Source organism: Urocampus carinirostris, chromosome 9 (assembly GCF_059441175.1).
Source record: "Urocampus carinirostris isolate Australia breed hairy pipefish chromosome 9, RoL_Ucar_1.0, whole genome shotgun sequence".
NCBI classification, from domain to species: domain Eukaryota; kingdom Metazoa; phylum Chordata; class Actinopteri; order Syngnathiformes; family Syngnathidae; genus Urocampus; species Urocampus carinirostris.
The window spans coordinates 32,820,135-32,891,203 of NC_142357.1; the positions used below are offsets into that span (position 1 = coordinate 32,820,135).

Consider the following 71,069-nt stretch of genomic DNA (forward strand, 5'->3'; position numbering starts at 1 on the left):
GCCTGGCCTCGTGTTCTTGTTGCGACAGAAGCCTTAACTTCAGCTCCTTCGTCCCGTTGACAGTTTTGACTTCCACAAGTTCAACCAGGCAACCAGCAGGGATATTTATTTCGTCCGGGAGTGCCACTGTTAATGCCCTGTTGTGATGCTTAACACTTTCGTCTTTAGACGAACCGGGAAGGATACTGTTAGTTGTTCTGGCCCTCTGCCCGTCTTTGCCAAGATTCGCAGCAGGCCATCCGAGGCATGAATTATTAGTTTGAACCGGAGGCCTTATTGCGTGATCAGCTTTCTGAACACTGGGTATGGCGTGTGTGACCTGAGGATCCTTTCTCCTGCTTACCCCGATGGCCGATTGACTGATGTTTTTGTCATGCGCGAACTGAATGTGTTTTAAAAGACTGGACGACTTGATGTAGCGCTGGCCACAGTGTGGGCACGATAGACTCGATGAGATATGTTCCTCCAGGTGAGCATTTAGTTCCGCTTTGCTCGATACTACCTTCTGGCAGTAAAAACAGCTCAGTCCAGACCCCACATGGTTGAGCATGTGCCTCCTGAAGAAGGTCTTGTCCGACGTGGCAAATCCACATTTCTGGCAATGCATCGTGTCAAGGAATCTCGACGTACCAACAGAGAAACTTTGAGGTAGTCCAGTGTTCCCCGAGGAAGGAAACCTTTGGCAGCTTACAGGCTTCATGATGGATGCTCACCTAGACGGCACCGGCAGGATTTTCTGCCAATTCCACAGCATCACATCAGCGCCCACATTTGTCTTCTCCTTCTGCTGCAACTGATTACTGTACAAAGCAAAGAGTATTTTGAAACATCAGTAATACAAATTTTTAATAACGAGAATATTTCATACAAATCAATTTATACAGTTTCCCCATATTTGATACGTATTTCGAATTGTGTACGCTGCACAATTTTTCATCGATCTTGACATAAAAATTAAACTCCTACACAGATAGTATTCGTCGGCATCGTACATTGCTAATATTGTCGCGGTACATTAGCAAAATGTGTATAGAGAGTTTGAATAGCCAAGGCTGTACTGATAATAGTGATAGAAAGATAAACATGAACCCAGCCTTATAAAAAAGGGGATTGGATTTGACTACCGTATTTTCCGCACTATTAAGGCCCACCCGGTTATAGGGCGCACCCCCCAAAAATAGTTTTTGGTCCTATATTTTCCATACATAAGGCGCACCGGATTATAAGGCGCTACAATGGGAACGTCGACAAAACAGTCAGATAGTTCAGTCAAACTTATTACCCCCTTAACATTCCGAAAGCTTGCAAAGAAGCAAATACGTGTCTCAGACGCGTGCGGATGCGGTGTCCTTACGATGTCACCAAACAAACATTTCTTGGTTTCCATTTTATTTTTTGCTGGCAACTGTGTGGACAGCAAAGTAAGGATTTTATTGTGCAGGGAAACGGGGTCCTTTACTGTGCATATGACAATAAACACTTTGAATTGAATTTAGTTTAAAAATAGACTCATCACAGAAACATCAAGATCGTTCTAAAACAAGATACCAGGAAAATATAAAGCAGTATGCTCACCTAAGTTCTCTTGCAGCCATCACGTTCAATAATGATACGTAAACATGGTCTTTTACAACCGTGAGTGTAGTAAATCCAGGAGAGTAAAATATTTACAAATACAGAATAGTAAAAAATGTTTTCTCTGTGCCGTAGTGCAACCAAACGTGTGATTCACATTCATCTTTTTCGGCCAAATGCAGGCTTTGTTTCGCCCCTTTAGCCTAAATACTCTATACAACACGCTATAGTGGGTATTAGCACATCACATTGGGTATTTGTATATTGTATTCCTTTTGCTTTATTATTGTATTGTTCTCAGCGAAGGGATGATGCTGGAAATGTGAATTTCCCTGCGGGGATCAATAAAGTATCTATCTATCGATCTCTCTATGAGAGCCTGTAAATGATAAAAAGGATCCGCCTCCTTTACCCCCGAATAACTTTAGCCAATAGTGACTGATTCAAATGATGATTGACACATTGGTTAGGAAATGAAACGCCGGTATATAAATCCCAACATACACCGCGGACAACTTCGCCTTCGGGGGAAAATCGAGTCGGCGGCTGCTTGCCTTAGTTGCAAGACTTTGCGACTTAATATTGATCCATATATAAAGCGCACTGTATTATAAGGCACATGGTCAGCTTTTGAAAAAAATAAAGGGTTTTGGGTGCGCCTTATAGTGCGGAAAATACGGTAAATGGAAAATAAAACTTAACCAGGCAGAGTAAGGAAGTCACATCTCCACAAGAGGCTTCTGTTAAAACTGAACCCAGCTGGATTTTGAAGGTTGTATGATAAGATAAGGGAAGACAAATCAGAAGACCATTGCTGGGAAAGCACTGAATGAAAAGATACATTGACATATAAAGTGAAAACAAGAAGTAAATACTTGATTTAATCATGTGGATAAGCATTAGGTGCATTTATATCAGCTAGATGAATAACGTAATTATCAAATTAATAGCTGGAAAACTCGTGCAATAGTGACAACATATCTAGAGATGCCTTATGATAATCTAACAGTTATTACTACGCTGTTAAAATATGCTCATTAAACCCCAAAAAATATTTGAAAAGCCAAGTCCTTTACCGGACAAAGAGCCTTTAACATGTCACAAAAGCAAATTACGTAACCACATCACCATGAAGTTCGTTTATCAGCAAAAATACGACATACGAGTGATGCAATGTGTATTGTACGATGTGATTGTCAATATTTCAGAACAGAATAGGTTCTTCCCCAGAGATTTTAGGATCTAGTCAATGCAGAGGTCCAAGTAATCTCTAAAGAGCGGGATGATGATGTATGCCGAAAAACAGTAACCAGGTGATAAAGGTGCTGTATCTGAGCCAGATCAGGAGGTATCTTTTTCCCCTACCCCCAAAAAAAAAACAACCACCAGAGGATACCTGCCCGAGACACACTGCAGGAAGCGGTTCCCTGACAACCATGCCGGTTAAGGATCCATCAGGGTTCGTAAACCGTTTTTATGGCCAAATTCTAGCACTATTTAAATGGTAAATGGTCTGCATTTATATAGCGCTTTTCAAGTCAATGAAGACCTCCCAAAGCGCTTTACAATGTACTTCACACACACAGTCACACACCACTAGGGAGTCAGCAAGGCGCCTACCTGCTTATTGGGGGCATTAGGGATTCAGTGTTTTGCCCAAGGACACTTCGACATATAACACTGTGGAGCCGGGAATCGAACATGCAACCTCTTGATCCCAAGACCAGTGCTCCTGAGCTAATGCTGCCCCTAGGTGGCTGTAAACATGTTGCACAGTGTACATGTATTTTCGTTGTCTCAGTTGAAATAAATGTCAGCTTCCGGGCTGACTGACAGATTGATGTGCATCGTTTATGGTTTATCGTCCCAGAAGTGTATCATTAAATTTGTGTTCTTTTAGGAAATAAAATAAAATTGCAATCGTCAATGACGTATAATCGAAATTATTGACGGCACCTTAGTATCATGATACAGTACAATCGAATTGTGACCAAAACATGTCGTCTCACCACTAGTACCCACTTCCTTTGCTTTACAGCATGGAATAACATGTTTTCAGCCCCTCTTTACAGCATTTTCCCCAAGGGTCAACATATATATTTGTGTCCCCAAAGACATATAAATGATATAGATGTACAAATCATTTACACTTACTCAAACTTTTAAAGCCAATATTAATTTCTCCAGGACCATTAGAAAAAAATCTGATGTACATGATGTATTTTGCAGAACGATTCACACGTATGATTTTATATTCTTGCGTGTGCATTTATCAAGACATGTGATTTTTATAGATCTTGAGTAAATTGCAAATGTATTTCTGGATCTGAACAATATGTTTGTAAATATTATTAAGAGAAATCTCTCCCCATATAGGTGTTCGGTAAAAATGAGTATTACTGTAAGTAGCTTATATTTTTCGGTGTTGCAGAAAGTCCTTTTGGTAAATTGAATAGGTACTTGTTTACACAAAGGGTAAATGGTGTCCATTTATATAGCGCTTTTCAAGTAAATGAAGACCTCCCAAAGCGCTTTACAATGTGGTTCACACTCAGGGTTGGGTAGGGTTACTTTAACTTAATTACTTGCAATTACTTTTGGATTACTCCAATACCAAATATGCTAATAAAAGACAAAAGAAACTAAATATGAATAAAATGACTAAATTTTGTGCAGGCTTGGGGAGTCACGGAATACACGGATTGGCAAAAATGATGTTGGCAAGCTGTTTGGACTTATTTTCATTTTGTTTCTGTCGCATTTTGTGTTAGTTTTGCCGGAGATCAAAGCGATCAAAGCCAGGAGAGAAAGCTTACCACGTGTTGTGAGTCATCATTTTATTCATATTTAGTTTATTGTGTCTTTAATTAGCATATTTGGTATTGGAGTAATCCAAAAGTCATTGAAAGTAATCAAGTTAAAGTAACCCTACCCAACCCTGTTCACACACTCACACACCTTGTTTTCGTTCTCATACCTGTCAACCTGTACGTTTTTGCCGTACAAAGTACGTTTATTATGCATTTTAAGATGTGTACGACGTACAAGAAAATCTGTACAGAAAAACGCAAATTTGTCAATGATGGGTACCATCCGGTATACACAGACTATCACAAAACGGCAAATCAATAAGGTCAAACGAGTTCGCCGTGGTAGCCTCTATCTCGGTATCGTTTTTTTCCTTGCAGACGAAGCGAGCGGTTTGATGCTACTGTGCGCATGCGTCTGCCGCCTGGGGATTTCCCATCATGCATCATTCCGATCACACGTGAACAAAGCGAAAGCAGAGCAGTAGGCCTACATTACAACATAGTTTTGAATTTTCTTTGAATACAATCGTCAAGTCGCAATGGCCGAAACTGAATTAAAACGCCGTAAGTCATTCTGATCTGAAAACAGTCAATTTGAAAATACATGCGGTCTTAAAAAACATCAGATTTCATGTGGTAGTTGTGTAGTGAAAGAAAGTCTGTCTCTTTTCAGAAAAGCGGCTTTTTCGCTCAATTCATCAAAGAGAGCCGGCTCTCAAACGGCTCACTTGCTTTGATGCATCATATTACGAATTATGATGTTGTATAAAGAAGTTAAGAAAAAAAGGAAGTATAATAGGAGAAAATGAAAGACAGGTTTTTGGTTATCCCTTTAATCAGTATATTACCAACAATAATTTAATGCAGAAAATGAATTAATAATTTGAATAAGAAAATGTATTATTCTACTTAATTGTATTTGCATGTATTTTTTCCTTCTACAATGAACGTCCAAGCAACTTCATTTTTGAACTTTTTTAATAATAAACCTCATTCATGTCGAGCAACTCAGGATCTCACAACAAAATGTTAATTAACAATATATAGGATATAACAAAACACATATACAATATAACATGTTAAACTCCACAAATAAACACGTTTGAAAAAAAATTTGGTGAAAGATTTTGTATTTTGTAAGGGAAAATACGAGTTTGTAAGGGCATGGAGCCCTGGAGCTTGACTGGTATGGGTTCTACAGTCTACACATTAGGTGCTGCGTTATATTTGTAAGGGTTATTATCAGGGTTGGGTAGGGTTACTTTAACTTGATTACTTTCAATCACTCCACTACCAAATATCCTAATAAAAGACAAAAGAAACTAAATATGAATAAAATTACTAAATTTTGAGCAGGCTTGGGGTGTAACGGCAAAAATTATGTTGGCAAGCTGTTTGGATTTATTTTCATTTTGTTTCTGTCGCATTTTATGTTAATTTGCAGGAGATCAAAGCCAGGAGAGAAAGCTTACCACGTGTTGTGAGTCAAAATGTTATTCATATTTAGTTTCTTTTGTCTTATAATACTTTAGCTTGATTACTTTTAATTACATTTGGATTACTCCAATACCAAATATGCTAATAAAAGACAAAATAAACTAAATATGAATAAAATTGTGACTCACAACACGTGGTAAGCTTTCTCTCCTGGCTTTGATCTCCAGCAAAACTAACATAAAATGCAACAGAAACAAAATGAAAATAAATCCTAACAGCTTGCCAACATCATTTTTGCCGTTCCATGTGTTGTTACTCCCCAAGCCTGCACAAAATTTAGTCATTTTATTCATATTTAGTTTATTTTGTCCTTTATTAGCATATTTGGTATTGGAGTAATCCAAAAGTAATTGAAAGTAATTCAGTTAAAGTAACCCTACCCAACCCTGGCTATTATTACTCAAAGGGCAATTGCGATCATTAATAAGGGGAGTAAATGGCTGATGTTGACAGGTATATTATTACCGATAGAGCAATCCAGACGCCCGAGTCCCTCTACTTCAATGCTTCGCAAAATGACTATAAATCTCCCTTATCAGTCAACGCACAGAAAAAACATGCATTGTTATGCACAATTTTATATATTCGCAACGACATTTGCATTCAAACTTGCTCCTAATCAAGTGAGAACTGTTTGCATTTATTCCAAAATAAAGGCCGCAAGCAGTCTGGTTTTCGACGGCCAAAGGGAGGCTCCAAACACGCCCTTTTGACCAATTTTCAGAGGCGGGAAATGGAATTTACGTACCTTATTTCAGGGTTATGAAAACGCGTGGGTGAGAGAAAATAAATTACATTTTGGGGCAGGATTATTGGACATAATTTTCTTATCCGTGCGACCGAGCCACCATTAGCTTAGCTTGAAATGGGGGTGAGTGATTTGAAGCGATTCAGGAAATGCTTAACTGTATTCAAAATAAAATAAAAATAAAAATCATCCATATTTAGTAAACGACGGGTTATTCACTTTATTTCACCGTTGCTACATATTATACCTAGGTAAGCATAAGAGTTGAGCATCTTGTGACGAATCAAAAGACCGTGTTTCTTATTAATATCGATAGGTTATATTTTACTTTGAAAATACAAACAGGATTACTTATTTTTTTCTCCAATATGTCAAGTGTGCTATTCTTGAAGACCATATACGTATATTGTGCGTTCACGATACTCACAGTTACGCTGTATATTGCACGTTTAAAAAAGCGACGTAGAGAATATGATGAGTTGCGATAGTTTCAATACCAAAAGACAACAAAAGGTAATAACTCAGCGCCGTGATCCCATATTACATTTTCTAAAACTCAAAATAAAGTGTTTTTAACAACAAGTAAGTTTATTCAAAGTAGGTCAATATCACTCGCCAGGAATGTTGAAAAAAAAAAATTGAGTAAAATATTCCAAGCATTCAACGTGTTTAAAATAAAAATGGTCTTTATTGTTATTGATAAAAGTGAACATTGTTTACGAAGATGATTAAACATTTCAGTCCCGGTCAAAGATGTTAGAATAGACATAATTTTGAGAAATATGAGTTTAAAAGATAATAATTTTGGCATGAATTGGCAAAACGTTAAGAGGTGATGCGTTCACACTCGCTTAAATTTTAAGTACCTCAGAAATATAGTGCAATGCAAACTAGTGGAAAGACACTGTTGGCAAACTATTTCCAAAATAGGATAAGATGAACAAAATACGAAGTGACAAATTGGGGAATACATTTTTTAGAGTCTTATGTTATGTAGAGTGAGCCTCGTCGTGGCCATTGTACCGATTTTTTTCTAGGATTTCCACACCATTGTTGATAGTGATGAGTCGTTCAAGAACGAAAATATTTTATGAGCCGGCTCTTTGAGGGTGAATGACGAGAGCCGACTCTCGATTAATAAGGAGCCTCTCCCCTGGAAACGCTCTCTCCCCGTCTCTTTCTATCTCTCTTAGTATTGCTCTCTTTGTCACTATAATTTTCTGTCTTTTTCTCTCTCTCATTCTTTCTGTTTCTCTTTTTTTCTTTCTTTTTCATTTGTCTCTCCTTTCAATCCCTCTCTCTCTATCTCTCTAAGTGCTCCTTCCTCTTTTTTCTCTTTCTCTCTCAAAATCTCTCTTGCTCTCTCTATTTCTCTCTCTTTAATTTATCTCTGTTTCTCGCTCTCTTTTTCTATTCCCCCCCCCCTCTCTCTCTCTCACTGTTTATATCTATATCTCTCTCTCTCTCTTGATCTTTCTTCTTTCTCTTATTTTTCTTTCCATTTTCTCTCTATTTACCTCTCTGCATCGACCAGCCAGCAGAGATAGGAAGCTGTGTTGTTGCTGTCACAGACTATGTGGGACAATGTTTACATATTACCTATGTTTACTTTTATTGATATTGAATATGGTTTGATCAAACAAATGCAAGACTAATATCGACAAATGTACAGAGAACATTAACATTTTCCTCATGTTGGGGTTTTTGAGTTTTCCCTTGCCCTCATGTAGGTTTTAGATCAGGGGATGGTGTACTTATAGTCTGTGCAGACCTTTGAAACTCCTTGTGATTAAGGCCTGTACAAACAAACATGACTTCTCATGCGTTCATCAATGAGAAGAGGCTTGTTGGCATGAACAGGTTGCTTACTTTTGAGTCATTCGCTTGTCAGCCATAACATACAACTCCCAACATTAGGGTACACGCCGCGCACGCTCAGTAACAATGTGGCATTATGGGTAATGCAGTTCTTATGTTATTAGGCAGATAACATCACAGTTTTAATGATATATTACCAATAAATATAAAACATTATGTATCAAATTATTTAATTTTGAAAATATAGTATGCTGTTATATAATAGCCTTTAATGATTTAGTAAACCTATACTTAATTTCAGGGTTGGGTAGGGTTACTTTAACTGGATTACTTTCATTTACTTTTGGATTACTCCAATACCAAATATGCTTATAAAAGACAAAATAAATTAAATATGAATAAAATTACTAAATTTTGTGCAGGCTTGGGGAGTAACGGAATACATGGAACGGCAAAAATGACGTGGCAAGCTGTTTGGATTTATTTTCATTTTGTTTTTATGTTAGTTTTGCTGGAGATCAAAGAGATCAAAGCCATGAGAGAAAGCTTACCACGTGTTGTGAGTCATCATTTTATTCATATTTAGTTTCTTTTGTCTTTTATTAGCATATTTGGTAATGGAGTAATCCAAAAGTAATTGAAAGTAATCCAGTATAAGTAACCCTACCCAACCCTGTTAATACCGTACATTTCAGACGAAAGAGCACACCTGATTAAAAGCTGCATGAGCTAGTGTAAGGAAGAAACTCGACCTTATTTTTCGACAAGCCTCACCGGAGTTTAAGGCGCAGCCATGAGAATTAACTCATTTCTCAACACAAAATTCCGACGAACCGTTTGGTAGCCGTAAGAGCCAACTCGTTTTAGTGAGCCGGGCCAAAAAAGCCGGTTCTCTAAAAAAAGAGCCGGAATCCCCTTCACTAATTGTGGTGGTTCATCATGACACAGCAACCGCTGGCTTTCGCTTGACCCTCCCACGCCCAGGCAGCTTCCTGGTTATGGCGATAATCACTCGCCTAACAAGTCCCCCAATCCCTTTTCGGTTCTTCTGTTCCTCCGTCGCCGGACGTTTCTCGTCTTTCCGTCGCACAATGGCAGCATCGACGAGCGAAGTGACCCGTTTCGACTTCCTGGTGGTCGGCGGTGGTTCTGGTGGTCTGGCGGGGGCTCGGAGGGCGGCGGAGCTGGGCGCTAAAGCGGCCGTCGTCGAGAGTCAGAAACTCGGAGGTACCTGCGTGAGTAAATTATGCTAACGTTTGACACCGAGAACCAAAATGTCGCGTGGAAACCAAGCAGAAGGGACATGAAGTTTTCGGAAGCTTCCCTGTTCGAGTAAAGTTGGAATAAAGTTGGCTTAGTTAGTCTGACATTGCATGGGAGGTCATTGTCTCTCAAATGGGGGTATGCGTACTCGTGTCTCTTGGGCCGCTTGAGGACCCTCCTAAACGGGTTCCCAATCTTTCTCTCTTCCTTTCCCTCCTTTCTTTCTTTTTCTTTCTTTTTCTTTTTTTCTATCTTTTTCTTTCTTTCTATCTTTATCTTTCTTTCTATCTTTCCTTTGTTCCTTCCTCTCTTTCTATCTCGAATCTTTCTTTTTTTCCATCCATCTGCACCGCTTATCTACAGTTGGGTCACAGGGGTGCTGGAGCCCATTCCAGCTATCTGTGGGCAGGGGACACCCTGGACTGGTTGCCAGCCAGTCGCAGGGCACACAGGGACAGACAGTTCAGTCGCTCATTCACGCCTAGAGACAATTTGGACCGGCCAATTAACCTGACATGCATGTTTTTGGAATGTGGGATGAAACCTGAGTGCCCGGAGGAAACCCACACAGGCACCAGGAGAACTTGCAAACTCCACACAGGAAAGATTGATCTCATGACTTCAGAACTGTGCCACACATGCGCTAAACACTGTGTGGCCCTGCTGCCCACTTTGTTCCGTCCTCTCTTTCTATCTCGACTCTTTCCTTTGTTCCTTCCTCTCTTTCTATCTCGACTCTTGACTCTATACTTTTTTCCTTCCTCTTTTTCTTTTTCGACTCTCAACTCTTTATTTTTGTTCCTTCCTCTTTTTCTATCTCGACTCTTTCCTTTGTTCCTTCCTCATTTTCTATCTCGACTCTACTCTTTACTTTGTTCCTTCCTCCATTTCTATCTCGACTCTAGACTCTTTCCTTTGTTCCTTCCTTTTTTTCTTCCTCGACTCTCGACTCTTTACTTTTCTCCTTCCTCTTTCCATCTCTACTCTCGACTCTTATTTTGTTCCTTCCTCCCTTTCTATCTCTACTTTCGACTCTTTGTCCCTTCCTCTCTTTCTATCTTGACTTTTTGTTCCTTCCTCTCTTCTCGACTCTTTCCGTTGTTCCTTCCTTTTTTTCTTCCTCGACTCTTTCCTTTGTTCCTTCCTCTCTCTCTTTCTGGACTCTTTCTTTTTTCTTTAAGGTACTTTTTGTTACCGATTAGCACGAAAAGTTACAATTTTTGAGACACATTTTATAAATGCCAACCTTCTGACATTCAATGGACACTATGCGACCTCCAGTACCCCCTAATGTTTCTTAGTGCAGTGGTTGGCACATTCGCCTAACACGTGAAAGGTCCTTGTTCAAGACCGAGTGGAAACATTTGATGGCCTGGGGAGGGATGGGCTCTACCAGGCTGTATTTGCCCAAGACACACCACAGGGAATGATTCCTTCATGACCTGAGTGCTTAGACAGACCACTTAAACCCACCCCCCCAACTAAATAGAATACAAATAAAGCTTCAATGAATTTGACTGAAAGATTGAAAGAAAAACCTGCTCTATGATGCTCTGATTATATTTTATTACAAGTTTAACGATAAGCTTCAATTAGTTAACCAAAATGGTTTTCAAGCAGTCTTAAAGAGGACCCCAGTTTGCAAAAATGTGATCAGAATATTGAACATATGGTCCGTTTTTCCAACACTTGTGGTAAAAGGCTATAGTTTCGAAACAATTTATCGCTGTACAAATCCTAAACGTAACATTAAAAAATCTAGTTTTATTTTCTGAAGAAATGTTTCTTCAATTTTTCAAGGTTGGATATTTTGGACCCCAAAAACCTCTGTTAATAGTGTGTCTTGCGACAAGGAAGTTGCGTAAAGGAAATGTTGCTCTGGTGTGCATTCCGCTATGTTGACTAACTACTAAGTGGAAAGATGATTGCCAACTATTTTATATGCTCTTGTATTTTACAGGTCAATGTTGGCTGTGTCCCCAAAAAGGTAATGATTACACGACCCCCCACCCCCCTGTCTTGAAAACAAAACTACAGACGCTGCCCTACTTACAAACGAGGTTCCGGACGATCATTTGTAAGTTGAATTAGTTTGTAAGTTGCTTCAGTGCTATATTTAGTATGTTTAAGGTCTACATAAGTATGTTTAAGGCTTGTATTGTTTTGTAATAAGAAATAAACATTTCATAAAATAATATACTCTATAATGATTAAAAAAAGTTGAGTTTAACTCACTTTTGGAAAATGGGCTTCAAGAGGTCCTCCTCCGTGGTAAAAAGTGGCCGAAAAAAAGTGTTCTGAGTTTTTCTCAACCGCATCAAGTTTCTTATTCCTCTTTCATTTCAAAAGAAACGTCTCGCCTCTCCTTTACACTTTACACCAACCATATCGAATGGATGCACGAGATGTTAAACAATAAAAATGTCAAACTTCTTAGTGCACTGGAGATAGTATAGACATAGTATAGACAGTATAGAATGTTTCTACACAAACTAGAAGGGGAGGCCAGATTTCTTCTTCGGGGTGAATGCCGGGTGACCTCTCACAGCGCCACACGCCGGTAGTGGCGGAAAGAAGCACTACAGTACTGTCCTGTACTCGGAAAAAGGTGCACACAATAGAAAATCTAACTTACAGCATTGTCCGGATATTTTTCGACATCCCCCAAAATGTTTTCGTGTCTACCGTTTTTTGTAAGTAGGGGAGCATTTTTTCTGCTTTTGCTCAATTTAATTTTTCCAGCCTTACTTTAAATTCCTCTCTTTCTCTACAGGTCATGTGGAATGCAGCTGTCCACGCAGAGTTCCTTCACGACCACGCCGATTACGGCTTCGACGTAGAAAAAAAAGTCGACTTCAATTGGGGGTAAGTGAGCTTTGTCTCAATTCTATTGAGAAACTCTGAAGGAGGAATTGTTCTTGTTGACTCACTCAGCTTGGTCAATGCTTTACCATTCTAGGACAATGTTTGGAAAGGCGTGTTTGAAACAAAAGTAGATAGTGATCACTCACAGAGCGTAAAGGAGGTGAAGTGAGGCTGTGGACTTAAGTAGGTCCATTTGTTCATGATCTGTCTCTAGTTGTTGTCTTACTTTCAGGACATGGAGATACATTTCAAGAAAACAAGTTGGAATAGACCTGTTATACTGTTGCAAATGTCACCTGAATATTGCTTTCAAACAGGACAACGATACAAGTTTGAATGTTTGATGTCATCTCTTTATTTTCAGAGCACTGAAAACAAAAAGGGACTCTTACATCAGTCGCCTGAATCAAATTTATCGAAACAATCTTGATAAGGTAAGGACAAATCTGTTTGCAAAATGCATACTTGTCAATTTATACGTTTTTTTTAATCATTCAAGTCAAGTCATGTTTATTTGTATAGCCCTTTATCACAAGGAGTCTCAAAGGGCTGCACAGACCACAGATTATTGCAATCCACAGACTATTATTATACCATCCCCTGATCTAAAACCTACATGTGGGCAAAGAAAAACTCAAAAGCCTTAACATGAGGTAAATGAAGAAACCTTTAAAAGGGATCACACATGCGGTAATACCACTTCCAGGATGACCAGGCTGCAACGGGTGTTGCAATTACAAAATATACACGAATATTGTCAACATTTTTCTTTTTCATAATGCACTCGTAAGTTTTGTGTGAAATACCCGAATATAATTGGCAAAAATATAATTTCACAATGCTAAAAACATGATCTTGATCAAGGTTCTTGTCTTAACATGTTTTTCGAATATATGGAAGTATTGAAGATCATATGTCACAAAACAAGGAAAACATTTTTATAAAATAGGAAAAATAGATCTTAAAAGAGCAAAATGATGTGAGAAAAGATAGATAGCATTTCACCTGGAAAGAATATTGTTTTCCTTTTTTTAAAAAAACACAAAAGAGTTTATGTATTACTTGCAAAATAAGTAGAGTAAATAGAGTGTGCTTAGCTGGCTGATAAGAGCAGGGCTTTTAGATCCTCCTTTCAGTAGTGAACTGCCATTCCTGTCAGTGTGGAGGATAATCCTGCAGATCCCTTTCCTTACATGGTTAGTCTGTGCTTTGCCATAATTTATTTTATTTATGTATTCATTTATGTATGTATTTATCTATGTTTATTTGGCATTCTGTGTCTGGAAAGGAATAGGGGAGATTTTATTTTTTCATTGTGCATGGAATGTTTGTATACGGCAGGTCTTGTATACGGCAGGTCATCATGTACTATAATAAATATATTAGATGGTTCAATTGACTCTGTGTTAAAGTTCTTTCGCATTCGACTTAAACATTATTGATAGTCCCATTACATTATGATTATTAGTAATACAACTAGCATGTAACGTATTACTGTGCTTAGTATCTTTAAATGCACAGCAAGGCACGCAATTCTCTTGCCTCCTGACAGAGGGCGCTAGTGAGACTAATGGTTACGATTTGGCGCACCCCTCATAGTATTGCCGAGCAAGACAGGACATCAATTTCTTGTGCATGGCCTTTTTTTTCTTTTCATTTTAGAGGATTACCTATCGATGCTTTTAGTCGAAAGGGGCAGCACATAGACATCATTTATTAGTTAAGGTAGGACAGTAATAGTTTTTTTTTTTATGATTCAGTGTATATTCAGAGTTATGTCTGCCGTAAAACAATTTAGCACGGGATTTGTTTTTGTTAGACCAATCTCATTTTATCCATTTCGGCTGTAATCCAAATCATTTCAGTCACTAATGGTAGCAGACGACAATGTCATCGTAAACCGTTAATATTGTTGCAGTACACTAGCAAATATTATCCTCTATCAAGTCAAGTTACGTTATTTGTACAGTCCTTAATCACAAGACGTCTCGAAGTATTGCACAGACCATTAGAGACTACAGACTATTATTACACCACCTCCTGCATTTATTTTTTGCATGTATTGATAAGAGATTCACAAAGTTCTGCCATCTTAATGGCCGAGGGTGAGAGTTTTCAACCATGTGAGAAAAATGCATGAAAAGTATAGGAAAATAATGGAACTGATGCTCCGGCATCTTGGTTACAAATCAAACAAAATGGTGAGTTTCTATTATTATAGAGAATAAACATCTGTAGATCCGATAAAGTCAAAATCCTGCACTGCTACGTATAAGAAACACTAAATTTACTGCTAGGTGGCAAAGAATTAAGAAAGACGCTGAAATAATTGTCTATGTTGGTAAATAAACGTGTTTACACAATTTTTTTGTTTTTTATACTACGCAGTCTGACTTGCTGTGAGTAAATAGGCGCTGCGTTGTGTTTGTAAGTTTTATCATCGCTTATTAAGGATAGCAATCGGTTGAGATTGACAGGCATGAAAATGCAATGTTTTTCTACCAACATCCAGAAGAATTAAATTTGCCGTTATAAAAAATTAATCCAGTAATATTTTTTTTATAAAATTTCGCAGGCTAGCATCCAAACCATCGAAGGTCATGCCAGGTTCACCAGCGATGCAGAGCCAACGTTGGAGGTCAACGGCAAGAAGTACACAGCGCCTCATATCCTCATCGCCACTGGGGGGCAGCCTTCTATGTTGACTGATGCTGAGATCCCAGGTTTCACATTCTCAAACACTCACATGGATTACAACTGGTTATCTGCTCACTGTCATTTTCACAATTAACATGTTTTGCTCTTCTCGTTGCAGTCAAACTCACTGTTATAATAATGTATTGTGATTGTAGGAGCAAGTCTGGGAATCACCAGCGATGGCTTTTTTGAACTCGAAAGCCTTCCGAAGTACGCAATTAATTGTGATCACGTTTTGATGTCATGTTGACAAAATCTTCATCAAAATAATCGTTTGCCGTCTGCAGGCGAAGCGTTGTTGTGGGTGCCGGTTACATTGCTGTGGAGATGGCGGGCATCCTTTCCACCCTAGGTTCTAAGACTTCACTCATCATCCGACAAAGTGAGGTAAGGAAAGGAACTTTTTATTTGTAAAGGATTACCTAAGAATACAGTTGTTATTTGGTAACATGTCACTTGGCCATTTTCACTTTAATTAGGCGCTTTTGATGGCTATCCACAAGCTTCTGGTTGAATCTTTGACCACTCCTCTTGACAGAATTGGTGCAGTTCAGTTACATTTGAGGCTTTCTGACATGGACTTGTTTCTTCAGCATTGTCCCCAAGTTCTCAATTTTGGTTTGAGTGAGGACTTTGGGAAGGCCATTCTAAAACCTCAATTCTAGCCTGATTTAGCCATTCCATTACCACTTTTGATGTGCGTTTGGGGTCAATGTCCTGTTGGAACACCAACTGCACCCAAGACCCAATCTTCGGGCTGATGACTTTAGGTTACCTTGAAGAATTTGAAGGTAATCCTCCTTCATTATCCAATTTACTCTCTGTAAATCACCAGTTCCATTGGCAGCAAGACAGCCCCACACCATAATACTACCACCACCGTGCTTGACAGTAGGCATGGTGTACTTGGGGTTAAAGGCCTCACCTTTTCTCCTCCAAACATATTGCTGAGCATTGTGGCCAAATAGCTCAATTTCTGTTTCATCTGACAACAGAACTTTCCTTCAAAAGTTCTTATCTTTGTCCATGTGATCAGCAGCAAACTAATCGAGCCTTACGGAGCCGCTTTTGGAGCAAGGGCTTCCGATTTGCACGGCAGCCTCTCAGTCAATGGAGATGCAAAACACACTTAATAGTGGATACTGACGCCGGTGTTCCAGCAGCTTTTAATTCTGGGCAGATCTGCTTTTTGGGGATTGCCAACTGTGACTCTAGAATTGTGTACTATCTATGCAGTTAAACCTTGTGCCTTCATCTGGCAGGGCTTTGATGCTAGGTCCTTAGCTTGGCCTTCTATGAAGTCACTATCTTTGATTTTTGCATTTCGGAGATGGAATATGAGCTTGCTCTGTCCACTCCACGCATCAGCCCAGTATTGCAGTACCTCCGGGAACAGGAACGGTGCATTCGCAATGATCGCAGCAAGGCTTTAGAGCTAGGACCTTAGCTTGGCCTTTTGGCTGAGAGTAAGTGTCCCGGCTCCTAGGCTTTGTAGCGTATTATGAACTGACCGATAACGGATAATGGATAATGAATAACGAAGATAGATCAATAACCCTTAAAAAACCCCCCTCTCAGTTGAATCTTCTCCCTCCTATCCAATTTTCTCCAGCAGCAGGTGATAGCTTGCCTTTCTTCCTGATCGTGGCAGTTACAAAACTGTGCCTTTTATTTATACTTGCAATTGATTGCACTGTTTCTCTTGGGACCTTCAGCTGCTTTGAAATGGCTCCAAGTGACTTTCCTGACTTGTCAATTATAACGGTTTTTCAGATCCATGCTAAACTCCTTATGACTTTCCCATCGTAGCGGTTGTGGGCGTTTGCATCCAATGAGCCCTATTTAAATGGCCTCAGAAGTCCCCAGCCGTAGTCACTCATAATCACTCACAAGAAATAAAGAGGCCATGCTATGAAGCTCATTTTACTGACACAACTTTACAAGTCACCAAAATTGCTAATTCGTGTTGCTGTATCTATGTATTTGACCCAGCAGATTTGATTTACTTTTTCTGTTAATCCATAATCAAGTCATAAAAGAACCAAACCTCATGAATGTTTCTTGTGACAAAGAACTATCTGTTCTGATCAAAGAAAAGTCAGAGTTGTAGAAATAACTGGAAACTCAAAAGAGCCATCGCATTATGTTCTTCAAAACTGTATGTAAACTTTTGACCACAACCGTCTGTATTAGGAATTAGAAAATGTTTAACCTATTTTACTAATTTGTTGAGGAGTACTTGTTTGGTGTATGAACCTAACCTGTAACAAAGTCTGAATGCAACGTCCATAAACGGGCTAAAAGAAATAGCTGATTTTCAGAGTTCCCCCATATCACCCTTTGAGAATATTTTCCGGTCCACATTGTTTGAATTCTCAAACACATTACAAAACCCAGTGTTGGGAGATCATTTTCATTAAATGTGGATTTGCATACATGACTACAAAACACATTAGTCATAAATTAAGATGACCTAGCGTGATAATAAACCCTTTTTGTAGGTTTTAAGGAACTTTGACAGCTTCATAAGCACAAACTGCACCAAAGAGCTGCAGAACTCTGGAGTGGATTTGTGGAAAAACTCTCAGGTGACATCTGTGCGCAAAACCGTCACTGGGCTTGAAGTGACGCTCGTCACCAAAGACAAAGAGAAGAGCGGCACCATTACGGAAGTGGACTGTCTTCTGTGGGCCATTGGCAGGAAGCCCAACATCTCTGGACTAAATCTCGGCGAGATGGTATGTCCTCTGAAATCCCTTTTTTTTTTTTGTTATTTGTTTCAGCCAGCTGATTTAGAGCTTACCAATTGAGCTGGATTTTATTTGTTGCTCTTTATTTTGAGAATAGAATAGAATATACCTTTATTGTCATTGTTACAAAATGGGTTAACATATTGTGACAACGAAATTGGGCATGACACTCCAGTTTCACACATTCACAGTGAGGTAAAAAGTCAAGAAGATAAAGGAACAGAGAATATAAGGTTATAAAACAAGGAGGATAAGGCTATAGTTATTATTTACATGATATTTACACAAGAAATGTCGCCATGTAGAATGTTACATACAGTTGGTATCGTAATACAGTTGGTATCGTAAGGGTTGTGCAATTTTGCATTTGGTGCAAAAGTCATCATAGTGCAAAAAAAATAGTCAACATATGCATTGGTGCAAACATAGTCATCATAGTGCAGAAAAAAAGGTCAACATTGTGCAAGGTGAGCAGTAAACTGTGCAGTCAACATGTGCAAGTGCGCCACATAATGGATATTTAAACTGACGTTATTATCTGTCTGTACTTTCTTTGCACTTATGAATAAACCAGATTGCTCTGATGCTGTCCCTTTATAGTGATTGCTTCTCTTAAAAGATGCATGGGATTTGCACAGTAGAATATCTCTTTCCCCGATGTGTAAAATCTATATTGTGGTACCCAATTTTCTTTGTTGATTTAAGTTTTTACACATTTTTTACTAGGGGAGTTTCATTTGGCAGATATTGTTTACACAACATAAAGGTGAAGGGCTGTGCCCTATGTTAACTGGATAATCTGGTGTATTAGCGGATTAAAAGGACACCTTATTGCCTGTTGTGGGTAGCGCACATCTAATTGTGGTTCATTTACCAAAGCAGGGGCCCTACCCTCTCAAAAAGGGCTCCTCAGTTTTCTCGGGTAAATAATGACAGTCTCTTAAAATGGTATTTTTTTTAGGGTATAAACACTGATGAACATGGCCACATTGTGGTGGATGAGTACCAAAATACCAGCCGACCGGGAATCTACGCTGTTGGTGATGTTTGTGGCAGAGCTCTTCTCACGCCAGGTAAGAAGTTAAGATCTCATGTCTTGATGAACAATCCCATAAGACTTGTGGGACCTGTTTTGAATGTTTAAAAAAAAAAAAAAAAAAAAAAATCTAATTTCTTTCTTGTTAGTTGCCATCGCTGCTGGCAGGAAACTGGCGCACAGACTTTTTGAGGGAAAAAAGGATTCCAAGTTGGACTACTCCAACATTCCCACAGTGGTGTTCAGTCACCCTCCTATCGGCACGGTGGGCCTAACAGAAGGTGAGTTAAGACCTCCGAAGGCATCTCATTCTGTGGTAACAAGTGTCGATCCCTATCAGAGGAGGCCGTCATAAGCAGAGGGAAGGAGAACGTTAAGATCTACAAGACTTCCTTTACGCCGCTTTATCATGCTATCACCACCCGAAAGAGTCAGTGCATCATGAAGTTGGTGTGTGTGGGCAAGGAGGAGAAGGTAGGAATTACAGGGTCTAAGAACTACTTTCCATAGGACTACATAGCATGACTAAATGAAGCTTCTCCATACCTGCCAACTACTACGGTTCTGCCGTAATGAGTACGGTTTTCTTGAACCCACTACGGTGTTTCGGTTTCATTACAAAAACTACGGTTTTCCCCTTAAAAAAAAAAAAAAAAAATCGTAAATAAAGAACGAAAAACATTCCACCGCGAGATCGCGAAGTACCATTTCAAACAAAGGCTATCGGCACTGCCAGTCGTCTGCGCATGCGGGAGGTTTATTTTTAGCTCAATTGGAGCACTGCCATTGTTTAATCGGCAGCGAGAAGGAACCGAGATGTAGGTCACGGTGCTTTGAATAGATCATGGAATCTACCGGAGAAAAAGTGCAGAAAATTGTGAAACCGAAACGAAAATTACAGTGCTTTCGTGAAGAATATTTCAAAGCTTTCCCTGGAGTAATTATCAGATCGAGAAAAGGTGAAAATTACGCGAACTGCACACTGTGTAGACAAGACTTTTCTGTGGGTCATGGAGGAATTAGCGACGTTAAAGACCACGTTGGAACGAAAAAACACAAATCAAATGCCAATGACAGTAATTCCAGCGGCAAAATCTCCACTTTTTTTGTCGCCCCAACCGATTCTTTGGACGTCATAAATGCCGAAGTGTTATTTACTGAAGCGATCATTGAACATGGTGTTCCAATCGCTATGGCCGACCACATGGGACCGCTTTTCAGGAGAATGTTTCCCGATTCTAAGATCGCTAAAAAATATGGTTGTGGGAGAACGAAAACTTCGAACATCGTTCAGTGCCTTGGTGAAGAATCATCACAAAGCATCGTCGATGTCATCAAATCTTCGCCTTTTAGCATGTCTACTGATGGAAGTACAGACTACGACGATGTAAAACTTTATCCAATTTGTGTACGATTCTTCGATAACCAAACAGGAAAAGTTCTGTCAGTGCTTCTTTCGTTGAGAGAATGCAACACGGCATCGACGGGCGAGAACATTTTTAAGATTATCGAAAAAGAAATGAACTCGAACAACATTCCCTGGGATAATTTAGTGTGTTTTGCTGCCGACAACGCCGCTGTTATGCTTGGATCCAAGAAAGGAGTCGCGTCCTTCATCACAGAAAAATCTCCATCGGCATACATCGCAGGTAATTGACTATGCAATTTATTCAAAATTATTATTATTTCATATCGATGTGCCTATTACGAAAACGCTGCAAGCTGATTAATTTATGGTATCAAATATATCACTTGAAAATACAATTTTCCATAGATTCTTTTACAGTACTGATTTCAATTATAATATTGAGATATTTTAATTCAAGTAAAATTTGTCATTTAATTATTTTTATGTGCCCATAGTAATCACCTTGAGATGTGTGTTTGTATAGATGTAATTAATTAGTTATGTTTTACAAAGTAGTTTCAGGAAATGTCATGTTATTTCTTATACTTCTAATTTTTAAATATCAAAACTTCAGATAATGTTTTTAATAAAATATTACTAAAATTACATGATTTAAAGCAAATTACAATCCATCAGCCATAGGTATATGAGGACTTGCATTAACCATTACCACCAACATTACATCTCTTGACATTATGACTACAGTATTAATTTTTACTACACCATGACAACCTTGTTTTTATGCATTTAGATTATGTTCCAGAATTGGGGATATTATCTATTTATCCATGAACATTTACAATTTTTGCAATTAATTTGCAGGTTGTTCCTGCCATCTCATCCACTTGGCTGTTCAGAGAGGGGCGAAGCAATTGCCAGTGAAGCTAGATGATCTGCTTGTGGACGTGTTCTACTACTTGGAGAAGAGCAGCAAACGCAAGCAGGCACTCCGACAGTTCCAAGAAGAGGAAGGTCTACCCAAGGCCAAGATCCTGAAGCATGTGTCAACGAGATGGCTGTCCCTGGAGCATTGCTTGGACCGACTCCTTCAGCAGTGGACGGCTCTCATCAAGTTCTTTGAGGCAGAGGTGGGTCATGAGAAGAAGTCCAGCATGCCATCCAGCAGAGGAAGAAAGAGGCCCTACACTCCTGATGTGAAGAAGTCGGAGGAGAAGAAAAGGAAGCTGGACACGGCCGCTCCTCAGGCAACAGATGAGAAAGCAGACTCCTCCAAGACCTTCGACTTGGCCAGGTACATGTTCAAGGAGAAGGAAGTGGCGGACAAGTCTAAGAAGGTGAAGGAGAAGAAGAAAGAAGATGACACCAAGACCAGCAGCAGCAAAGCCAGCCTTATCCTCACCAAGATGAGTGACAAGAACACTTTGTTGTATGCCCATTTCTTGATGGCAGTCTTGCCAATCTTCAACGAGACCAACACCTTCCTCCAAAAAGATGAACCCTGCGTGCATCTCTTGCACCATGTGCTCTCGACTCAGTTCAGCAAGCTCATCATGTGCTTAATGAAGCCAAAGGTCATCATCGCTGCCAGTGACATCACAAAGGTGAACTTTAAGGACCGGGCCAACCAGAAGGACGACGAGGATCTCTTCATGGGAACCAACTGCAGAGACTATGTGGCTGAACATGCAAAGGAATGTGACCTCACCACTTTCTTTTCCAGTGTCAGGGCATTCTACAGCAGCACATGCAGCTACATGATCAGCGCATTTCCCTTTGGGGATGAAGTTCTGGTGAATGCCCGGATGCTGGATATCAGCTACAGGCAGGACTGCAAGTTCAGCCAGGTGAGATTCTTTGCTGAGAGGTACCCTCACCTCCTGACCAAGGATGACAAGAGGAGTCTGGAAGAGGAGTTCCTCGTATACCAGTGCGATCCACTCACCCCTGCCATCACAGAAGCTGAGCGAGTGGACACAGCGTGGAACGAGCTCTCAAAACTCAAGGACCCAGCCACTGGCAAGGCCAAGTTTGGAGCCCTCTTCAAAGTGGCCAAGTCTGTGTTGGTGATTTATCACAGCAACGCAGACTGTGAACGCATCTTCAGTCATGTCAACAAGAACAAGACGGAGTTCCGGGCAAGTCTATCGACCAAAGTGCTTGGCAGCCTGATGACTAGGAAAATGATGATGACATCATCTGGATACAAGTGCCACAGTGTGACCCATTCGAAAGACCAGTTGAAAAAATCAAAACGATGCACAATGGAAAACAAATAATGCTTAGGCTGTAGCTTGTATAACATGGAGAACATTTGGATATCATTAATTTTGCTAAAGTGAATCAACCCATGCATGTTTATGGCTTTTCAGTCTCTTATTATCTGCTTTTCAGCGGAGAAAAATCTTTTGGCCTCGCATGTTCAATTGACTCTGGTGTGCCTTGCTTCACTTTGAGAAGTGACTGATTCAATGGAGCAGTGACACTTAGAAATGTGCCAGTGAAATTGTTTGCATGATATATATAGATTTAGCCTTTAGTTTGTTTATTGCTTAAATATGTGCTGAAGTCAGTTAAGTGAAATTGGGAATTTCTAAGATGAGAAGTGACTGCCTCAATGGACATACACTTGTATGCAGTGCAGTGACACTTGGAAATGTGCCAGTGAAATGTTTTCTTAGTTAGATAATTAGTTTAATTATTGTTTGCCAAATTTTGTTTTATCTTCAACTGCTTCCAATAGTTAAATTGCATGTAAAATTTAAGTATTAGTCAGTGTTGGGCCTGGTTGTTATTTTATTTATATAAAAACTGATCAAAATCAATTATATAATTATTCACTCACAAATATATTGGAATATCTCAAATAACAAGTTTCCAAACTAACCTGAAAACCAACCCAAGAACCAACACTGAATAATATTACTTCAATGATAAAAAATTAAATGTTTTGTTTCTTATTGTATCAAATATTGAAAAGAAAAGAAAACTATGAGGGTTTTCTATGACTTTGTTATATTAAATACATTGTTGAGCTTTAAAGAACTTTCTTTTGATTATTTCCATCAGTACAGTTTAGGTAAATTGACTGTAAACATGAGGTTGTGATTGTGAAAAAAATGTAAAATTTGTTACTTCTTAGCTGCATTTTAAGCCCTGAAAATGCTAAAAATCCTTTGACTTCAGGGGGGCTTCACCCCCCTGAACCCCCCACCGGACATCGTCCTGGACCTGACCAGGGCCTGCGGCCCCTGGACCCTAGCTACTAGGCTTTTTCACTTTCAAAAGTTGGCAGGTATGCTTCTCACATAGTCGGTCCTTGAAGGTGCTTATGTGCTCTGTTTTCTCCCCCAGGTCGTGGGTCTACACATGCAGGGTCTCGGATGTGATGAGATGCTGCAGGGCTTCGCTGTGGCCGTTAAACTCGGCGCCACCAAAGCAGATTTTGATAAAACCGTCGCCATTCACCCCACTTCTGCTGAGGAGCTTGTTACTATGCGTTAATGAGACACTTCTGCTTCTCAAGGTCCAATGGTTGAGTCAACTGATTAAAAACCCTCATCTTTACACATTTAGGGACCCTTTTTTTTAGTGCATCTTGACTGAGTTTGGGTTATCTAAAGTTGTACTGTGGGTCTTGACTGAGTGTTAAATACATCAGACTCAAGTTTTAATGCTGGATGGAGTGATTGTATGTGAAGTCCTTAGACCTATATCTTTTTGTATTTCGAATTGATTCTATTTGTCTGAACACTGATCTACTGTAGTGTTACGAAAACAATAAAAAGGTTGTTTCCATGTGCGTTTCAGAAATGTCCTCTGCTTTAAACGGAAACCTTTTTGTTTTGGAAACAGTAGTGAAGTTATTTCCCTGGTTCATTGTGTTAAGTTTACAGTGAACCCTTGTTTATCGTGGAGGTTACATTGTAAAAGGAATGATGGCCATATCTGAAATGGAAACCATAATTTTCTTTTTCACAATTACAGCATCATACAATTAGATTTTGTTTTCAGATCAATTTGTTGACATAAATTTTAGAGAATTGAATTTGCAGTAGTTTGCACATACGTACTTTACATGAATTTTGCAGTTTGTGTAATGGATATGTAAATATTAAACCATAATGTTAGTAATACACTGATGGAGAGCTGAAATACTGTTTAGCGTGTCAGAATGAAGAACTTAATCAGAGAGTCAACAAAACTGCGAAAACTGTACTGTGCTATAGTGCGGGTTCACTGAACTTGGGTTTATATGGAAATAAGACGACACAATTACTGCTCAAACCCAAACGAGGGCTAGGGCATCCATCCAGCGATTGTCTGCACCGCTTATCCTTAGTAGGGTCGCGCGGGTGCTGGAGCCCATCCTAGCTATCTTTGGTTACTGGGCAGGGGACACCCTGAACTGGTTGCCAGCCAATCGTAGGGCACACAGAGACAGACAATTCACTCGCTCATTCACACCTAGGGACAATTTGGACTGGCCAATAAACCTGACATGCATGTTATTTGAATGTGGGAGGGAACCCATGCAAGCACGGGGAGAACACACAAACTCCACACAGGAGGTTCGATCTCAAGATCTCAGAACTGTGCGATAACCGCTGTGCTGGGCTAGGGAATGTGTAATAAAATTGTGATTTGAAAGTACGATATCAGTTTCCATTGCTACGCAGAAGACACTTAACTATATCTTCCGATGGAGGAATCTTCTCCCACTAAACTGGAAATTTGGAGGCCTGCCTCAGTGAGATAAAAGAATGGATGTCACTCAACTTCTTGCGCCTTAACTCTGAAAAGACAATGTTAGTTATTGGTCCATCTAAATATCGTGACTTGTTCTCAAAAACTGTTCTGAACATTGACAAATGTAATAGCGCCCAGAGGGACTCAGTCAAAAATTTAGGTGTCATATTTGACCCCAATCCTCTCCTTCCAAACATGTTAAGAATATTACTAGAACAGTTTTTTCCATCTTCGCAACATTGCTAAAATTCGTCCTATGCTATCAAAATCTGATGCGGGGATTATAATTTATGCGCTTGTTACCTCTCATATCAATTATTGTAATGTACTACTCTCCGGTCTCTCAAAGTCCAAAATCAAGAGCCTTCAGCTGGTACAAAATGCTGCAATGAGGCTTTTAACTAAGACAAGAAAGTTTGATTGCATTACACTGATTTTAGCTAACATGCATTGGCTCCCTGTTAGCTTAAGATGTGATTTTAAGGTTCTTTTGGCAGTATACAAAAGATGCATGGACTTGCTCCCTCATGTATTTCAGATATAATTTCCACCTATGTTCCGGTCTGGAGTCTTTGTTCTCAAATTGCTGGTCTACTCGTGATCCCAAGAGCCAAGAAGAGATCCGCAGGTTCAAGAGCGTTCTCCATTCAGGCACTGGTGTTGTGGAATGCTCTGCCCTCTGAGATTCGATCTGCAAACTTAGTGGAACTGTTTAAATCCAGGCTCCTTCACACCTTGGGATAATTTGGACCGGCCAATTACCGTAACCTGAACTTTTGGGGAATGTGGGAGGAAGCCTGAGATCCCGGAGGAAACCCCCGCAGGCACAGGGAGAACATGCAAACTCCACACGGGTAGGCTGCGGAACTCGTCCACTGGACTTAATTGAGAACCCGGAATCTCCACACCATGGGGCTGCGCGATAACCACCCATCCGCCGTGCTGCCACGATATCTGTGTATTATTTCTTGTTGCAACATCCATTGCAGCCTGGTCATCCTGAAAGGGGGATTACCTCATGTGCGACCTCTTCTCAAGGTTCCTTCATTTTCCTCATGCTAAGGTTTTTGAGTTTTTCTTGCCCTCATGTAGGTTTTAGATCAGGGCATGGTGTAATCATTGTTGGTGGTTTGCAATAATCTGTGCAGCCCTTTGACACTCCTTGTGATTATACAAATAAACATAACTTGACTCAAAGCACTTACAATAAATTACAAAAATTTTGGTTTGAACAAATTTATTGACACTAATATTAAAATAAAACAATCATGACAATCACAACAGCAATCAAGCACATTCATAATATTATGTTCCAATATGATGTTATTACCAGCAAACACATAGTGAGGATTTGAAAAACCCTTCTCGAAAATCCTATTAGCAATCAAACATATTCACAATTTCATTAAATAATCTAAAACTTTTCATTTCAATGCTGAATTATTCCCTATAAACCGATTACACTATGCTTTTTGTAAGGAAAATCGTCCTTCACAACATGATGAGGTATACTTTGATCTTTAAACGTATCTCATTGATTAAAAAAAATGAATGGAAAACCAAACCAAAAAGAAAATCGTTAGACATTCGTAAAAAACGTCAGATGACGCCAGTTAGTGAACTTCGCGATACGTGACGTCACGGTAATAGATCTCAACTCACAGTACCACTCTCACGAGAGGATTAGCCTGACGTCATTCTGTGTCACCGGTCACGTGACTATTATGTTTGTATCGCTTGCAGTTTCTCCGTAGCTTCGCGAAAATGGACACGGACTATGTCGGAATAAATTCTCCTTAAATTGGTATGTTTTTAGTCAAACATTTTATCTAATTGTAACCGATAACTTGTCCACGTTATTGGCGTTGCTCGACTAAGTGACCAGGAGAACCTCTGCTGTCTACGAGTCAAGTCGAAGATGCTAGCTTGTTAGCGGCTTTAGCAGCTTTAGCACAACCGGTAAAGACAACTAACTCACTTTATTAATAATTTAAACATTCAGGTAAAGTCTGCATACAAACATCAATTCGTGTGCTGGGTTTGGCTTTGTATTTCAAAGGTGTCATGCCCGGTGAGGGGATGACACTGCATTTATTTCGTTTGAATGAGTTTAAACTGGCATTCAGGGGTTACTGTTAACTAACGTCATCTGATTTGATGTGACATTCGCCAGTTGGTCTGCGTCAGTGACCGGGATGTTCCCCAGCCTGGCCCACAGACCGCTGCAGGTCTTCTGCAGGACCTCCTGGAGGAACAGATCACGGTTCCCCCACCCTTGCACCGGTGAGGTTCCCCAAAACCTGATGTGATAACTTTGGGATTGTATCGATGTATTTTTCTTTATCTGCTTTTGGTAGGATGGCAAACAGTGGGCACGTTTACCTCGTGGTTTAGACCCCTGGAATGTCGAGTTGCAACTTTGGGATCGACCAAGATTCACTTCTATTCCACCTCAGGAGGTAAAGATGGAGATCCTACAGATCCATCGGATGGAGCAGCTAAAGTGGCTCCAAAACCCAACATAACCGCAACAGGTATTACTGTTTTGATTACTGGACAGAACCGTTCTTCATTCCTATAACATTTTCTGGCTGCTAAATCTTATTGCACTATTGTTACTATCAACAATTTATCTTATGTTATAATGCATTGCAACCTTAGACATTTTTTGCCGTTTATCCTGACATTCTTTTTTACCATATGTATTTTTTAACAATTCATTACTTGGTTATCCTAGAGTGCTACGTCTAATCTTGTTGTAAACAATGTTCTCTGTGTTGTTATCAATTAATATACGGTCAGTTTAATTTAAAATTCATTGAAAGTTTATGAACACACTCTTATCTGCTGTTCTTCTTATAGGTCCTGCATTTAAGAGGCTCACAAACGCAGAAACAATTCAAGTAAAAGGTAGTGTGATTATTACTCAGATGTTTTACCAAAGCAATTCCATCATGCCACGTGTGTACAAGAAACGTTTGTTGTTTATTGCATGTACAGCATGCCATGTACTGACTTTACTCAAATATGATAATTTTGTTTTAAAAAAAATCCATTACCCTTTGAATGGAGTCTATAATGATCAAATTATGATCAAAAAAGAAATCCATATTGCAAGATGCGGTATTCTCTTCAGGTGCATTGTATTGTTTGATTTGTACAAGTAATTGACTTGTATTGGGTTTGTAACAGTCCTTATTTATTTTAAAGTGTTATTTGTACAAAAGGAAATGTATCTTTACTCTCAACTTTAGCCGATACAGACGCTGCCCTACTTACAAACGGGCGATCGTTCGAAAGTTGAATTTGTTCATAAGTTGCTTCAGTGCAATATTTTGTAGGTTTAAGGTTTATATAAGTATGTTTAAGGCTTGTATAAGTAACCTGGATTGTTTTGTACTAAAGAAAAAGCGATCCAACCATTTTCTCAACCGCATCAAGCTTCCATATTTCACTTTAATTTCAAAAGAAACATCTCCCCACTTCTTTACACTTTACACAAACCATATTGAATGGATCCACGAGATATTAAACAATAAAAATGTCAAAGTTCTTAGCGCTCGATATACAGTATAGAAAGTTCACACACGAAATAGGAAGAGGAAGCTGAATTCTTCTTCGGGGTGGATGCTGGGTGACCTCTCACAGTGCCACACGCCTATAGTGGCGGAAAGAAGCACTACAATAATGTCCTGTACTCGGAAAAAGGTGCACACAATACAAAATCTAACTTACAGCAATGTCCGGATATTTTTCGACATCCCGAAAAAATGTTTGTATCTACTGTTTTTCGTAAGTCGAATGCTCGTAATTAGGGGAGTGTCTGTACCAGCATTGGCTGACTTCTTGTGGCTTTAATCTAAGAATTACTGATCAAACTCAATACTGTAAATCATCATTAATCTTATGCAATATTCTCTATTGTATTGCTCTTGATACAAACATTTTTGACTAATCTGTTTATATATGTATTTGGTTGTGTGTTTATTGCAGTTTAAAAGTACTAGTAGTATCAATTATTAGTATTAAGAGGCCTTGTGACTACTTTAGTATTCAATGCTCAAACTCTTGCCGATATTCTTCTGGATAAAGTTGTACCGGCTCTTTTTAATTCAAACAACATTTCCAGAACTTCCTTGATCCAAGGTCCTAATCTGCAATGACAAAATATTTACGAGAGGTTTATTAGAGAAAATGAATCCCAAAGCCACTGTGCTTGAAAACTCAATTTCTCGCACGACTCTTTGATTGCCGCTGTAAGCCGTGATGCTTAGTAGGCTCCATTAACCAGAAAAGCACTTTGCAATCCCAAGGGCAAACAATATGCATTCGTATCTGTGCCCATTCCGCTTGAGTAGACATCCACCACCTACTTCTCTGAACATTTTTTTTATTCATGATTATTGTGTTTTATCAATCACCAAAACTTTCTTGAGCAGTTTTGGTCTCATCTGTCCTAGTAAACTGATTACAACAAAAACATTCATAGTGTTTTACTTTTATGTTTCAGTTCGGGCTGTCCTGAAGAAACGTGAATATGGCGCAAAGTACACTCAGAATAACTTTATCACGGCCGTCCGAGCCATGAACGAGTTCTGTCTCAAACCGAGGTAAACGCTTCCTGTTCTGCTGCTCACATTCCTCTTGGGTTAATAAGTGACGACAGTGCTGTTATCATTGAATAAGTTGAAGCTTTGTTGATGGCTCGCGGTTTTGCAGTGACTTGGAGCACCTTCGAAAGATCCGAAGACGGAGCCCCCATGATGACACGGAGGCCTTCACTGTCTTCCTGCGCTCGGATGTGGAAGCAAAGTGGGTGTTTATCAAGTTATCATTCATAAAACATTTGATTTCTAATGCTTATTTTATTCAGAGCTCTGGATGTGTGGGGAAGCCAAGAAGCCCTGGCTAGGGAGCGGAATCTCCGGAAGGAAGTGGAGAGGGAGTACCAAGAAAGTAGGGTTTTACTCATCTGTCTATTTTCAGTAAATATTGCCTATAACAGGGGTCAGCAACCTTTTCGGTGTGGAGTGCCACTTTCAAATGTCCTCGTAAATCAGTGTGCCACACCAAGATTAATGACTCGCACAACAATTTTTTATATCCATCAGAGCTGTTATTTTTTACCAGTCCAAATATACAACATGGATATACCGGTACATTGAAATCGTATAACTGACCAATTCATTTTCCATTATTCTTGTTCATCAGTAAACTAAAAAATGAATGTGAGCAACATGTGGAAAGGCCTGCAGACATCCATGACGTTTTTTTTTTTAACCACAAGAATCAACCAGAATCAACCATTCTTCATCATCAATGAACTACAATAAAAAAACAAGTGATATGGACAACTACCATACCATTCATCAATTAAATCTTATTGCAGAAAATATAAAAACTTGTAACGCACACACACGCTTCTTTAATATATTCACCATCATAAATGGTTTTCAGTTCTTTGCCATGCAATGAGCAATATGATAGCTTGCTGTAGTGAAATGAAATGAAATGAAATGATCTGAATTTATATAGCGCTTTTCAAGTCAATGAAGACTTCCCAAAGCGCTTTACAATGTGCTTCACATTTCCCAATAGCGGCCGTGCAGCCATGTAAGGCGCAAACCTGCTTATTAGGGATTCAGTGTCTTGCCCAAGGACACTTCAACATATAACAAGGAGGAGCCGAAAATCAAACCTGGGATCTCTTGATCCCAAGACGAGCACTCTACCTCCTGAGCTACTGCCGCCCCCTGTTTATATATAAGCGCAATATATAACAGAACAACACTTTAAAATTAAGTTTATTATAAATCTACTTATAACATTCATTGCATGTATACGACATCGCTGTTTTCCATCTGCCATCAGTATGTACCTCTATTTACTCTTCTTTATTCATGCAATGTTTGTGTTGCGTTGTCTGCTACAAGCCACGTGAACTCCTCTTTCCTCGATGCTTTTAATGTATGTTTACGTTTTGTAGCGTCATAAATTTTGTTTGCTTCTTTTGAATCTTTCTTCTGGGGCTAAGGTTTTGGCTTGATTCTTAACCACTTCTCCATTTTTTCTTGTGTTCTCTGTGCGTCTACTTTGGAAAATGATATGCAAATGGGCGACCTTATAACGCTCGGGAAAGTCCGGAAGCACGAAGTTATTCGATGCAGGCTTGTCATTGGCTGCTGAGTATGCAAATTGCCAAACAAACCGAAATTCCGAAATTTCCAAACCGAACGAAGATTTCAAAATCGGAATAAAGCAAACGTTTGATTTGAAAAAAATGAAATAAAATACAAGTGGTGGTGTTTGTAGCAGTGACAAAAGTTTTCAAGGTTTTTGTTTGTTTGCCGTACCTGGACACAGCACGTTTGAATGTCTCCACCTTGTCAGACTCGTCCTTGAATTCATGTTTACATTTCGTGTCGTAATGATGTTTAACACTTGATGTGCGAGGTACATCGCTCGAGGCGTAATGCACAAACAGCACGGCCATTTTTTCGTTGGCTGTGTTAAAACACAGATCTCTTCTCCTGTCCTCGGCGCCGCAAAGACACACACTCGCACACAGAGCAGAGGAGGAAGGGCGCTACCGTAAAGCCTCCAAACAACACGGCGTGCAACTGAAAATATTTAAATTTCAGGTAAAAATGCGCTTTTAAAAAAAATAATCATTATTTTGCGGCGCGCTCACATGCCACTAGTTAACCCCTCGCGTGCCACTGCTGGTGTGTCATAGGTTGCCGACCCCTGGCGTATAACATAACACACATTCTAATTATGACAAACCTATTTCCAATTGAAAGTGTAACAACAGTGACCTCCCAGTTGCCTTCAAGCAGACAATATAAAATGGCACTGAACTTGTTACTTGTTAAAGGAACAATTTAATTGTATTCTCCTTCTTACTTCCAGATATATTTCGTAGTCAGCAATTGTTGAAGGAATACAAAGACTTCTGGGGAAACACAAAGGTAATTACTCATATTAACTTTAAGGCACTTTATGCACACTGATCCCATTTTAGTTAGTGGATGTCGTTCTTTTTCAAGGTGCCAAGGTTTTTCAAGGTCCTATAAAACAGAAAAGATAATGAAAACTATGCTCATCAGTAGCAGAAATTGCAGCTTCTGCTATCACGTTAGTGTTTTTGTCGAGTTGTGATATTTTTTAATGCTAACTCTGATTAAATAGTCACAGTTGTGAACAACTTGTTTTATGTGTCAGAATTTACATTAATTTCTATCCTTTTCTCCTATAGCCCCGATCTGGCAAAAGGCGAATATTTCTACAAGGTCCAGGCAAAGTGGTCATGGTTGCCATTTGCATGTAAGTGATATCTATGCATTTATTTTTTTGTCATTGGGGACTTGAATGTTTGCATAATGTATATAAGTGCTGCAATATTTATTATCTATTTTATGTCATAGGGAAATTGAGTGTTGGCATAATGTTTGCCAGTTTCAAAAATCTTCTGATATACTGCTTGCTGTCATCAATTTATTTGGAGCACGTTTGTAGTCCGACAAGTCACACGTAACAAAAAAAAACGTTGACTTTGTGACTAACGGGATGTCCGGTGGTGTGCTCAATTAAGTTGATTGCGTTAGAGGACATGTGCAGTCACATGAATCCAGCACCGTTTCTTCAATGAGTGTGTGAAAAAAACTGAGCATGCAACCTTCTGGGGATTACTACTAATCTTTCAAATACTTTCTCAAATAAAGTCTCATGAAATAATACACACGATTTTCACTCCCAAGTTGTTCGACTACTCCGCGCGAGAGGTAAGATTGGACCCGTCCCGAGGGTAAAAAGGCCCAAAGCAGCCAGTGACTGACAGATTAACTTGATTGAGCAAACCAGACTGACAAAAACCCGAATTTTCACATTTGTGGCGAGGAAAGGTGATTTTGACTGTCCCTGGCTACGAAAAGCCCAGCGCTGAGGTGCGCAGCAAACAAGCTACCCTGACAACCTCGCAACAGTGTTTTTTGCCAACTCCGACGACGAACAGCCAGGCACCGAAGTGCATACTTTGGCTCCGGAGTGCGCAGCATGCTTGCTACACTGACGACCTCGAAAACGTGATATTCGCCTTTTTCTACAACGGAGGGTTTGTCGGAGACAAGGTCGTCAGAGTAGTGTGCTTGCTGTGCACCTTTTCCATGAAGGAAAAGAAACATAGAACACATGACAAGTAGATAATTTTTTAAAAATGAGAGAAAGAGAGTGAGGGACTGAGAGAAAGACTGAATGAGAGTAAGAGACACAGAAAGTGAAAGAGTGAGAGACTTATAGTGAGGGACTGATAGTGGGGGAGAGAGAGAGACACAAAGAGAGTGACAGAGAGAGAGAGGGGGGCCCAGCTAAGACTTAATGATTGACATTTTATGCCCGAAGCCGGCCTGAAATTTGAGCCTGGTCCGGGACCAAGATCTTACCTCTACTATGTGCTAATAGCTTTTTTAGAAACGCCAAATCTCCTTCTGACCCCAAAATACAAATAATTTCCTCAAAGGGCTGCTGTAATTTATGATAAATCATCAATGTAGGGATTGTTTTTCTAGGTTAAGAGAGACAGACTTGATAAATGAAGGAATATTAGTTCCTTTTGACCTAATAATCTATAAAGAGGAGCTTCTCTGGTGTTATTTTCATCGTCTTTCCACATTGTGTACAGAAATGGACTGAACTTCTTTTTCAAGCTGCTGGCCTGGGTCTACACAGGCTCAGCAAGCATGTTCTCCGAAGCCATCCACTCGCTAGCTGACACCTGTAACCAGGGCCTGCTGGCAATTGGTATCAGCCAGTCTGTGCGGAACCCCGATGCTGTGCATCCGTAAGCCGTTTATGTGTTTTATGTGAGAGGAAGTCAAGGTTTTCAATGAGTACCAAAACCAACAGTGTGGGTATGGTTACTCTTTCAGGTATGGATTCTCAAACATGCGCTACATCGCCTCCCTCATTAGCGGGGTGGGCATTTTCATGATGGGCGCTGGACTCTCCTGGTACCATGGCATCATGGGACTCCTGCACCCGGAGCCGATTGAGTCTTTATTATGGGTGAGTGTCCAATCAGAAGCCCTACTTCTAACATATATAATCAAAAATGGGGGAAAAAGATCTATGCATTCTGTGTTCCAGGCGTACTGCATTTTAGCTGGTTCTCTGGTATCTGAAGGAGGTATGATCAAATTACCGTAGTCCCTTGTCATTCATAAAGAAATGAAATCTTAAATAACTGGAGGTCCCTTGGTATTAATATTGTGGTTTTGTGCTATATTCTTTCTGTCTACAGCCACCTTGCTGGTAGCTATCAATGAGATCAAGAGAAGCGCCCTTAAACATGGACTATCTTTTTATGAATATGGTAGGTTGCAGTTCCAGTAGGCCAGCGTATTTCTCCAAATGTAGTCAACAGCTGATTATTGATAAGAAGGAAGCTTTTCTGTTTATGAATATGATGTTTAGAAGAAAAATGTCTTTCAGAGACTGGAATATTAACCAAGGCTTACTTAACTGATCAAATAGCATAAGTATATAGGCATGTATACTTAAATTAGCATGGTGATCTTGTCTCTTCAAAAAAAAAAAAAAAAAATTACGAAATTTAAGACTGATAATCATTTCTAAGCATCACATCTAAGTCACTATTTATCATAGGGGTTCCAACTAATGATTATTTTAATAATTGATGAATCGATCCATTATTCTTAAGATTTATCTATGAATCGGATTTTTCAAAAACACATTTTAAATTTCATCCTATATTCAAATATGGAAGTTTTGGACAAACTGAAAAAACAGTGCACACCACAACAGAGAATTCGTTAATATAAAACAACAAAATAAAAAGTGTTTGACATGTAACTTAACATTAAACAAAAATGCCTACAAATACATGCTATACATGTGCAAATATGTAAGATCATTTTATCCTACCACCTCCATTTAGATGTATCACTCAAAACAAACTCAAAAGAAGTGCAATAAATTACATTTTTGTGTGTAGGAATAAATATCAGAAATGTAAACCCCCTTTCAAAACTGATGTCAAAATGTTTTCTTTCTTTTGTTAAATCTTTGAATATGATCAACATTCCCAATGTGCAAATAATATTTAATATGCTTAAAATCTGCCCCTTGTGTTGAGAAACACATGTCTTGATTATTATTTTTTTTCACTTTCTGTTCCCTTGTTGACTTTGTAGTGTTTGACTGTTTTATGCCATTTTGTTTATAATGATGCAATGTTAAAAAAATATTAAAAAAACGAAGATACTTGTGTTAAAAAAGTCTCAAAGCGTCCTCTACTGGACCAAATTGGTACTACCACTTTATAACTTCTCAACGAGATTCAATACACCTATGTGCGTTGATGAACGTGCTTCGTGGCTCATAGATTACGCAACACGACGAATCGATTAGGTAATTAATTGCCAACGCTTTATTGATAAATTTTAGTCGACTTATTGATTCCTTGTGGCGGCCTTAGTGTATTTAAAATCTGATAATACGTGTGGAAATTGTGACATCAGTTCTTCCCTTTCCAAGCCTCCTGGTGCATAGAAAATGGAAGTCAATCGCAGAAATATACTTGTGCTGAATCAAATTTGCATAATTCACTTGTTAAGGTATATTATCAAAATAAGAGACGCAAATAGACAACTCGATCAGTCAGTACATCCATTTTCATAAACAGTTCAGCTTCTTCTAAATAAAGTGTATTTCATAGGCAACTGTGAAGGTGAATTTTAGCTAGGGTAAGCTCCAAAAAAGGGGAAACAACTCTCAGAATCAAACTATAGACTTATTTTGTTCACAGTAATGCAGAGTCGAGACCCCAGCACCAACGTGGTACTACTTGAGGATACGGCCGCTGTGCTCGGTGTCATTATGGCTGCTGGCTGCATGGGACTCACATCACTCACAGGTAAATAGAAATGAATTATTTTAATAATTTGTAAAGCTGAACTCTAGAATAGCTTTGCTGTAGTTAATGAGATCATCACTTTTGATTTATAATTATTTATGAACCTTATGAGACTAAGGAATTGTAATCATTTGAATAATTTCACTCAGAAAAACTTTTTAAAAAATGTGTCTTGTGGTTTACACAGGTAATCCTTATTATGACAGCCTGGGCTCAATAGGAGTGGGAACGCTGCTCGGCACAGTCTCAGCCTTCCTCATCTACACCAACACGGAGGCACTACTTGGACGCTCCATACAGGCTGAGCGTGTCCAGAAACTCACTGAGTTTTTGGAGAATGACCCAGCTGTCAGGTCAGTAGCTTGATAGTTTTACATTATTAGATAAACATAAGAATAGCTAATTACGTGCTCAGTTTGTACCTGGCAAAATGTGGGTGATGGAGTTCCCCACGGCTCCTTTTTAGGACCACTAATAATCTGTTTTCTAGTGTAGTTCATGGTACGGATAGAGCTAATTCCATGCTGTATGTATTGAAGTTTATTGATCTGATGCTAAAGCTTCTTTCAGCTTCTATATTTAGAATTTTAAGTCAAGTCAAGTCATGTTTATTTGTATAGCCCTTAATCACAAAGAGTCTCAAAAGACTGCACCGACCACAGATTATTGCAAGCCACAGACTATTATTGCACCATCCCCTGATCTAAAACCTACATGAGGGCAAGGAAAAACTCAAAAACCTCAACAATTCTGAACAATGTTTTGAATATTTAGAGCCATCCACGATGTGAAAGCCACTGACATGGGTCTAAGCAAAGTGCGCTTCAAGGCGGAAGTTGACTTTGATGGACGAGTGGTGACACGCTCTTATCTGGAAAAGCAAGACATAGACCAAATTCTTAGTGTAAGTGGAACATTTGGTCACATGCTGGGGAGTGTAGAGTTTTTGTCCTTTACCATGTTGTACGCGTGGGTGCCATTGCAGGACATTCAACAAGTGAAATCTCCGGAGGATCTGGAGAATTTCATGCTGAAACACGGCGAGAATATCATCGACACGCTGGGCGCCGAGGTGGACCGCTTAGAGAAAGAACTCAAGGTAAATTAAAACTTGAAAAGCGTAGATTGTGAAACGGTGATATGAGAAATTCAACTGCAATATATGAAACGTTTAAGCAAATGTGTTACAAAGTTCACCTTCCCCACAGCAACGTAACCCCGAGGTCCGCCACGTAGATCTGGAGATCTTATAACAGCGGTGTGACTATCAGTAACCACCAAAATGAAGAAGACGAGAAAGGACAACCCACCCGCCCCCGCCGTCCGCCTTCCATTCCCAATGAAAATGCTTCGCCTCCTCACAGGCCTCCCTCCGTGCAAGGACTCATGAACACTAACGTGACCAGTTTAACGGTACCTCAGTTTTACGGCAGAACTTCTCCCGTTGCAGTACATTTCATAGATGTTTTCTTTATTGATGACTTTATAGCATGTCATCATGTTTCCAATCAAATCTATAGCACACGGAAAACAAGACTACCTTTTTGAACAGGATTATTACAATTTGGTACAAATCATGTATATGAAAAGTTCTGGTTTAAATAGTGAGTTTGGAGTAATCCGCGATATAACATCTTCATGATTGTAAATTTGTATTTATTTATTTTTTTAAACCAGATTTAGTGTTTTCAGTCTTACACGTATTTTCTTTTCTTTTTTTTTCTTGTGCTGTGAAAATACCGGCTTACCTTATGGTAAAATAAACCCGACAATAGAATTGCCCCTTTTCTGTTAAGTGTGCTGCCACGATTTCCTTTTGAAGTTAATTTGGGGGGGCCACAGTCATTTCAGGTTGCATAGTGTCAAATCTGACTTGCGAAAATGCGTGTGGGGAGGCGAGGTGTATATGCCGCACTGATGTAGGCGTTGGAACGCATTTGAAAAGAAATAATTTATTAAATGATTTTGATTTCTCTTGTGGTTTTGGATGTCATTATTGTCACACAATTGAATTGCATTCACTATAATTATGGTGGGTCTTTTAAAAAAAAGAACAATTTACGTTATTTATTCAGGATTCAGCAGCGTCTTTACTACCTGAGTGTTCAAGAAAAACGACCTGGAACTGAAGCTATTGGTGTCCTTGTGCCAGAACCACAGTGGAGAGCATCATGACATACAGCAACACTTTGTGGTAGGGTGGGTGCATGGCAGCAGACAAACAAGGAATCATCGACATAGCCCAGAAAATCATTGGCTGCTCTCCGCCTAGTCTGAAGGACATTGCCGACTTGCAGCACACTAATCAGCATTGTTAAAGTCTCCTCTTACCCCAGCCACCATGTCTCTGATCTGCTGCCCTATTCATATTTTATTTCTAGATTTTTGCCCAGAAAATCATTGGCTGCTCTCTGCCTAGTCTGGAGGATATTGCCGACTCGCAGCACACTTATCAGCATTGTTGAAGTCTCCTCTTACCCCAGCCACCATGTCTCTCATCTGCTGCCCTATTCATATTTTATCTCCATATTTTTGCCCGGAAAATCATTGGTTGCTCTCTGCCCAGTCTGGAGGACATTGCTGACTCGCAGCACACTTACCAGCATTGTTAAAGTCTCCTCTTACCCCAGCCATGTCTCTGATCTGCTGCCCTATTCATATTTAATTTCTATATTTTTGCCCAGAAAATCACTGGCTGCTCTCTGCCTAGTCTGAAGGACATTGCCGGCTCGCAGCACACTAATCAGCATTGATGAAGTCTCCTCTTACCCCAGCCACCATGTCTCTGATCTGCTGCCCTATTCATATTTTATTTCTATATTTTTGCCCAGAAAATCATTGGCTGTTCTCTGTCCATTCTGGAGGATACTGCCGACTCACAGCACACTTATCAGCATTGTTGAGGTCTCCCCTTACCCAAGCCATGTCTCTGATCTGCTGCCCCAATTATATTTAATTTCTATATTTTTGCCCAGAAAATCACTGGCTGCTCTAGCCCAGTCTGAAGGACATTGCCGGCTCGCAGCACACTAATCAGCATTGATGAAGTCTCCTCTTACCCCAGCCACCATGTCTCTGATCTGCTGCCCTATTCATATTTTATTTCTATATTTTTGCCCAGAAAATCATTGGCTGTTCTCTGTCCATTCTGGAGGATACTGCCGACTCACAGCACACTTATCAGCATTGTTGAGGTCTCCCCTTACCCAAGCCATGTCTCTGATCTGCTGCCCCAATTATATTTAATTTCTATATTTTTGCCCAGAAAATCACTGGCTGCTCTAGCCCAGTCTGAAGGACATTGCCGGCTCGCAGCACACTAATCAGCATTGATGAAGTCTCCTCTTACCCCAGCCACCATGTCTCTGATCTGCTGCCCTATTCATATTTTATTTCTATATTTTTGCCCAGAAAATCATTGGCTGTTCTCTGTCCATTCTGGAGGATACTGCCGACTCACAGCACACTTATCAGCATTGTTGAGGTCTCCCCTTACCCAAGCCATGTCTCTGATCTGCTGCCCCAATTATATTTTATTTCTATATTTTTGCCAAGAAAATCATTGGCTGCTGTCTTCCCAGTCTGGACGACATTGCCAACTTTTATTTTTTCACAATGTTGCTATTAATGTCTGCACTATTTACGGAATCACAATTAAGGCCAGTCACACAACTACCCTATAAATATTACTTATTTTAATAGTTATTTTTATTATTTTAAGAAGTCTCCATAAAATCTCGTGAATAACGTGCACTGTCATCAATAGGAAGGCAATTCTTATTATTTTGGCTGTAAATCGCAGTCTTGTTTTAAAATTAAGCTAATTTCCTCCTACTCCTGTATGGTTTCTTACACAACTGCCAACTGCATCTACAAAAAAACATCTCTGTTCATGTCTGTCAATTGACAAATCCGCGGGTACCGAACCCTGAATGAGCGGGGGAGAACTGTAAACAATTGGCGTCGGTATGCCACTTCCGGTTTTTTCAAAAGTGACGTGCTCAGGCTACTATAACGTTGCTAACAGTAATTAAGAGTGTGTGATTTTTTTAACATATGTCATAAAATCTCATTAGTCACGATGTAATTCTACATAAATTAAATATTCTTCTACATAATTTAAATAAACGCCATAACAACAGTAACAAGTTTAAAGGGACCGACCGACTGATAACTAAGCTAGCACGTTGTGAAGAATTGGTTGGTCCCCTTAACCATTATGGTGGTAGCGGCAGCATTTCCTGTGGTGTGTCTTGGGCAAAGACAGCCTGTGATACCATCACTCTCTTGGGAACATGTTTCCAGCTGTTCCCGAACACATTCACGTTTGAAACGAATGTGTTAACCACTGCGCTACAGAAGAATTAGGTAACGTATATTATCGCTTATAATGTTCATTGTGACTACCATTGCATTGAATTAACATTGCGAGGTGGGTAAAATATTTTTATTTATTTGTCTTTACTTTTTAGGCACAAATTAGTCAGTTTGAGCTTTTTATTAACTCTCCTGTTGCCTTGGGGTCTAAACTGTGTTGTTAAAAACCTGGAAAAATATTCCTTAATATTTTATTCTGCTTTAAGTGTTATAACGTTACCATAAATTGTCCCCGAAAGTAGAAAAACGTGTTTTTCTCAATTCATATTTCGATGTAAAATTATAAAGATGGTCCATAAAATGAGGACAACACGAGGGTTTAGTGATATCACCTTGATTTAATTTCCAATGATTCTGTTAGGCTTGATTTGATCAAGTTAGCTAGTGTACTACTAACCAATTGAATTGTAATTACCACACTACGCTAAACTAATATAGTTTAGAAAACATTTAACTATGAACGTGCCGTCCCATTTAAATGCTATAGATGGCGCTCTTTTACTTGTTGGAGCCGTGGGCGTGTGGCTTCAGGAGGGGGGCGTTGACGTCATTTAAAGCATTTCCAAGCCGTCCACGCATTTTGAGCCACCTTACGACAACATGAGGGTCGCCACGGCAGCCGGACATCGGCACCATACTCGTTATTTTTTTCGTGCATTCCTGCCAACGGTTCCTGCGTGGGAGCAACTGGATTTTTACTCTTGTTTCGTGCATTGATGCACCACAGAGGCTTCATATTTGAAGACGATGGTTGGATCGTCTCTCAATCTGATGGGGGCGCAGTCTCTGTGCAGCATCCACCCATCCCATCTTCTATCATCCATCACATTTCGCGCCAACCCCCTCCTCCATCTTCAGCATGCAAGGATCATTTTTCTTTAATCGTCGATGCAGCTTTTTTTTCAAACGAGGAAAACAACATGTCAATGGCGGGTCTCTCCTTCCTCTCCCACCCCACATGCTCTCTGCTTTTAGCCTCTTTACGGTGCTGCCTTGTGTGCTCATGTTCAAGCAGCATTGTACAGGGCTATGACAGCATAGAGAGATGGACATCCGACGGTGACATCATCTCGGTTTTCCTTCTCCCAAAAAGAGCAAACAAAGACGAGGCTCCCGCGTCCCAATTTGAAGATGAACCCCTGGAATATGACCTACTTATAGAAGGTGATGGCGAAACCTCGAAAAGCCAGAGTAGAATGTTCCGACCATTTCGGTGTACGTGTTTTGTTGTGCACAATGGAAAACAAAACACTAGTCTCACTCATTATGATTATGTGCTAACATTGGTGAGATTATTATTGTGTTTTCCTCCATTTTCTTTTTCTGTTCATGCTGAGGGACCATGATTTTGGGTAGCCTATGTTGGGTGAATGCTGATACATATGCATTCACACAGTGTGGATAAAAAAAAAAAAAAACATCTTACTATAGTGTAAATGCTCATAGCCGGTCATTTACGGTAAATTCTGCTTATTTTTCTATCTTCAGTAACCCAACCTATCCCCCCCAAAATAATAAAAAAATAAATACAGTTAAAGGCAATTGGAGTACATGCTTAAAGACGGGATAGTATCCTCATGTTTTTCTAACTAAAAACTAAATTATTTCATCACCTTTTTTGGAAAAGCATTTTAGAATAAATCAAAGAGCGACACACATATGTACTATTGTGTGTGAAAATGATGTTTTTGTATATATTATGAGTGACAATATTCTACAATTTTTATTGTGTTTAAAAAAAAATAAAGAAACTCGCAGATATCTGAATAGATCAAGGCCACGTTTTGTCCGATATCAACATTCGAGATGAAGGCATTCAAATTCATATGCTTGTGTGTAAACTATTTAGAAACAACCTTATTTTTGCTAAGAAAGAGTTGTTTTTTGTGCAGGCCATTTTGTGTCACGATACAGAAGACATTGTATTGTTTTAATAAATATTCCCTGTTCTGTGATTGCTGATCCATATATAATTTCCACAGGTTTGTGTGTCTAACAAATATGATTGCTCAAGGGCATTACCTCCTGCTTGCGTGCCGGAAACTATTTGTTTTCTTTAAATTGTGAACAATTTGAGGGACCCACATTTTGGTTACATTTCTATTACATGCATAGAAATGGACGTATTCGTCGCGGGTTAAAAAAACAGCATTTCCATTAATGCTGTCTATATTTTCATTGCATAAATGCTGAGAGATTAGTGTGTTGTATCACATTCATCTGATCTATTATCCTCCCTGCACTACTCAAGGTCAATATGGGGATTTTATTTGATTTTTTTTAATATAGGAGGTGCTTAAAATTTGCTGTGATGTAATATGTCTATTCTCTTGATTGGTGTAATAAATTCATGGCAGGTGCTTCATGTGTCTGTAACGTAAATCATTTATGGAGCAAATGCATCAAATGTACAATTCATGTTTTAATTAAAAAATGCTTTTTACAATGGCAATAGAGTAGTAGTAGTCATTTTTCGGGTGGGGGAGGGGTCAGTGGGGGGTTCCTTGGGAGAGTAGAGATGAGTAGAGGCACTTCACATTCTTATTCGCTCACTAGCTGCAGCTCCCACACGGTTGCAGTCCATTCTCGTTGCAGGAAGTGCACTTGAGGGCTTTGAAGGAATCCGTGAAGCAGTTGCGAAACACAGACATCTTGCTGCCATGGCACGTCGGGCAAGGGACGAAGGCAAAGCCCCCGCAGTTCTGGCACGTCTCGGGGTGCTGCACCCGCTGTAGGAGTAGGCATTCTAGATTTTTATTCTGTTTTCTCTTCGAAAGCTAATGTTTGTTTGGCTTACTCAGGCCTGGCCTTGCTCAGTTAGCGAATACAGTGGAACCTCGGTTTTCGAACGCCTCTCAGTTCGAACAAATCGGAGTCCGACCAAAAATTTCGAGAAATTCTTGCTTCGCTGTTCGGTCAAAAAATCGGAGTTTAAACGCCGGTAATGCGTGAGTGCGTATGCTAGGGTGCGATGCTGAGCGGCGTACGGGTGTTTTGGCCTCTTATTATGCCTCTGAAGAAAGTCAGTGCAAGCAGCAAAGTTGCTACAGGTGAAAAAAGAAAAGTAGTGCGTACAACTATTGAATTTAAGAAAGAAATAATAGCAAAATATGAAGGAGGTGTGCGAGCGCCTTCTGCTGACCACCACAAAGGTAAATCCTATTCATGAGATTACGATAATGCGAACGTACGATTAGCCTGGGTTACCTTTAAGTTTACGTTAAACATTCAGGGTGTTGGAACGGAGCCCAACATTGAGGGTGTTGGAACGGAGCCCCCTTTCCAATGAACCGCTCACCACTTGTTGTGGAGACCCGGGTGCTAAATGACTTGTAAACCACCTGATTTTTTTTATTTTTACACGTTCATGTTAGCGTAATCTTTCGTTCTGAAGATTACGATAACGCGAACGTACGATTAGCCTGGGTTAGCTTTATGTTTACGTTAAACATTCAAGGTAAACATTCAGGGTGTTGGAACGGATTAAAACGATTTACATTATTTTTAATGGGAAAAGGGATTTCTGTGATCGAACAAATCGGTTTTAGAACAGGGTTCTTGAACGGATTATGGTCGAGAACCGAGGTTCCACTGTACTTTTACTTTGACCTGAAACAAATCACTCCTACATTGTACAGGCTTCTGCAGAAAGAAATAAGGAGACACACAAAGCTCCACATGCTGCCTGTCTTGTCTATATTGAAAAAAAAACCTAAAAAAAAATCTCTTCTCTTTTACCTTTTTCATGACATACAATACATCGCAGACACTCGCACTGAACAACGGGGCACTCCAGTGCGAGGGTCACCAACCTTTTAGAAGTTACTTTTTCATTACTTATTAGCACAAAAGGCTACCAGTTGGATATGTTTTCTAGAATAACGAGTTATGTACTTAATACTACGCTTTTATTTTTTTAATATTATGTTAATACCTGGTTGTACTAGTTAGATAATTGTAGAGGACCTACACCGCCCTAAATCCATTTTCACTTGCCTTTTTTCAACCACTGACTCTCTTAACAGCTCGAAAGACCAACAATCCATTCACAGGAAGTGACCAGACTTTCCAGCTGAATAATAAAAAATTGAAACCCCCAAGTGTTAGTATGTAATTGAAAGACAAATGATTTGCATGTGTCATGTTTCATGATAGAGGATTTACTGTATGTCTTGTGTGTCTGCTGGGAAAAATTGGCTTATTATCAATAATTCTAAGCAACCTATTGGAGATTTTTATTTCGAAAAGCATCAACAGGAATTCAACAGTCACAGGTCCCGCCTCCAGTGACCATGACATCATCAATTTAAAAGGAGAGGCGCAAATGGCATTGTTTCTCTCTCTTCTCCCTCTGCTACTTGTGCTCCAAAAAAAAAAAAAAGTGAAATAATTCCTGGCATGAACATGATACACAGATGCTGAACATTCATCTTATGATTACATATAAAAACTCTGGGTTTTATATCTTTTATACAAGTGGAGAGTCAGGTCATTTCCTGTGACTTGATCGTGGGTCTTTTCAAAAAACGGGGAAATGGATTTGTGGCAGTGTACAGTATATCCTCCACTTCAATGGACTGCAAAATTGATATTTTAAAGCTAAAAATACAAGATGTTCGAGTATTGCTTCCTTAAATGCTCTACAAAATGCAATGCTATTTCCAATGATTCATAATAATAATAATAATAATAATAATTTCCTTGTATTGTCATTCTGTGTAACAATGTACACAGAACGAAATGTCGATTGCATCTGACCCGATGCAGCCGCAGCCAAGAGAGGGCGCCGCCGACCACTTTTTAAGTCTTAGGAATGACTCGGCCGGGGCGCGAACCCGAACCTCCCAGTCTCAAAGCGGGCGCCTTACCATCTGAGGGAAACCTTGAGCCCCACCAACTGGCCAATTTGGTAAGCAAAATATTAGATTCTGAACCAAATCAATATAATTTACGTGGTTTGATTCTAAAAAATACATTTTATTTACATTACAAAGAAAATGTAATCAAACTGAAGAATAAAGCACATTGTTGACACAGGCACTTGCCATGTTAGCAAGAGGGAAGGGGGAAGACACTCTAGGTAAAAAAGTACTTATCAATAAACTCGGTTTTAAGATATTCAACGTATTGAAATGATTAGGAATTATTTTCACAGCGTGTCAACTTTGAATATTTGCCCAAAACACCAAGACAGTTTGTTGCGTTATCTTTCTTTGTGTACTTCTGGGAACAAAAGGAGCCCCTTGGTGGCAGTGGTTGTAAGACGCAGCACATGGCCTCATAGGAAGATGAAAAAAGTCAGGTTCCTATCCCTTTTGGCGGTGGACTTCACGACAGTTGTTCACATCCAGACGACAGGGAGAGAAAGAACCACAGGCACTCCAAGCCTCGTGGCTCTGGGGTGGCCAGGGCCCAAGCCTGTGGACCTTGGTTGGCCCTCTAATAATAATAATTGTTGATAATGGGGAAAATTTATTGCAGACACACAATGAAATAAATCCTCTTTCACAAACATGACACATATACGAATCAATAATCTTTCGATTACTTATGAACACTTTTGGGTTTTAAATCTGTACTATACAGTTGGAGAGTCTGGTCACTGTCTGTGAATGGATTGTGGGTCTTTCAAGATGTTGGCAGTCAGTGGTTGGAAAATGGTTAGGGAAATAGATTTGTGGTTGTGCAGTTCCTCTACGTTACAATAATTATTATTAATTCACTGTTTTGGTTCACATCCAATCTTATTTTAAAATCTATATGAGAAAATGTCTATTTGTCTCAGGTTTTACTCATTATATTGTTGTCATCGAGCAATGCTTCTCAAATATTTTCTGCCACACTCCCGTCAGAAGAAGAAATCCTGTCGCGCCCCTGCAAGAAGTATGTTTCCTCATCCTGGTTAATTATTTTTTCATGGGGCCACTTGAGGTTCTGCTCCACTTTGTATCTCCACTTCATACTCAATGCTTGTACTCCATAGGCACGGTGTGGAGGTTTAATGTAAACAAACACTTCCAACGAGAGAGCCACTGCTCCCCTAGTGTAGTGGAGGTGCAATTGCACTTGATTCCTTGTAAGACAACTGGGGGGAAAAAACTGTAGAATATATACAGTGATTCAAACAATGTGATCATTTCTAAATGGACTAAAAAATGATTCTTATAATGATAATTTGTTCAAATGATTGATAGTAGAAGCCTCCAATGCTATTTTGGGGACGGGTCACTTGTAAGCCCTTGGTTCATTTTTTTTTTGTTGCAACGTAATCAAATAGAAAAAAATAAACAATAAATATAAAGAATAGAAGCAACAACCAACAAAACATCATGCCAGGTAGAACTTAAATCTCCTAGAAAATCACAATGACCCAGCACTCTGCTCCGACTTAAAGTCCGGAAAGTACAGTAGTGTATTAAATAAGTTAGATAATATTATTGCCTGCAACAATTCCAGAGGGAAAATAGTGTTGGAGCAAAATCCATAATCGGACTTTCCACATAGTCACTTATTGATCGGGCTAATCTTCTATAATGCTAATGTTCTATTGATGTGTGTTTGTGTGTATCGTTGATGAGTTTTGAAAGCTAACCTCAATTTTGGTCAAAAGATCTCGCAGTTCTCCGGATTCATTCATGCTCAGTATCTTCTCAGCACCCTGAAAATATATTTGTGGAAATAGAGTCGTGTCAATCATTTCATTTCTTTCAAATATGTGCAAAATTAGCTCAGTGTTTACTCAATTCATTCTAAAATATTCTGATCTTTTTGATCAAACATCATCTATTTCCTATTGATTTTAAATAACAGACACATAAAAGAATACCACAGACTTGGTCACTTTAGGTCATTGCTAAAAAGGTATTAAAGTAAAAATTAAATTTGTTAAATGTTCAAGCTTCAGTGTGTAATATATGAGCACTGTATGGTACTGTATTGACTATTTTGCACGAAAACCTGTGCCAAATTCAGAAAGATGCCAGACAAATATGGGTAAAAAACTTCATTTATTTAATAAAACATGATTGATTTAAGTGATACGCAAAATTACAAAAAACGATCATTTATAAAAAAATGAACCCAAAACCGGTGTGGTTTGGCCACTTTGAGTATCTGTAGTTAGTATTCTTCTTTGTGATTTGTAACACTCATTTTCTGTTGCACAACACAATCCAGTGACATCTTGTGGTCAGATAATACACCCTGTCCTTTAGAGGTACTGTTACTTTGCGTTTTACTTGCTTTTATTGTTATACTTTATTTAATTTATAACTATTTTGTCTCACAACCCTCCTCGAAAGAAGAAATCTTCCCGCGAACCCTCAGGATCTTTTTTTTTTTAAAGTACTCACATAATACTGTTTTGGAGAAATTATTAGTGGTAACACGTTACCTCCGACCATGCCATATCTGTGTTTTTCTGCACATTTTCGCTGATTGGGTTGTAATGTCTTTAAGTGACAGCTTAATTTGTTTGGCTTCATGCTGTCCGCTGCCAACATTTTGAACACAACAAGCACGCCGGTCTTTGGTGGTCTCCCTCCGTGGTTGCAGAAGTGCTACGTAGGCTTCGTCAAACTTTTGCGTCCTAGCTTTCGGGAGGAGACTTTGTTTGTCTCTGTAAGGGAAATTATGGTCTCAGTGTGCCTTTTATACGATATTCTATATTTTACACCCAATATATATTTTATACGTTTATATATTTTTATAAATTTATATGTTTCTATATTCTACTCAAAACCAGTTGTTCTCAGGAACAAGCACCTTCAAGATCAGGAAATTAAGGTTCCCAAGCCCAAAAAATTGTGTCTAATTAAAAGCTACAATTCAGACACTCACTGGTAGACTCCTACCTGTTATTAAACTGGTGCACGGAACTCCTTTGCTAACCCATCTACAACTTGAAGGCCACTGGGTATTTTCTCAAGACTCCTATCTTTTCGCTAACAATTACCTGCCGTAGTGTATCACATGAACCATTCAAAGGAATTTGTTAGGAAAAGGAACAGACTTCAAGTATATTGTTATGTGTCAGGACCAGAACGGAGACAGGACCCACTTGCATTACGTTTTTCTCAGTTTTATTTGAAGAAAGGAAAGGGTTGCACCCACGATGCGGTGGTCACTGGTCGCGGGAAGCAGGTCGCTCTGAACGCGGAAGTGGGACTTCCGTGTCGGGAATGGAAAAAACGGGTCAGTAGCCGGGACAGGAGAGCAAAAAACGTGGTCAGGATCAGAAACTGGTCGAAGGCCAGGAGAGGACAGTAAACGTGGTCAGGATAAAAAAACGGGTCGAAGCCGGGAAACAGATGGGAGCAAAAACAGGTGTGAGTCAAGGTCGAAAAAGCTTGCCTAGAGTATACTGAGGTTTGCAGATGGACTGACAACAGGAGACAGAAAGCAGTGGGTTTAAATAGGGACAGGGAGCCAATCAGAGTCCGAGGCAGTTGGCGCAAAAGGAGCGGGCACAGGTGCATCACATCGGTAATCATGACAGTTATGTTAGCTTGTCCTCCAGTGGAAGATTTTACTTAATTCTTTCCATGTTTATTATTAGGTCAGAGTGCCCTTTAGTGGCCAGCAGTGTATATTACACAACGTAACCAAAGAAATCGTCCAATCAGAATCATTTTCCGTACACGTGGGTTTTTCTATCCTCCAATCAGAATCCACGAGACCGTATAAAAAAAAGGCTCACACTTCAGTCTGCAGCAGTATTTCATTTCATTTCCAGAACGCAATTTTGCCTTGTGCTTGCTTTTTTTTTAATAAAGGAATTTGATTGTAACTTATAAGTTTCTTATTTCATCCGGACATCGTTTTGAACCTGACAGTCTCTATACTCCTGCTTTCTTCGCCTGTCTCCGCATCCGTGGTAAATTTCTTTTTGATTGTTAAAATTTGTTTTCCTGGGGTCACTTGAGGGCCTGCTACACTTCATGTCTACACTTCATACTTAATGTGTATAGTCTGTACTTAATGCACTGTTTGAAGGCTATATGTAAACAAACCACTCTGTCAATGAGAGCGCTACTATGCCCTAGTGTAGTGGAGGTGCAATTGCACTTTATCCTGGAAAAGTTCCCTGAAATCAAACGCGCCCCCCTCAACAGAGCTTCGACCCCTATGACGACATAACATTCCAACAATTTTACTCTCTAAAAAAAATCCTTTTTTGTATTAGTAAATATGTCAAGATTACTAAAGCGAGGCAACTGAGCCTGCTCCCTTGGCGCCAACTTCCTCGGACGCTGATTGGCTACCTGTCACTTTTTATACCCCCGTCTCCCTGTCACCTGTTGTCAGTCTGTCTGCGAACCTCAGCTTACGCTAGGCAAGCTCTTCGACCCTGACTTACTCCTGTTCAGATTCCCGTCTGTTTCCCGGCTCCGACCTCTTTTTTGATCTTGACTACGATTTTGCTCCCCTGTCCCGGCTACTGATCTGCTTTTTTCCCGCTCTCGACACCACCATCGCTCGCCATGGAAATACCACTTCCGAGTCTGAGCAACCTGCTCCCCGCAACCAGCGATCTACGGATCGTGTGTACTATCCTTTCCATTCTTCCCAATGAAACTAAGAGAAACGCACGCAAGTGGGTCCTGTCTCCGTTCTGGTCCTGACAAAATATTTGTGATGAATTACAGTGAGGGCAGCACGGCGGCGCAGTGAGTGCATGTGCAGCACAGTTCTAAGGTCTTGGGAACCTCCTGTGTGGGTTCAAATCCAGCTACCGGACTTCCTGTGCAGAGTTTGTATGTTCTCCCCGTGTTTGCGTGGGTTTCCTCCAGCCACTTCGGTTTCCTCCCACATTCCAAAGACATGCATTTCAGGTGGATTGGCCGGTCCAAATTGTCCCTAGGTGTGAATGAGCGAGCAAGTTGTCTGTCCCTGTGTGCCCTGCGATTGGCTGGCAACCAGTTCAGGGTGTCCCCTGCCCACTGCCCGATGATTGCTGGGATGGGCTCCAGCACCCCCGCGACCCTACTGAGGATAAGCGGTGCAGCTAATGAGATGAGAATTACAGTGAATTCATTAAAGAAAAATATTACATTGCGGAGTGGAACCAATTTAAATATTTTTTACTGTTGAAGCAAGCATTATTTTCAACATAATAATACTCTTTTTGTGACATCTAGGTTTTCAAATACTGACCCCAAGGTAATGTCCGTCCACGAAGACGACAGGCAACGATGGAGGCTCACCGACCCGCTTGCATCTCTCCTCCAGTTCTTTGCCATAGTCGCTGCCCAGTGCAATGTTCCTCTCCACAAACTTGAGCCTGTGGTTCTGGAAGATCTTGCGCACTAGCTCGCAGCGCTCAAAAGTCGTCCTCACCACGCGAAAACTGGTGGTGTAGATCACGACTCGGCCGAACTCCAACAAAAGATCCACCTGAGAACGACATTCACGATTCAGGTTTTCATGCGAGGATGCATCGGAGGCCGCCACATAGGATGAGGGCGGTACTGGATTAAATCTTAATGATACGTTCCGGTAAGTGTGTCAAGGAAAGCTAATCGGCGTAATGAATTCTCAGCACTTTGTGTACAAGTAGAGCGGAGCAGCATACAAAGAGGACCTTATTCCGAGGTGCCAGCTGAGCAGACAGCCACACGTTTTTTTTGGCTAAGGAGAATTAAGCGGGTTTACTGTGAGATTATCTTTTGTTTTAGTAAAGAGCGAGTAGACTTTTTAACAATGGGAATTGCAAGTTAATCAAAATCGCGTTCTATCCGGAATGTAGAAATCAGGTTTGACCTGCGTCTGAAGGCTTTTATCATGAGGTATGGGTTACTTTTGTGTTTGTGTTACATTTTTTCAATGCGGGCGCATGCGGCTAATATACAGGTGAGGCTTGTGTGTGTACAAAATCGGTTATCCTCCTGAAATGTGGTGGGTGCGGCTTATAATCAGGTGCGCTCTATAGTCCGGAATTTACGGTAGATAAACCAAGAAATAATGAAAGAGAGAGAGAAAAAAAAAAATAAGCCCAATTTTGTTGTGACAATAAGTTAACCCATTTTGTAACAATGACAATAAAGGTATATTCTATTCTATTCTATTCTATCATATTTGTCATGATTACAAATTTGAATCACCTGTGTTCGCTTGTTTGGGACCAACCGCCGTGGGTTCTGATTGGCTCCCTGTCACTATTTGAACCCAGTCCTGTCTGTCCCCTGTTGTCTGTCCGTCTGCGAACCTCAGTGTATACTAGGCAAGCCTTTTTCGACCCTGACTCCCACCTGTCCCGTTTTTGCTCCCTTCTGTCTCCGGCTACGACCTGTTTTGATCCTGACCACATCAGCTCTCCCGTCCCGGCTTACAACCTTTTTTATCCCCGACTACGTCTACTCTCCCGTTCTGGTTTACGACTCGTTTCCGACCCCGACCACGCCTTGCTCTCCCCGTCCCTGACACCGCCATCGCTCTTTACGGAAGATCCACCTCCGTGTTCGGATCACTATCCGAGTACGAGAGCAACTTTCTTCTGGCGTCCAGTGAGCATTGGATCGCGGGCGCCGCCCTTCCTCTTTCTTTCAATAAAATTGCAAGAAAACATTACGCAATTGGGTCTACCCTGTGTGCTGGTCGTGGCAATATTAGAAAAACGAAACAAGGATTCCTATTTTGAAATTTAGCACCAACAATGTTAGACGAAAAAACAAACAAAAGTAGAACAGCACATCATGTAAAATTGGGAGGTTTTCCTGGTTTACTGCTGAAAATATTATATTAATTCCCCACCCTACCAAAACAGGAAAACAATTATGTATGTTTTGATTTTCTTCACATCAAAATGTATTTGTCAAGTCCCATTTATTTGTGATACCCTTGATCACAAAACGTCTCAAAGGACTGCACAGGTTACAATGACAGCATCCCCTGATCTTAAACTAAAATGCGGACAAGGAAAAACTCAAAACCTCAGCACAGAGAAAATAAAAAACATTGAGAAGGGGCCTCACAAGTGGTATTCCCCCTTCCAGGATGACCAGGTTGGAACAGATCTAGCATTGGGTAACAGTACACAAAAAAACGTGAACCACGATTAAAAAAACGACACAGCTTCCCATCTTTGCTGGCGATGCAGAGAGTTAAATAGAGAAAAAAATAAGAGAAAGACAAAAGAAAGATGAAGAGAGAGAGAGAGAGAGAGAGAGAGAGAGAGAGAGAGAGAGAGAGAGAGAAGAAATAGAGAGAAACAGCAAGAATTAGAGAAAGAGAAATAGAAAAATAGAGAGAAATAGAGATAAATAAAGAGATAGAGAAGAGAGAAAGATAGAGAAAGCAAGAGAGATTTAGAGAAAGAATAAAATAGAAAGGGGAAATTAGAGCGAGAGAATAAGAAAAAGAAAAAATAGAGAGAAAAATAAAACAGGTAATATGTAGAAGTACTGTACAAACATTCAGTGTACAATAAGGAAATAATATCCCCTCCTTTTACCCCACCCAAAAACAACACAATAGACACAGACACAATTGTTAAAATACAACTACACCACAATAAATAATAATAAAAATAAAATCAATACAATTAAGGCAAGGAACAGAATAACCGTGTGAGGAAAGGGTTAATTTTTTTTCATGTTGGTCACAATCTTAGAATGTACTATTATTCATCCATTCATCCATTCTCTGCACCGCTTATCCTCAGTAGGGTCGCGGGGGTGCTGGAGCCCATCCTAGCTATCTTCGGGCAGCTTTTGGGATGTGGGAGGAAACCGGAGTGCCCGGAGGAAACCCACGCAGGCACGGGGAGAACATGCAAACTCCACACGGGGAGGCTGCGGTAGCTGGACTTGAATCCTGAACCTCCGCATTGTGGGGCTGCGCGCTAACCACCCATTCACCGTTCCGCCCTATTATTATTATTATTATTATTCAAATTCAACAGAAACTGTTTTAATTCTCAGATGCCCTAAAATATATGCAATGCCGATATTATTTATTGGAAAAAATATCAGTCTAAACGCCCAAACTTTTTATAAGATTGTTGAAGTCATCATCTTGTCATGTGGAAAAAACATTTCATTAATGAGACTTTATGAGATTTATGAGACATGTACATCGTAAGAATTATTTCTTCCACGTGATTTCAAACTGTGGTCATTTTTTTAATCCATTACATGTATTCAAAGTCTTTCAATACGGAATAGAAAATATGACCAAAATGGACAATCGTTTTGCATTTTGTCGTTGTTAATATTTCTTAAATCCCCCCCGAAAAATAGACTTGCTTTTTTTCACCGCGTTTACGTTGTAAATTTCTTTAAATGCCACATATACACAATCACAGAAATCGAGTTTTCATGTTTACATTGCAAAATTTCAATAAATGCCATAAAAAAAATTGTTTTCGTCAAATTTTATCAAATTTCCGAAAACCAAAATTGACCAAAGATTTGATTTTTTTACAATGTTTTCACTGTAAAATTTCCGTAGATGCCAAACATAAAAAAATGACGGAAAATAATGTTTTAATAATGTTTGGATTGTAAAATTTCAACAATTGTCTAAAATAAAATAAAATATTTTTCAATGTTTACATTGTAAATATTCCATAAATGCAAAAAAATTGACATCCAATTTCTTACAATGCTTACAATGTAAATACTACACAATGTCATGAACCGGAACAGGACGAGAACCCAAACGGCTTTTAAATTAAACAGAACAAAAATAGACGGGAACAATACTGGACAGGAAATGCAGGCAGGAAACCGGACAAAGTCGAAACCCACGTCTTGCGGGGCAGAGGTTTGTTGACGGACTGACAAAGGGAGAGTGAGAGCACTGAGCTTGAATAGAAGGGAAGCCAATCTGTCAGTGAGCCACAGCTGGCGCCACACGGGCGGCGTCAATTGGGCGCCATGGCAACCCTGACACACGAATCCCCCCCAAAACGCAGACGTTATTTTACCATTGTGAAAATTCTTTAGAATAGAATAGAATATACCTTTATTGTCATTGTTACAAAATGGGTTAACATATTGTGACAACGAAATTGGGCATGACACTCCAGTTTCACACAGTCACAGTGAGGTAAAAAGCCAAGAAGATAAAGGAACAGAGAAGATAAGGTTATAAAACAAGGAGGATAAGGCTATAGTTATAATTTACATGATTTTAAGAAATGTCGGCATGTAGAATGGTGCAAAAGTCATCATAGTGCAGAAAAAATAGTCAACATATGCATGACTGCAAAAAAATAAACGCTGATATCTGTTTTTTTATACGACAGGAGGTGACATACTACTGTACCCGGGTGAGGAAAGATTTTTGAATTCCCTCGTCATGTGCAATAATAAGAAAGACTTACACTGTTGCAATGTGGTAGGTTTTCAAAGAGCGTCTGTCCGGCACTGACTTTATGCTTGACTCCCCTCACAGTGCCGTTCTTGCTGAGGATGTTGACCCTCTTGGAGGCGAAGGTCCGCTCCTTGGCGGCCCCCGCAGCGTACGCCAGCAGCTCGTCCGGCTCGCTCTCGCTGTCGTCCAGCTCGGACCCCAAGAACGGGGCCCCGTCCCCGCTGGCGGCCGAACTGCTGGTGCAGTCCGAGTCCAACGAGTCGCAAAGTCCTTCGTCTTGGAACATCTCCTTCAGCACCCGGCCGCTGCTTCCCGAAGCCACCCGGAACCTCACCCGTTTCTGAGGTTTGGCCTGATCCCCGTCCATTTTTTGGTGCCCCTACGCTCTGTTTTGCATCACGGCGCACAGTTTGGCAGGGCGTCCCCTTCCCTTTGGTTCCCGGTCGAGTTTGCCATGGGTTTAGCGCCGTCTTTTAATCCGATCTAAAAAGGGCCGTCGGCATAAGCTGCCTTCCAGTCACACTCAGCTGCATTTCAATTATGCATGTGTTGTTGCCGCGGTAACCTGTGCCGGTGAGGTAAGGTGATCGCGGTGCGTGCATTATGCATCGGGGTTTACGCAGTTTTCACCCAAGCTTTGACACACGACTTTTAATGGGCTGTCATAGTGGGCTTTAATCAAATCACTGGACATCCTAGACGACTTTCATCCAGTGACACATCAATAGGAGAAAAAGTGTGGCAGAGCTTTTCGAATTGGGTCAGTTATCCCTAGAATACAACATTATGAAAACACCATATTTTCTGGACTATAAGGTGCACATAAAAAACAACATTTGCCAGGAAATTTGAAAATGTGCCTTATAATCCAGTGTCCTTTAAAGACCAGAAATACAGTAAATAATATTGAAATTGCATAATAACTGCACTATAAGGCGCACTGGATTATAAGGCGCACCCCCAAACATAGTCTTTTCGCATATATTTTCCATATATAAGGCGCATCAAACTATAAGGTGCTACAGTAGGAACGTTAACAAAACAGTCAGATAGGTCAGTCAAACTTTATTAACCCCTTAAAGTTTACTGTTGGGAAGCAAATACGTGTCTCAGACAAGGTGTCTGTTTGATGTGACCATTCACTGAAATACGTCATGTCACATATCATTGGAAAGCCTAAAAACTTTGGATTTTAAAATGTACTCGTCACAGAAATATCACGATCAGTCTGAAACAAGATACCCGAAAACTATAAAGCTGACCAAAGACATCGTCTTGCAGCCATCACGTTCGATGATAATATGACAACCATGATCTCCTTATATCTGTGAGTGCAGTGAATCCAACCGAGTGAAATATTTACTGTACATACAACAAAACACGCAATAATGCCGGCAAAAAAAAAAACAGTGGAAAAGCATGTCTGCATCAAAGGACGTTGCTTGTTGCTAGCTGTCTGTTTAGCCCCATAATTCCTGTTTACAAATAAACGGACTAGTCAATTTATTTTCTCTGGGCTGTAGACCAACCTAACTTGTGGTTCACATCTTTATTGGCCCATTGCAGGATTTAGGACTTGTTTTACCCCACAGAGAGAGAGAGAGAGAGAGAGAGAGTGAGAGCGAGAGAGACCAAGAGAGAGAGAGAGAGAGAGAGAGAGAGAGAGAGGAAAAGGGAGGGAGAAGATAGAGAGAGATATATATACAGAGGAAAAGGGAGAGAAAAAGCGAGAGAGAGAGAGAGACAGAGAGTAAAAGGGACAGAAAAGAGGGAGAGAGAGGACAAGGGAGAGAAATGAGAAAGAGAGAGAGAGAGAGATACAGAGGAAAAGGGGGAGAGAGAGAGAGAGAGGAAAAGAAAGAGAAAAGAGAGTGAGAGATATATACACAGAGGAAAAGGGAGAGAAAAAGCGAGAGAGAGAGACAGAGAGAGAGAGAGAGAGGAAAAGGGAGAGAAATGAGTGGGAGAGAGATATACAGAGGAAAAGGGAAGAGAGAAAAAGAGAGAGAGAGAGAGAGAGAGATACTCTACATGACTATTTTCACCGGAAAACATTAAGAATGTGTCGTGTTTTCCCTCCTACAATGACTATATAATTTCCCATTATCAAACGTTTTTGAAAAAGCGCCACTGAGCAGCTAGGGAGCTTAAAGAGTAGCATGTGGCTTGTTGACGACCACCGGACCGAACTAAGAAAATTGGAAGGGGAAAAGAGATGACTCGTGATTAGTTGTTATGTGACCTCTAAGCAACCTTGTTGTCATTTTAATTCAACAGTAAGTTTCAAAATGGCCGCCTCCTAAGATATATTAAAACAACTATTTTTTTTCATTTAAATATATTCCACAACTACAGAAACGATCCAAAGGTTATTTAAAGTTTAACGGAAAATATATCACTGATGTCATCTCAGACAGTGGGATAAATGTGATGACGTACGTAGAAGAGGATGGAGTACTTATAGGGACCGTAACGGAAACAAGACAACATGTGATCGGATAATAAAGTCTTTGTCTTGGTTAAGCTGCATAAGGCTTTGTGCCCAAGGTTATCTTTGGACGACTGTCTTTTCCAAGTCACTTAGTCACGCGGCATTCTCTCATGAAGACAGTGAGAGCTGCTATAACCACTCAGATTAAGTCTTTATTTAATCACTCGTCTATGTTTAATACCAAAAAAGCAACCCATTTTGGAGAATTTATCTTAAAATAATACAGATGCGACCTAAAAGTTATATTTGGGTGCCATAAGAATTAAATTTTTCAGGTAGAGATAAACTAAAAAGAAAAATCCCAAAAATCACAATGCATGATTTTTTCAACAATCTATTTGTGTGATGCTGCTGCAAATAGGTATTTGAACACCTGTGTATCATCTAGAATTCAGACCCTCAAAAATCAGATGGACCTGTTTGAGGTTGTCAGCTGCATAAAGACACCTGTCCACTGCATACAATCAGTAAGACTTTAACTTGTAACATGGCAAAGACCAAAGAGCTGTCCAAAGACACTAGTAACAAAATTGTACACCTCCACAAGGTTGGAAAGGGGTACGGAGCAATTGCCAAGTAGCCTGGTGAAAAAAGGTCCACTGTTGGAGCAATCATTAGAAAATGGAAGAAGCTAAACATGACAGTCAATGTCAATCGGAGTGGAGCCCCATGCAAGATATCAGCTCGTGGGGTCTCAATGATTTTAAGAAAGGTGAGGAATCAGCCCGGAACTACACGACAGAAGTTGGTCAATGACCTGAAAAGAGCTGGGACCACCGTTTCCAAGGTTACTGTAGGTAATACACTAAGACGTCATGATTTTAAATCAGGCATGGCACGAAAGGTTCCCCTGCTTAAACCAGCACCTGTCAAGGCCCATGACACAGATGAGTCGTGGGAGAAAGTTTTGTGGTCAGATGAGACCAAAATATACCTTTTTGGTAATAATTCCACCAAGCGTGTTTGGAGGAAGAAGAATAAAGGGTACAATCCGAAGAACACCATCCCTAATGTGCAGCATGGGGGTGTTAGCATCATGCGTTGGGGGTGTTTTTCTGCAAATGGGACAGGACGAGCGCACTGCATTAAGGAGAGGATGACTGAGATTTTGGGGAACAACCTCCTTCCCTCAGTCAGAGCATTGAGGATGGGACGTGGCTCGGTCTTCCAACACAACAATGACCCGAAGCACACAGCCAGGAAAACCAAGGGGTGGCTCCATACGAAGCAGATCATTCTCCAGACCTGAACCCAATCAAAAATCTTTGGAGGTGGCTCAAACTCTGTGTCTCTCAGTGACAGCCTGGAAACCTGACTAATCTAGAGAAGATCTATGTGGAGGGGAGGGCCAGGATCCCTCCTGCAGTGTGCAAACCTGCTGAAAGACTACAGGAAACGTTTGACCTCTGTAATATCTAACAAAGGCTACTGTACCAAATCTTAACATTCCTTTTCCCAGGTGTTCAAATAGTGATTTGCAGCCATTTCATACAAATAAATCGTCAAAAAATCATGGAGTGTGATTTCTGGATTTAGTTTATCTCTCTTACAATGGACATGCACCTACGATGAAAATGTTAGACCCCTTCATGATTTCTAAGTGGGAGTAATAGCAAAATATCAGGGTGTTCAAATACCTATTTTCTTCACTGAGTGTACATCAGTATATCAATGTTTTCAAGCAGTGCCGTGAGACATTGGGTGGTGTGAAGCAGGATTTCCTACAATCTCATGTAATTCTTAGCGACAAATTGATAATTATTCACGAAAAATGCACCGCTTTGTATCTACGCTGTCTTCAAGGCATAAGCAGATCTGCTTCGGAGATAGTACACGTAAATGTTTTTGGTCGTTATTATTGTTTGCTGACAATATTGGATCTTACACTTGCAAAAGAATAATAATTAAAAAACCCGTATGATTGTCAGATAACTTGCTTATTAGAAGTATTTTTTTCTTATATTACTTCAGAAAAAAAATTAAAACTATTGCATTGGAAATGTGTTTCACTTGTACTTTTATTTTATATTATCAATTTGGGGTAAATTCTTGGGGGGGAAATTCCACTTTTGTCGGTACATCGTTTTGCCTATCTTAAGTCCTTTTTGATTTGGCACACTTATAAAATTGCTGCATATAAATTGTATTGGATTTATTTGGTATTCACAATTTGGGCTACATCGAGAGGGAAAAAAAGAAAAAAACTGAAAGTAATTTGAGTCACTTTTAGATAATTGTACCTATTTTAAGTCTTTTTATTTAATTGGAAAAATGAATTCTAAAATACTGCATAGATAACAGGTTACAAATGTATTAGTCAAGTCATGTTTAATTTTGAATCCCTTAATCACAAGGCGTCTCAAAGGGCTGTATAAACCACAGACTATTGGAAACCACAGACTTATCACACCATCCCCTGATCTAAAACCTGCATGAGGGGAAGGAAAAACTCAAAAACCACACCATGAGTCAAGTCAAGTCATGTTTATTAGTATAGGCCTTTATCACAAGGGGTCTCAAAAGGTTGCACAGACCACAGACTATTGCAAACTACAGACTATTAATACACCATCCCCTGATCTAAAACCTACATGAGGGCAAGGGAAAACTCAAAAACCACAACTTGAGTCAAGTCATGTTTTTTGTGACGCCCTTAATCACAAGGAGTCTCAAAGGGCTGCACAGACATCAGCTTATTGCAAACTACAGACTTAATACACCATCCCCTGATCTAAAACCTACATGAGGGCAGAGAAAAACTCAAAAACCTTAACATTAGGAAATAAAGAAACCTTGAGAAGGGACAGCACATGATGACCAGGCCAAAATGGATGTTGCAATAACAATTAATACACAGATACTGTCAACATAAAATATAGGTTATTCATATGCTATAGAATTGAAGTGTGTTTTAAGCTTAGATTTGAACATTTCCACTGAGGTTGCAGATCGAATCTCAGGGTAAAGAGCATTCCACAAATGTTTGTTTTGTGTCTGTTTTATATTCTCAATTTGGGCGACATCATTGAAAAATGTAGGAAATGATAAAACAAATTCCGGGCAGCATGGCGGCGCAGTGGTTAGCGCTTGTGCGGCACATTTCATGTCATGGGAACCTGTCGTGGGTTCAAATCCAGCTCCAGACTTCCTGTGCGGAGTTTGTATGTTCTCCCTGTGCTTGCGTGGGTTTCTTCCGGGCACTCCGGTTTTCTCCCACTTTCCAAAAACATGCATTTCAGGTGAATTGGCCGGTCCAAATTGTCCCTAGGTGTGAATGAGCGAGTGCGTCTTCTGTCCCTGACACCCTGCGACTGGCTGGCAACCAGTTCAGGGTGTCCCCTGCTCACTGCCCGATGATGGCTGGGATGGGTTCCAGGACCTCCGCGACCCTACTGAGGATAAGCGGTGCAGCTGATGAGATGAGATGAGAAAACAAATTCCTGTTGTATGGCAGATCGTTTAGCAGCTAAGTGAACGAATACCTTTAAAACAGCAAAATTTTCTGGACAAACAAATTTAAACTACTTCAAATGTACTCCATATGCCAGATTTGATTCATATTCATTTTATATCGCACATTTCGGAAGAAATATTCAGATTTTGAACAAGAAATGAAACCAGTGCCGATCATTCAATTTTGTTTAGCATTTTCTATTTGTGGCAGCACGGCGGAGCAGTGGTTAGCGCTTGTGCGGCACAGTTCATGTCATGGGAACCTGTCGTGGGTTCAAATCCAGCTCCAGACATCCTGTGCGGAGTTTGTATGTTCTCCCCGTGCTTGCGTGGGTTTCCTCCGGGCACTCCGGTTTCTTCCCACGTTCCAAAAACATGCATTTCAGGTGAATTGGCCGGTCCAAATTGTCCCTAGGTGTGAATGAGCGAGTGAGTTGTCTGTCCCCGTGTGCCCTGCGATTGGCTGGCAACCAGTTCAGGGTGTCCCCTGCCCACTGCCCGGAGATGGCTGGGATGGGCTCCAGCCCCCCTGCGACCCTAATAAGGATAAGCGGTACGGCTGATGAGATGAGATTTTCTATTTGTGCCTTGAGATATTCTCCAAAACTGGCTCCAAAACCACACTCCTACAGAATTTCTGTCACGACCAGAACAAAGAGGAAAACCCAACCGCGTAACGTTTCTCACAAGTTCATTGAGAGTAAAGGCAGCGCCTGCGACCTGGTGCACGCTAGACGCGGGAAGCAAGCCGCTCACAGAATTGTTAAGTGTTCCGAATGCGGAAGTAGATCTTCTGGACAGGAGATAATGGTGTCAAAGACGGAAAAAGCAGGTCGATAGCCGGTAGAGGAGAGCAAAACGTGGTCGGGATCAAAATTGGGTCGTAAGCCGAGACGGGAGAGCAAAACGTAGCCGGAGACAGGAACGGACGGGTGGAAAACGGGTGCAAAAAGCGGGACCTACGGGAGTCAAAGTGCTTGCCTTGTAGAAACAGAGGTTCGCTGACGGACTGACAACAGGTGAGTGAAAGGACTGGGCTTAAAAAGGACGGGGAACCAATCAGGTAGCCCGCAGCGGCTGGCGCCAAACGAGCGGGAACAGGTGATACTAATCAGTCACCGTGACAATTTCATTTAACGTTTCATCTCTGGTGCGAGGTAAAATTTGGTAAATTAATCTTAAACAAACTTATACTGAGAAGAGACACTGTGCTTACCCTCCGATTATATGAGCTGTAACTTTTTTTTTGCAATTCAACTTGATTGCAATTTTTGCTTCGTTGGGCAAGTAGTGAATTGAAATCTGCAATTATCTGGGAATGCAGCAACTGATTTGATTGTGTCATTTCGATTTGATTTGACAGTTTTTACCGTTTCAGGTCAGTTGGTCAAAGCGAGAAGCTGATTGGTGAGCCACAAGAGGGCAGAGTGCAACTCCACAAAGAGCTTGTCTCAAGGAAGATCATGCGAGGTGCGTTTTGCATTATTAGAAACGTTTACTAAGTCTCGATTATTCAAAAAAAAAAAGAGGCTTCTCAGTGAACTGTGAATTGCTCTACTTTCAAAATATTTTGATCACGTTTGGCATGACCGAACTGAAAAAAGCTTTTTCTTCACCCTTTGAACTCGGAAGGAAAAACAACGACCTAAATATCTATCTCTTTCTTACTGTTAATCTCGCTCTCCCTTTCTCTCTCACTCTCTCTCTCTCGCCTCCCTTTCTCTTGCGCTGTCTCTCTCGCTTTCTCTCTTTCTTTCTCTCTTTCTCTATTTTCTCTTCATGTTTGTCTCTCTCTCTGTGTGTCACTCTGTTTCATTATCCCTCTTTTCTCTCATTTTTACTCCCTCTCTCTCTTTCTCTCTCCATTTTCCTCTGTATCTTTCTCCCTCTTCTCTCTTTCTTCTCCCTCTTTGTCTGTCTCTTTCTCTCTCTCACTCTGTTTTATTCTCCCTCTTTCCCTCTCTTTTTTACTCCCTCTTTTTATTTTTCTGTCTCCCTTTCCTCTGTATCTCTCTCTTTCTCTCTCTCATTTTGTTCCATTCTCCCTCATTCTCTATCCTTTTTACTCCCTCTTGCCCTTTTTTCTCTCCCCTTTCCACACTATTTTTCTCTTTCTCTCTTTCTTTCTCTATCTCAGTCTCTCTCTCTCTCTCTATTTCTTTGTCTTTTTCTCTCTGTCTCTCTCTCTTATCTCACGCTTTCTCTTTCTCTCTCTTTTCTCTCCTTCTTTGTCTCTCTGTTTCATTCTCCCTCTTTTGCTTTCTTTTATACTCCCTCTTTTTCTTTCTCTCTCTCCGTTTTCCTCTGTATCATTCTCTCTCTCTCTCTCTCTCTCTCTCTCTTGCTCTCTCTTTTTCTCTCTCACTTTCACTCTTTCTCTATTTTTCTCCATTTTTGTCTCTCTCTCTTTCTCTCTCTCACTCTGTTTTATTCTACCTATTCCTCTGCCCTTTTTACTCCCTCTTCCTCTTATTCTCTCCCTTTTCATCTGCATCTTTCTCATCTCTCCCTTTGTCTCTCTCTTTCTCTCTCTTTTCTCTCCTTCTTTGTCTCTCTGTTTCATTCTCCCTCTTTTGCTTTCTTTTATACTCCCTCTTTTTCTTTCTCTCTCTCCGTTTTCCTCTGAATCATTCTCTCTCTCTCTCTCTTGCTCTCTCTTTTTCTCTCTCACTTTCACTCTTTCTCTATTTTTCTCCATTTTTGTCTTGCTCTCTTTCTCTCTCTCACTCTGTTTTATTCTACCTATTCCTCTGCCCTTTTTACTCCCTCTTCCTCTTATTCTCTCTCCCTTTTCATCTGCATCTTTCTCATCTCTCCCTTTGTCTCTCTCTTTCTCTCTCTCACTCTGTTTCATTCTCTCTATTTCTCTCTCCCTTATATACTCCCTCTTTCTCTCTCCTTTTTTCTCTGTATCTTTCTATCCATCTTTTTCTTCTGTGCTCTTTTGTTATCTTTTTATCTGTTTTTCACTTTCTCTCTTTCTTTCTCTTTCTGTTTCCCAACATCTACATATACACCCTGGCTTACAACACACAAAATTATTTGCATTTATACAGAGACTTGATTACACACAGGTGGATTCCATTTATCATCCTTAGTCATTTAGATCAACATTGAATCATTCAGAGATCCTCACTGAACTTCTGGACATGGTTTGCTGCACTGGAAGTAAAGGGGCTTGATAAATTTGCACACCTACTTTTTTTGTTTTTTATTTTTTTAATAAAGAATAAAGTGTGTCCCACTTACTGTTAATGCTTCACAAGATATTACAGTTTTATATCTTTTTGTTTGAAGTCTGAAATGTGGCAAACGGTCACAAAGTTCAAGGGGGCCAAATAGTTTCGCAAGCCACTGTACTTTTGATAATAATAAAAATAATTGAAAAACTTAGTCTTTATTTTCTTTATTCCTTTTTCCCGTTGTGTTCTGATAATGTGAAAAAAATCCACAGCACTCTGACTTGAATGTGCAAATATATGAATATTTTTTTCGGTTTTCAATATGTCACGGTTGCCATGGCGCCCAATTGGTCCCGCCCGTGTGCCGCCAGCTGCGGCTCATTGACAGATTGGCTTCCCTTCTATTTAAGCTCAGTGCTTTCATTTTACCCTTGTCAGTCCGTCAACGAACCTCTGCCCTGCAAGACGTGGGTTTTAACTCTGTCCTGTTTCCTGTTGGTATTCCCTGTCTGGTATTGTTCCCGTTTATTTTCGACCTGTTTAATATCAGTTTCCAGTTTCGTTCCCATCAAAAGTCCTGTTTATCATTCTCTCCAGTGTTCGTTCCCGTCTAGTTTTTCCTGTTTATTTTCAATATCCTGTTTCATGATCTATCCTGTCTGTCCCATCCTGTCCGGTATCGACCCCATCTGTCCGATATCTACTCGGGCAATTGGTATCGATCTCGGCCTCTGGCTTCCTGTCTTTCCACGCCAGACCGCTGCCTAACGTGCATGACTCCCCATTTCCCGTAAAATAAAAGGCTTGTGTGAGTAACGTCACGCGTTTGGGTCCTGATCCTGTTCTGGTTCATGACACAATGCTCTATCGTGTATGGACCTTCTTTGAAAATACCCCTTTTTCTCTCTCTTTCTCTCTTTCTGCGTTGCACCAAGAATCTTAATGTGTGTATGAAAGGATTCCAAGTGTGGAGAGCTTTTCACACACCATGATTCCTGGTGCATCCCAAAAAAGCCTTTTCTGAGGGGGTGGACTTTTTTGCCTGTTATGTAAAGAGCTCTCTGTACTATAACATGCGAATATAAAAAGCGAAAAACACCCAAACTCCGTCTAGGGTTAATTCGAGGAATATAAATGGGTCAAATATCTATTTATCTATATATCTATCCATATTTATCTATATATCTATACATATTTATATATATATCTCATCTCATCTCTCATTAGCCGTACCGCTTATCCTCATTATGGTCGCGGGGGGGCTGGAGCCCATACCAGCCATCTCCGGGCAGTGGGCAGGGGACACCCTGAACTGGTTGCCAGCCAATCGCAGGGCACACGGGGACAGACAACTCACTCGCTCATTCACACCTAGGGACAATTTGGACCGGCCAATTCACCTGAAATGCATGTTTTTGGAATGTGGGAGGAAACCGGAGTGCCCGGAGGAAACCCACGCAAGCACGGGGAGAACATAACAAACTCCGCACAGAAAGTCTGGAGCTGGATTTGAACCCACGACAGGTTCCCATGACATGAACTGTGCCGCACAAGCGCTAACCACTGCCCCGCCGTGCTGCCTCTATACATATCTATATATATCTATACATATCTATATATATCTATATATCTACCTCTATATATTTCTCTCTCTCTCTCTCTTTCTCTCTCTTTCTCTCTCTTTTTCTCTTTCTCTCTCTTCCTCTCTCTATATTTCTCTCTCTCTCTCTCTTTCTCTCTCTTTCTCTTCTTTTTCTCTCTTTTTCTCTCTCTCTCTCTCTCTCTCTCTCTCTCTCTCTCTCTCTCTCTCTCTCCATAAATAATCTTTATCCATATCTTGGGGGCGGCAGTAGCTCAGGAGGTAGAGCGCTCGTCTTGGGATCAAGGGATCCCAGTTCGAATCCCGGCTCGTCCGTGTTACATGTCGAAGTGTCCTTGGGTAGGACACTGAACCCCTAATACCCCCAATAAGCAGGTTAGCGCCTTACATGGCTGCAAGGCCGCTATTGGGAAATGTGAAGCACACTGTAAAGCGCTTTGGGAAGTCATTGACTTGAAAAGCGCTATATAAATGCAGATCATTTCATTTCACTTCATTTTACCTTTGAACTAACAGCAGTAGCGTGATGCTTCCCAAACCGTCACGCATTCTTTATTTTTAATCGCCGAGTTTTTCTATCCACCATGTGATAGGAGTAGAAACACCCACGCTTGTTTAAGTTATCCATCCGTGTCGTCACGTGTGCTATAAAACATAAAAGCCCTTGCCTCCACACTCTCGCGCGTCACCAGGAGGCAGGCTTCTTGTCACTGTTGCCTAGCAACCGCCAGAACCACGCAGCCAAATCCCCGTGGTGGCGAGCTGATGTTGAATTAGGCGGCGTGGGGGGAAAACACAGACCGGATTTGGGATGAGGAGGAGGACTCGGGAAGATCTTCTCCTTATCTTAGGAGGTGGAGAATCCTTGGCTGGTTATTTTAACATGCGCTTATTGATTCTCGTAGTGTTTGAAATGATACTTCCGGTAGAATATGCCTTGCGTTATTTAGCGAGACTGTGAGAGTATAAATCACAGGTGTCAAACAGGCGGCCCGTGGGCCCAATCAGGCCCGTTAAGGGATTGAATCCGGCCCGCGAGACAACACTCAAAACAAGCTGCAGGTTGAAATATGTCAACTTGATGTTGCCAAAGCCAGGTGCCTCTCACAAAGACACTGTAATTGTATTTATTTATCTCTCTTTCTCTCTCTCTCTCTCTCGTTCTGTCTCTCTCTCTCTTTCTTTTCCACCCCTTTTCTCCCACTCTGTCTGTCTTTTTCACTCTCTGTGTCTCTCTTTTTCTCTTCCTTTGTTGCTCTTTGTCTCTTTCTCTCTCTGTGTCTTTTAACCTCTTTTGCTCTAACTTCCTTTTTTTCCTTTTCTCTCTCTCTTTCTCTCTTCATACCCTTCGCGCTTTCTTTTCCCTTTTCTCTCCTGTCTTTCTATTTCTTTTTGGATTTCGTTCTTCCTCTCCCTTTCTTTTCCCCCTCTCTCACGACTTTTTATCTTTTGTTTCTCACGCTCTCTCCCTCTCTCTCTTTTTCTTTCTTTGTCCCGCCCACTCTCCTTTTCCCTCCCTCTCTCATTTTCCCTCCCTCTTTTTCAGATTTCTTTATCTCTTTTTCTTTCTCTTTAATCTACTAGTCCGGCCCCCGACAAAATGTTTGTTCTATCGTGTGGCCCCCGAGTTAAAATGAGTTTGACTATTTATACTATAAATAGTCACACTCAATTTCCTCCTCATGCAAATTCATGTTTAAAGACATTAAAAGACATTTTGCATGATTTAAGGCTCGTGTGTGCGCTTGTGACGTGAGGTGTGTTAAATTGCAGTTCTCGCAAGCAACTGCAGCGGTGCTGCTGCTGCATCCGTTCTGGATTCCGCCTGATTGGTGTGGAAAATCAATCCTCAGATTTACATAAAGCGTACTTTTTAGATTAAGAGGGTGTTCTAAATGTTTTGGGAAAAATTTGACGTCATTTATTTCGGAAATTATTAAGGATATGAAAATACATCTGGTAAAGTCAAAAAGATGATCATTTCAATGGGCGGCAAGGGAGCTGAGTGGTTTGCGTGTCTGGGGCACAGTTCTGAGGTCATGGGTTTGAATCCAGCTACCAGCCTTCCTGTGTAGAGTTTGCATGTTCTCCCCGTGCTTGTGTGTGTTTCCTCCGGGCACTCCGGTTTCCTTCCACATTCCAAAAACATGCATGTCAGGTTAATTGGTCATCTCCTGCATGGTTGTCATGGTGCCCAGCTGACCCCGCTCCTTGACACCGGCTGACCTGCATTTTCCTGATTACTCTTATGGGTACTTAAACGCGCAGATTATTGTTTACCCTTGTTGAAAACCTGTTCATGTCACGACCCAGAATGGAATCTCGGACTCAATTGCGTTTGTTTTTAAGGAATCTTTATTGGATTGAGCTGACAGAGCTGGCTTTGGGAGCCGATGGTTGTCGGTCGCTAGCAGCGTTGGACGGAACGGGAGTTCCGTGACAGTTAGGCAGAATCAATACGTCTTAGCGGGCAGGTCGATGGCCAGGGCAGGAGAGTAGATCGTAACGCGGGGCAGAAACAGGTCTGAACCGAAGGCAGGAATCAAAACAGGAGAGTAGTCTTTGGTACTTGGTAATCTGGCGAAACACTCAGGAACAAAGTACGCTCTGACGTCCTGGTCTGGACGCTGACCGCTTAAGAAGAGAACGTCAGCCAATCAGAGAGCGTGCTCCAGCGCGCCAAACGATTGCCACAGGTGTCTACACTTCGGCAATCATGACAGTTCATGCCTGTTTGATACCTGTTTATTCTTGTTGTGCTTGTTGGACTTTGTTGCACTTCGGTGTAACATTCTGAGAGATTCCTGCAAGGTCTGTTTAATCCCGTTAAATGCCTAGTCTGTGGTTTTGCCTGCATTTGAGCCTGCTTTGTTTTTTTTTTGGTCCGTTTGTGTGTTGAACAACTTTTCTTTCTCAATTAAAGTGACAGATCGTCTACGAAAATGAGTTCCAACTTTCTGCTTCCTGACCCGTTTCAAGACAGTTCCGTCCCGCTGCGTGACACTAAGTGTGACTGAGCGAGTGAGTTGTCTGTGTGCCCTGCAACTGGCTGGCAACCTGTTCAGGGTGTCCACTGCCCAAGGATCGCTTGGATGGGCTCCAGCAACCCCGTGACCCTACTGAGGATGAGCAGATAATGGATGGATGGATGGTATTTCAATTTTTACATGGAATGTTCAATGTGAACACCGCTGGTCACACAACACACATCTGGCCGATAGTCAAATTCTTGCCAAACATAACCGCTTTTTTGTCAGGGTTGCCCATTGCCCCCAATTGGCCCCGCGCGTTTGGGGGCTGCTGTGGCTCGTTGACTGATTGGCTTCCCTCCTATTTAAGCTCAGTGCTCTCGCTCACCCTTTGTCAGTCCGTCAACCAACCTCTGCACCCGCAAGACGTGTGTTTTGACTCTGTCTGGTATCCTGCTTGTGTACCCTGTCTGGTATCGATCCCGTCTATCTCGCCCTGTTTGATATCTGACTCCAGTCTCCGTTGTCTGGTATTGATCCTGTCGGTCTCGTCCTGTCTGACATCTGTCTCCAATCTCCCGTATCTGATACCAATCCTGTCTGTCCCGTCCTGTCCGGTATCGACCCCGTCGGTCTGGTATCTGCTCGTGTATCTGGTTTAGATCCCGTCTGTCCCGTCCTGTCCGGTATCGACCCCATCTGTCCGATATCTACTCGGGCAATTGGTATCGATCTCGTCGGTCTCTGGCTTCGTATCATCTCACGCCAGACTGCTGCCTACGTGCATGATTCCCCATTTCCTGTAAAATAAAAGGCTTGTGTGAGTAACGTCACGCGTTTGGGTCCTGATCCTGTTCTGGTTCCTGACATTTTATCATGATGACAGTCATTTGTTAGCCAATTCGGAAATGATTACAATGTGTTCACTCACTATAATATTTAAAATGTACTAAGGTTATTTTCATTGTGTCCTCTTTCCTCATTTCGCCTTATCTTCCAACTCCTCCTTGGTTCCTGGCGTTTTACAATGTGCTTCACACTTACCCGTTCACACACACACTCACATACCGATAGCAGCGTTGGGCATGCAAGGCAACTACCTACTTATCGGGGGCATTAGGGATTCAGTGTCTTGCCCAAGGACACTTCGACATATAACACAGAGGAGCCAGGAATCAAACCTGCGCTCTACCTCCTGAGATTAATGCCGCTCTTACCAAAGTCAACGCCAAAGGCTTTCATTTTTCAGGACTTTTTCTCTTTTGAATTAATATTTTTTTATGATTATAGGGAGGAAAAACAATTGTAGTAATATCTCTAAGGACCTGAAGGAGGGAGTAAAATTATGGAGCGAGTGAAAGAAGCATCTTTTTATTTTTTATTTTTATAAATCTCATTATGAAGTCATTTTTAATATTACTGTGAATATTACGTACTGGTAGGTATTTTCCTTTTGTTTTTGAATAAAAACGTACTAGTGTCACGGTTGCCCATTGCCCTCACCTGTGCCCGTTCGTTTGGCGCCAGCTCGTTGCTTGATTGGTTCCCCTCCCATTTAAACTCCATTCACTCCTTGTCAGTCCGTCAACGAACCTCTGCACTTGCAAGGCAAGCATTTTGACTTAGTCCCGTCCTGTCCGGTATTCTGCTCGTGCATCCTGTATCCGGTATCAATCCCGTCTGTCCCGTCCTGTTTAGTATCTTGCTCGTGTATACTGTATCCGGCATTGATCCCGTCTGTCCCATCCTGTCGGTATCCTGCTCGTGTATCCTGTATCAGGTATTGATCCCGCCTGTCCGGTATCGATCTTGTCTGTCCCGTCCTGTCCGATATGTAATCATGTATCCTGTATCGATCTTGCCAGTCCCATCCTCACCGGTATCGATCCCATTTGTCCTGTCCGGTGTTCGGTATCCTGTATCCGGTATCGGTCCTGTCCGGTATCCAATATCGAACCCGTCCTGTCCAGAATCCTGCTCGTGTATCCTGTATCCGCTATTGATGCCGCCTGTCCCGTCCTCTCCTGTGTCCTGTATCCGGTCCTGCCCTCACCTGTATCTTGCTTGTATATCCTGTATCCAGTATCAATCCCGCCTGTCCCGTCCTCACCTGCCTCCGGTATCGATCCCGCCTATCCCGTGCTCACCTGCATCTGGTATCGATCCTGTCTGTCCCGTCCTGTCTGATATCCTGCTCACCTGTCCCTGGTTTCCTGTTTTCCCGCGCCTGACTTCTCTGCCCCGCTTCTTCTGCCCAGCGATCGCCGAATCGCTGGCGTTTGCGTTCCTGCGCATGACTGCCCCACTTCCGTAAATAAAGCTTGGTGCGAAAACATTACGCGTTTGGGTTTAACGTCCGTTCTGGTTCTGACAATTAAGTTGCTTGGATAGATTATAAAACGTCAAACCTGTACATTAGAATAAAATATACCGGTAATTGTCTTAAATCATTTAATCTGTTTCCACACACCTTGGCTCTGCCTTTTTAACCTTTTAATTTAACAGATTGGAATTTCTTATCCGAGACTCAGGTCTTTTTCTGTTGTCTTTCCAAGTTCAAAATACATTGATGTC

General features: G+C 40.6%; 5 protein-coding genes and 1 long non-coding RNA gene across 7 annotated transcripts in view; 3 read left to right on the forward strand and 3 right to left on the reverse strand.

Annotated features, from left to right (window-relative positions):
* Positions 1–6,742, reverse strand: part of LOC148360106 (uncharacterized) — an 11,766-nt gene extending 5,024 nt beyond the window's left edge. The window contains exons 1-2 of the mRNA XM_088343538.1: positions 6,631–6,742; positions 1–800 (exon numbers count right to left, since the gene is read on the reverse strand). The exon at positions 1–800 is cut by the window's left edge and continues 5,024 nt beyond it. Of these exons, the coding sequence (XP_088199664.1) occupies positions 1–700 (700 nt within the window). The 5' untranslated portion in view covers positions 701–800; positions 6,631–6,742. The remainder of the gene's footprint in view (positions 801–6,630) is intronic.
* Positions 6,743–9,367: 2,625 nt separating this feature from the next.
* On the forward strand, positions 9,368–24,223 carry gsr (glutathione reductase). 2 transcript variants are annotated; one of them, XM_088343539.1, is made up of 12 exons: positions 9,368–9,683; positions 11,672–11,698; positions 12,485–12,576; positions 12,941–13,010; positions 15,152–15,299; positions 15,429–15,483; positions 15,561–15,660; positions 17,775–18,011; positions 18,985–19,096; positions 19,209–19,340; positions 19,400–19,533; positions 23,780–24,223. In XM_088343539.1, exons 1-12 carry the CDS (start codon positions 9,447–9,449, stop codon positions 23,927–23,929), a joined length of 1,494 nt encoding a protein of 497 aa, XP_088199665.1. In that variant the 5' UTR covers positions 9,368–9,446; the 3' UTR covers positions 23,930–24,223. The 2 variants fall into 2 exon arrangements, with proteins under 2 accessions (XP_088199665.1, XP_088199666.1); XM_088343540.1 differs by having other exon boundaries at positions 9,541–9,675.
* Positions 17,181–26,389, reverse strand: LOC148360108 (uncharacterized). Its single transcript, XR_015851285.1, has 2 exons — positions 23,734–26,389; positions 17,181–19,392 (listed from the first exon to the last, which is right to left on the reverse strand). It is a non-coding gene; the product is annotated as an uncharacterized LOC148360108 (long non-coding RNA).
* LOC148360109 (uncharacterized) lies at positions 19,629–22,704 on the forward strand. The gene is made up of 2 exons (XM_088344285.1): positions 19,629–20,708; positions 21,290–22,704. The coding sequence occupies exons 1-2, from the start codon at positions 19,904–19,906 to the stop codon at positions 22,702–22,704; spliced, it is 2,220 nt and encodes a 739-aa protein (XP_088200411.1). The 5' UTR covers positions 19,629–19,903.
* Positions 26,390–26,858: 469 nt separating the features above from the next.
* On the forward strand, positions 26,859–38,081 carry slc30a9 (solute carrier family 30 member 9). The gene is made up of 18 exons (XM_088343541.1): positions 26,859–27,133; positions 27,348–27,457; positions 27,532–27,708; positions 28,037–28,084; positions 29,685–29,784; positions 29,894–29,986; positions 30,048–30,130; positions 32,087–32,145; positions 32,433–32,500; positions 33,855–34,013; positions 34,102–34,237; positions 34,319–34,358; positions 34,473–34,544; positions 36,000–36,107; positions 36,295–36,460; positions 36,882–37,011; positions 37,093–37,206; positions 37,316–38,081. Exons 2-18 carry the CDS (start codon positions 27,370–27,372, stop codon positions 37,358–37,360), a joined length of 1,686 nt encoding a protein of 561 aa, XP_088199667.1. The 5' UTR covers positions 26,859–27,133; positions 27,348–27,369; the 3' UTR covers positions 37,361–38,081.
* A 4,812-nt stretch (positions 38,082–42,893) lies between these two features.
* grxcr1a (glutaredoxin and cysteine rich domain containing 1 a) lies at positions 42,894–55,332 on the reverse strand. The gene is made up of 4 exons (XM_088343547.1): positions 54,811–55,332; positions 50,640–50,879; positions 47,077–47,142; positions 42,894–43,213 (listed from the first exon to the last, which is right to left on the reverse strand). Exons 1-4 carry the CDS (start codon positions 55,165–55,167, stop codon positions 43,037–43,039), a joined length of 840 nt encoding a protein of 279 aa, XP_088199673.1. The 5' UTR covers positions 55,168–55,332; the 3' UTR covers positions 42,894–43,036.
* Positions 55,333–71,069: the final 15,737 nt, after the last annotated feature.

Excerpts from the sequence above, each read along its gene's own strand:
- slc30a9 (XM_088343541.1), top strand. The coding sequence starts at position 27,370 with ATGTTCCCCAGCCTGGCCCACAGACCGCTGCAGGTCTTCTGCAGGACC. Across the intron at positions 29,987-30,047 it reads CGCTCGGATGTGGAAGCAAA|AGCTCTGGATGTGTGGGGAA; the intron begins GTGGGTGTTTAT and ends TATTTTATTCAG. Across the intron at positions 30,131-32,086 it reads GGAGAGGGAGTACCAAGAAA|ATATATTTCGTAGTCAGCAA; the intron begins GTAGGGTTTTAC and ends TCTTACTTCCAG.
- gsr (XM_088343539.1), top strand. The coding sequence starts at position 9,447 with ATGGCGATAATCACTCGCCTAACAAGTCCCCCAATCCCTTTTCGGTTC. Across the intron at positions 15,300-15,428 it reads GACTGATGCTGAGATCCCAG|GAGCAAGTCTGGGAATCACC; the intron begins GTTTCACATTCT and ends TTGTGATTGTAG. Across the intron at positions 19,534-23,779 it reads GTGTGGGCAAGGAGGAGAAG|GTCGTGGGTCTACACATGCA; the intron begins GTAGGAATTACA and ends TTTCTCCCCCAG.
- grxcr1a (XM_088343547.1), bottom strand. The coding sequence starts at position 55,167 with ATGGACGGGGATCAGGCCAAACCTCAGAAACGGGTGAGGTTCCGGGTG. Across the intron at positions 47,143-50,639 it reads TGGACGGACATTACCTTGGG|GGTGCTGAGAAGATACTGAG; the intron begins GTCAGTATTTGA and ends ATATATTTTCAG. Across the intron at positions 43,214-47,076 it reads ATCTTTTGACCAAAATTGAG|CGGGTGCAGCACCCCGAGAC; the intron begins GTTAGCTTTCAA and ends CTACTCCTACAG.
- LOC148360109 (XM_088344285.1), top strand. The coding sequence starts at position 19,904 with ATGGAATCTACCGGAGAAAAAGTGCAGAAAATTGTGAAACCGAAACGA. Across the intron at positions 20,709-21,289 it reads TCCATCGGCATACATCGCAG|GTTGTTCCTGCCATCTCATC; the intron begins GTAATTGACTAT and ends ATTAATTTGCAG.